Below are 72,089 nucleotides of genomic sequence, written 5' to 3' on the forward strand. Positions count from 1 at the left end.
ATATGCGGTTTAATTATTCCGCTTACAGAGGTGATAGGAGGAAGGCGAAGGAAGCATTCGAATGCTAACCACCCTGGCTACTTCTTGACCGAAATTTATAATGATCCGAATAAAAATTAGAAACTATGAAATTTCAAAAATAATAACTATTTGTCGCGGAAAATTCTAGGGATTTGAGCTTCCCCACACCCTAGGACCCCCTAGTTTTGGGGTATATAAGGAGCGCGAGAGCCGCAGAAATCAGCATTTTTCGCTCGTACAGCCAGTCGCGCTGCCCGTAAGCATTCTCGCTCTGGCAAGACGTTACGCTGCCCAAAAGTACTTTCAGTAAAATTTTTATAAGCCATCGTGCTCTTCGTAAAAAGTTTCGATACGAGCTACGGTACAACCGAGCGTACCACTCTGTGCATACTAGCACACGGATCCTTTCTCAATACGAGGATCAACACTACTATCCGTAAGTAACACCTCTTCCATTGCCGCGTCGTAACTTCATCATTATCAAATTGTTGTTCTGAAAATTCAATTAATTATAAAAACTCATTCTGGGTTATTTGAATAAACATTCACTCTTATCTTGTTCTGTTAAAAGGTTCTGTTAAACAACTATCTAATACTATAATAAATTCTACGTTTAGTGAATAAAATTTTTTACTTATTGTATCCCACCTTACTGTGCGCGAGAAGTGTTAATTCTGGGAGTAAAACACGGGGCAAACCATCTACGGTGCTCCTAAATTCCAGAGTGAAAAAGCGACTTCTCTGTATCCTCATCCTGGAGGCTGGGCGCTACGACTCAGGCGCCTGCTTCTTCCACGAACCTCAGGCCAGGGGCGCCTACCGGGGCGCTTGAGTTTGAAGGTGTCCAGGGGACAACGGGCGCCTATTAAAGCGCTTTTCACCCACTACGTCGTCCCTCCACCTAACAGTGTACCACAGGGTAGCCCATAGGGCGCTCTCAGTCACAGACACCCTTCTTTCCTCCGCATGGGATATGTTGCGCCCTCCCTGGGCGCTGCCCCTCACGCTCTCTACACCTTGTCGCTAACAGCACGCTCTTCCTCCCACTCGCGCTCATTCGCACATCCGAGAGGTACCCACAAAAGGAAAGAGGTGCTTCCCCCCCTTTTTTTGTTTTTTTTGTCTATCTCTCTCCCTAAAGCACCGCTAAGAAGCGCGTCGTTCTTCTAATTCACGTGACAGGCAGTAAGTACGCGAATAGTGGCAATAACTACCAATCTTCTCTTCTCTGTCTCTCTAGGGACTGTCCCGATTGCGTACATAAGCGATTGGACACAGTAGTATTTCCCGATTGGACACAGACACGATTGGACACGGACCCGATTGCACACGGACCCGATTGGACACGGACTCAATTGGACACAGACCCGATTGGACACAGACCCGATTGCACACCGACCCGATTGCACACGGACCCGATTGCGCACCGATCCGATTGCGCACCGACCCGATTGCACACGACCCGATTGCACACGACCCGTTTGCACACGGACCCGATTGGACACAGACTTGATTGAACACAGACCCGATTGGACACAGACTTGATTAAACACAGTCTCGATTGGACACAGACTCGATTGGACACGGACTTGATTGGACACAGTCTCGATTGCACACCGTCCCGATTGCACACGACCCGTTTGCACACGGACCCGATTGGACACAGACTTGATTGAACACAGACCCGATTGGACACAGACTTGATTAAACACAGTCTCGATTGGACACAGTCCCGATTGGACACGGACTCGATTGGACAGAGACCTGATTGGACACGACCCAATTGGACACAGACCCGATTGCACACAGACTCGATTGTACACCGACCCGATTGCACACCGACCCGATTGCACACGGACCCGATTGCGCACCGACCCGTTTGCACACGGACCCGATTGCGCACCGACTCGATTGCACACGATACGATTCCGCATTTCAGATGGTACATGGGTTAGCGACCTTGGACGGGGTGGGTGCGGGAGTGTGTGTGTGTGTGTGTGTGTGTGTGTGTGTGTGTGTGTGTGTGTGTGCACAAAGCGTTTTCTGCACCACATAGGTTTGCGACTATAAAACATGTATAAGAAAGAAAAATATAATAATAAATATTTTGTACGTATTTTTATGTCTGAGTTTGCCAAGTATAAAATAATTATAATAAATATTTATGAAAATATTAAAAATAAATGTTTATGCTATTATACAAAAATACAAAAATGTTTCGAGCTTATATACCATGAATATTTTTTAGTACATTTTAAAAATATATTTTATATATTGTTAATAATATTTTCTAAATAATTTATGAAAACGATTATATAATTTAAAAAATGATTTTTAAAAATAAATTCGTAAAATATTTATAAAAATTTATTCTAAATTTTCTGTGCTATCCAGGTTGTTTTTGCATTATTCTGCGATGCGGAATCGTATCGTGTGCAATCGGGTCTGTGTGCAAACGGGTCGGTGCGCAATCGGGTCGGTGTGCAATTGGGTCCGTGTGCAATCGGGTCCGTGTGCAATTGGGTCGGTGCGCAATCGGGTCCATGTGCAAACGGGTCGGTGCGTAATCGGGTCCGTATGCAATCGGGTCGGTGTGCAATCAGGTCCGTGTGCAATCGGGTCTGTGTCCAATCCGGTCCGTATCCAATCGGGTCTGTGTCCAATCGGATCCGTGTCCAATCGGGACTGTGTCCAATCGGGACGGTGTGCAATCGGGTCCGTGTGCAAACGGGTCGTGTGCAATTGGGTCGTGTGCAATCGGGTCGGTGCGCAATCGGGTCCGTGTGCAAACGGGTCGGTACGCAATCGGGTCCGTGTGCAATCGGGTCTGTGTGCAAACGGGTCGTGTGCAATCGGGTCGGTGCGCAATCGCTTCCGTGTGCAAACGGGTCGGTGCGCAATCGGGTCTGTGTGCAATCGGGTCGGTGTGCAATCGGGTCCGTGTGCAATCGGGTCTATGTCCAATCGGGTCTGTGTCTAATTAAGTCTGTGTCCAATCGGGTCTGTGTGCAATCGGGTCGGTGTGCAATCGGGTCCGTGTGCAATCGGGTCTATGTCCAATCGGGTCTGTGTCTAATTAAGTCTGTGTCCAATCGGGTCTGTGTCCAATCGGGAAATACTACTGTGTCCAATCGCTTATGTGCGCAATCGGACCTCACTCGTCTCTCGGCGCTTTATTCCCGCGGACTCCTTCAACTATAATCTAGACAGATCGACTCGATTTCTCATCTGACCGCTTAGTAAAGGCGTTATCAAAACGCTTAGTAAAGCCTACACGACCCCCCCTTTTTTTCCTTCCCTTTTTTTTCTTTCTCTTTTCTTTTTCTTTTCTTTTCTTCTTTTCTCTCAAATAACCAAAAATGTTAACAGAGAGAGAGAAGGGGATCTGAACAGAAAGAAGCATCACAACCTCTGCATATACATCGCCTCGGTCACGAATCAGTCAATTCTAGCCACACTCGTTTATTAAATTACCTGCCTGACACGTGTCTCTCGTATAACTATGGGCTCTCTAATAAATCAGGCTTGACTGTAGGACATCATGCCGCGGTCTCGCCGAGGGGGAAGGAAGCGGCAGATCAAGAGACTGAAGTGGCGCCTTATTGAGGCCGGAACATTCGACCTGCGAGTCTTTGATTGATCGCCGCCCCCCGAAGGCTCCCCGAGATGGCACGGATCTCCGGGGCCGTTCGAATTGGGCCCTCCACGGCCGTCCTTCAACCCCCAACCAGTACCCCCAGCACCACCCTGCCGCGTCACGCCACCACCGATCCCCGTTCCCTTCAAGCGCCCGCCGGCCCGGCTGCCCCCCAGGGACCGATACTGCCCCTATCCGGGCTCCCACACGGCCCGTAAGGGTGGACCGCCAGGTCCGTCCATCCCCGCGGCAGAAGCCCCGTATCACGAGCGACGAGGTCTTCGTCGGTTCACTCCCGAAATTAGTTCTCTCCGCCAAGGCGACCCCTCGGTCAACGGAGACTTACCAGAGGCTCCTCAAGCCTCTCCGAGGAACACAACCTCCAAAACCAAAAAAGGGGGCGGAGAATTGAAAGAGAGAATTTGTAAGCATTAGTTGTAAAAAGAAAAAAAAAATATATATATATATCCATACACTGGCGCCTTCTTTATCGTCGCGATTCCTACCCACAGAGCTCACCCTCAACAAATTACGCTCCTGGGGGAACCACGGTTCCCGCTCGGCCCCCGCATACTCCCCCCAGGACGTAACAATGTATATTATGCATTTTAATTAAAACTTTTTTAAACGCTTATAACTTGAGCATATTTCAGTGTTACGCAGCAAATACCAAGCAACAATTATATAATTGTTGAAGTATTAGTTGTATATAATTTCTCACTCAACAATGTAAATGTAACATTACAATATATAATACATGTGTTGAATAAAAAATTATAACTAACAATTATATAACTGTTTTGCTTGATGATGTTTGCTGGGGGTACTTTATACTTAATATAAAAACAAATAACGTATTGATCTTAAGTATATTAAGAATAAGTTACAATATTATAATAATTATTAATAAAATTTACTTATTACATATATAATCAACTAACAATCATTTGCATCTTCTATTTAAGATTGGATCAACATGATTGCAGAATTGGATTCACTTGAAAAAAAAAAGTTCTAGTAACAACAACAAAAAGTAGATATCTTGTTATGAAAAAGTCATTTGAGGATTCTGATTTTGTTGTAAGCAACGAAAAGAAATCTAAAGTAAAGGATGACAATAAGCAAGCTAAATTTAAACACAAGATTGAAGCGACAAAAAGAGCTAAAAGTATTTTAAAGGAAGTGGAAAATACAAACATCGTTAAAATTGATGACAGTAATGACGAGATAAATATATCTCACTGTTTCTATATTATATTTTAAAGTAGAGCATTCTATTTTTAGATGCAACATTGAATTAGTTTATCATTAATACTTTTTGCTGTAATAGGAAGAAGTTTATAGTCACATTGGTGGTATTATTTCATCAGAAGATGATGAACTTGTAAGAAAACGCACTAAATTTCAATTACAATCTGATGTAGACGTCTTGATCTTAGAAAATAAGAAATTGAAAAAAGAACTTGAACATTACAAAAGTAAGTTAATGAATTAAATCTAGAAAACATTTTTTAAGCTATCTATAACGTACGTGATTAAAACATATAGATTTAGTTAAATTTTAACTAAACCTATATGTTTTAATCACTCTCAGATTAAAATTTAACTAAATCTATATGTTTTAATCACTTTATAGATAGCTTTAAAAATTTTTTAACTGTTAAAATATAATAATCATTATTCATAATTTGGACTTTGTTACGTTTTTATAGATATCTCAGATGCACAAAAAGAGTCCAAGGAATTATTACAAAATTTAAAATGTAGTAGAAAAATTTTTGCCGAATTAAAAATGATCTGTTGTAATTGTCAAAATCAGGTAATGTATAGAGTAACTTATAAAATCTTTCAGAGAAAAATAGCGTACAAGATTTATTGTAAAGAGAAGTGTAAATAGTTTATTTAATAGATGAGAATTTATTTGCAACACATTTAATATATTTTTTAATTATTTTTTTAACACTCAGGAATCATATTCTCACGTTCAAAATTTATCCATGAACAAGAAAAATGGGAATTATAGAGATTTACAGGAACAAAAAGAAAAAAGCCAAGTCAAAGTACAACCTAAGACATTCTCTAAAATAAAACAATCATCACCATTTGTGAGTATTTATTAATTTAAAAAAATTACTTAACATTATCTGAATATATAAAATAATTGTATATAAGCATAAATTAAATAATTCTTATTTAACAAAAGTCTCACATACTTATTTTATTTAAAAAAATATTGTTACAGTTTAAGGTTATGAACTATTTAATTAAATTATGTTATTGTTGTATAATTAGATGAAATTCTCGGAAATTGCTGGTAATAATTCGGATGATTCTATCGATTTTGATAGCGATTCAGGTTCTCTTAAGAGTGACAAAAACATAACTAAAACTAAAAAGTTTAATACTTTTGAGAGTATATTGGTAAATTTTAACTTCATTGTTACACTTTTCAAAAATTGTTGACAAAAAATTAATTGCCAAAAAAATTTTTAGTTGGTTGAAAATGAGCCAAATGAGTTTCCAGAGGTATCTAGCGAAGTTTTAATTGAATCATCTACGGCTAATAAATTGGGTAAATATACATCAACTGAAAATGCAAATAAAAAAATATTTAATTTTAAAAAGTGTTCTACAAATGACTCAACTGTATTTGCAGATAAAATTTGCAATTTGGAATCATCTTTGATGGGAAGATTATCTAATGTTTATGTACATATGAAATATAAAATTTAATTTATAATATTTACCTAATTTTCTATAATAATATATTTGCACAATTATATATCATATTTACAATTATTATTTACATGTATTTGTATACGCAAATAGGTAGACCTTGGACACGGTGTAACGATTGTAACGGACCGTATTTCCTACGCGGACTAGCTCGCCGGGATCGGGTGTAGGAAGGTCCCTGAGACAATAGACTCGGTATACGGAATAAAAGATAATATATGTATAAATTTTCAGAAAAGAAGACAAGAAAGATTCATCTCCTTATGTAAACTCTATAAACGATTGTGAAAATTATTAAATAAGTTTCTATTTATTTATCCAAATATGTACATACTCAGAGTTGGAGAATAAGACCGCATGAGAACTTTACGCATATACAATTAACGTAACATTATAGGCGATTTTTGGCAATCATTTGGTACATGCACCAAAGCGTACCAAACTGTACCAGAACCAATAAGATATTAATAAACTTTTATTTTATTAGTTCTGATACAGTTTGGTACATGTTACATGTACCAAACGATCGCCAAAAATCGTCTTATTACGCCGATGTGTAACTAAGGTGTATTTACATTGTAAAAAAATGGACCAATCCTAATCGAGTATTGTGTTGTCCGGAATTTTATGTGTGATGGCCTTTAGGACAACGCGCCCGAATCGGGTGTTGATGTTATTTAAGGCAATGTTGAGATAGTAATTAATGTTATGATAGTAATTAATAGGTTTGTTCGCGTTGTTTGAAATCCTCAAAAATGTTTGTACTTGAAACGAGATAAATATGTATCCGGGCGTTGGAAGCAATGTGAACAGACCCAATGTTTGCCTTTAAACGAGCTTCCTGATTGGTCAGTCGCATAAAATGTATTTTGGATTTCCTGAAAAAACGAGGAACCATCAAACGTTTTGAATACGGTACCAAACATCACCAAGCGACGACCAATCGATTGGTAAAAAAAAATTAAGAAAAGTCAAAGTGGGGGGGCTAACAGAAGAATTAAAATTTGTTTTTGATTTCCTGCAAAAACGAGGAACCACCAAACGTTTGGAATACGGTACCAAACACTACCAAACGACCACCAAACGATTGGTAAAAAAAAAATTAAGAAAAGTCAAAGTAGGGGGGCTAACTTCGTTGAGCTGCGAAAATCCGGCAGATATAGGACGCGATCTGCTTTATCAGCTGTTGAGAGCAAAAATATAGCAGAAATCGAGCACAAATTGTCATCACAAGTAATTGCAAAAATGTGGCAAATATTAAACACGATATAACGTATTAATAAATAATAATTTTTAATCAGTAAAATAAGAAATAATTAATATATGCAATGTACATGTTTATTAATATTATTATTACATAATTATAATTTATTACATTATATAAATTTGACGTTCAATTTACATATACATTATAAATTATAATTAATATACATTACAAATTATATTTTATAATTTATATATACTTAAATTTAATTTCTGGATGAAACCGTTTTAGGGAACTGCGTTCGGAAATGTCACTTGTGTACCCTCGGTTATCATTTCATCTTTATTGTTCGTCGAATATTATAAAACAAGGATTAATTGATATGTAGGAGCACTCGAGTGATATTTCCGAACGCAGCCTTAATCTTAAGTCAGGAGGTCGATTATTGAATTCATTCGCAAGAGAAATGTATTCGCAAATTCTGTTCTTACAGAAAAGTTGGAAATTTATTGGCTATCGTATAGTTTTTAACCAATAAACTTGCAACTTTTCTGTTAGAGCGGGTATTTGCGCATATACGTTTCTCTTGCAAATAAATTCAAGGCCTGTTCTTTTTCGCTGCACTGGTGCAACAAATTAGTGACAAATATATTTTTTCTCATTCTAACTTGTTGCACCAGTGCAGCAGTCCAGCGAAAAAGTACAGGTCACAAGAATCAAGCCCCAGATCAAACTCACTGCGTGCACGTGTCGTACATGCAAAATAATATAAAAATTAAGTGTTTGTGAGTGCCGTTGTAAAAGTGCTTTTTGTGGTTCGCGTGAAGCGGGAATTATAATTTAACTGTACAGAATTCCCAGTGATCCCATGTGGACGTGCGACGTTTGTGCAATTATAGGTTAGATTAGGCTGGATACAGCATCTGTAAGTAAAAAACGAAAATATTAAATATCTGGATAATTAATAAAGTAAGATTCAGAAAAAAGGACTAAATAAAAAAAATTTTTTACACAAAAACATGTATAAATAAAATACACTCACTCGAAAAAAAAGCGGTACACCTAAAATTTGTCAAAAAATCACTAAACTTCCAATGACGATAACTACGCGAGTATTAAAGATAGAAAGGTTTCTAAAAAAAGAAATTAAAGCTTTAAATGTCTACTTTAAGAATTGATTTAGTAAAATTTTGCGTAATAATTTTTTTCAAAATGGCGTATGGCAAAGCGAGAGCATGCAAAATTGAAAAATATTGGTTCGAGTTTGCGACAATCCATGGCGTGAGGCAAGTATCGCAACTTAATGGGATAAAAAGCATGCGATAGTACAGAGTTTCCCCTTCGAAATGCTTTTTTACTCGTTTCGATACGATGATTTTTCGCTGAGATATGCTCATTTGAATAAAAAGGCAATTTTTTACTTTAAATGCGCATATCTCAGCGAAAAATTATAAAAATAATTCCTTAATTTTTAAGTTGTAAAATTATTTTTATAATAAACTTAAAAAATTTATTTTCTTAAGTTTTTCGCGATGCTAATTGGTTCTCTCGCTGCGCTTTTACACAAATATGTCTCTTACCCACGGCGTGCTATGCGTAAAAGCATAGTATACTTATAACAATTATTTATTGACTTTGTGCGGGGCACAGTTTGCACATTCGCACGGCGCTGTCTTGCATAAGGAGTATCGGTCTGCCGTTTGGCGCCATGTATCCTCTTGCCAATCACACGCCTAGCTGAGGAAGCGCGCGATTGGCACAGAGATACGTGATGCCGAGCGGCAATTTTCAATAAAACGACGATGCGAAGCGTCACCCGGCACCATTTTGGAGTTCTCTATAATTGCGAGCGGATGCAAGAGAGAGTGCAGTACGAGTGTACAGATTTCATTTAGTGCGCTGAAAAGTAGGAAAATACGAAAGAGTTGTAAAGTATAGAAGGTAAGAAATACATTTTATTTTAATACATAATATTTTAATACAGCGACACTCCGAAGCGTTACTCCAAAAAATTTCGGATCGACACTCCGAAGCGTTACTCCGAAAAATTTCGGAGCAATGCTCTCGAGCGTTACTGCGGATTAATTTAAAGTTTTGTTACACAATATTCATGTATGTACGTGCCAAGTCTTTTATATGCAAAATATAATTCGCCCTTATAAAAATGATATAGTGAGCAGTATTAAATTGACCGGTAATTAAAATAATGATTTTAAATATAAAAATCATTATTGTTTGTAAAAATAAGTAATAATATTGGCTAATTACTGGCTTTTAATTATTTCTAGCTAATTTAATTATTACTGACTAATTTAATACTGCCCGGTATTTTTTTCAAGAACGTTTAAAGCCAATAATATTCAGATATTGCAGTATAACTGTTATAAATATTGAGATTAAAACAATCCTTTCGGTAATAATATAATAATCTTGTCCGGTCTCATTTTTTTAGGTAAAATATCATTGATAATATTGTTAGACGTCACAGTACTTGGTGCATTGATAATATTGTTAGACGTCACAGTACTTGGTGCACAGAATTACGAAAAGGATAATCGACAAGGTAAAAAAGGAATAAAATGACTAAGTAACCATATAAATATGTAAGTACGGAAAATATTTACATGCAGCGTGCAAAAGGCAATAGAAAAATATAATATCTACAATTCGAAATAATTTTCAATTAAAAAAAATGTGTTGCTTTATTTAAAATTAATTTAAAACTTAATATTCGTTAAAATTGTATCATAAAAAATTAATGAAATAATCGAGTAAAGAGATATATCGTATTATCTTTTGATTTTAAAGAAAATATTTTGAAACATTAATACGTGCTATATATGCATATTTACATGCTAATTATAAATGCATTTATATAATATATACTACAAATTTTTATGTAAAAACGCTTCTTACGATAACTTTTTGGGGTTAAATTTATAAAAGTAAACATATCCTGTCGTAAAATACGTAATCTATAAAATACATAAATCTAAATATAATAAATATAATACACTCAATGTCGTGGTACATATTTTAAAAAATCTATATACAGGGTGGGCCATTTTAAAAAATACAGTCAATTTTCTCGTAAACTAAGCGAAATATCGAAAAATGGTTCAGACATGTGTTGCATGGTTTCGAAGGGGCTATAAGATGGTGCCATTGGTTTGACCTTGGATAATCATTTGAGGGTCACGTGAAGGTCACCTCAATTTTTTTAAATGGAACCCCCTATTTTTTATTACATATTCTTGTAGCTGACCTCGAGAGCTTTCCAAAACACTACAGTCAAATGTATTTTCATTGTGTACTTTTCGAGTTATAAAGCTCGAAAGTTGTAACATTTTGATAAAAATACAAAATATCTCTTAAAATATTCACTTTCCGATAGTCTTATTTTACATGCTCCGACTAATCAAGGCAAGATACGAACGCGGATCCAGCCAGTCAAGGCAAGATACGAACGCGGATCCAGCCAGTCAAGGCAAGATACGAACGCGGATCCAGCCAGTCAAGGCAAGATACGAACACTGATCCAGCCAGTCAAGGCAAGATACGAACACTGATCCAGCCAGTCAAGGCAAGATACGAACACTGATCCAGCCAGTCAAGGCAAGATACGAACACTGATCCAGCCAGTCAAGGCAAGATACGAACGCGGATCCAGCCAGTCAAGGCAAGATACGAACACTGATCCAGCCAGTCAAGGCAAGATACGAACGCGGATCCAGCCAGTCAAGGCAAGATACGAACACTGATCCAGCCAGTCAAGGCAAGATACGAACGCGGATCCAGCCAGTCAAGGCAAGATACGAACACGGATCCAGCCAGTCAAGGCAAGATCGTTGATGGTTCTGTCAACTAAAGTAAGATCAAGAAGAATCCCGCCACCGAAGGCAAAATCGAGAATGATCCAGTCAATAAAGATTTATCGAATCAATTGTTCGAAGTTGTCTCCATTGGCTTGGATACATAATGCCAACCTATCTTGGAAATGTCTTACTGTCTTGAGTAACATATCGCGCGTTATTCTTCTGCAAGCTTCTCGTATCCTTTCTATCATATTTTCTCTTGTTGTAGGCGTTTGCTCGTACACGACATTTTTCAGGTATCCCCATAAGAAAAAGTCGGGCGACGTCAGATCAGGAGATCGTGCAGGCCACGCGACGGGGCCACCTCGTCCAATCCATCTGTCATTATACGTTTCATTCAGGTAATCTCTCACATATCTTGTATAGTGAGGTGGCGCGCCATCGAGTTGTATCCATAACCTCTGGCGTGTTTGCAGGTCAACGTTTTCAAGTAATTGTGGTAAATCATCTCTAAGAAATGCCAGAAAGTTTTCCCCGTTGACATTTCCGTCAAAGAAATAGGGACCAATCAAATACCCATTCACAATTCCGCACCAAACATTGATACTCCAACGATTCTGATTATCTATTGGTCTATGCCAATGGGGATTAACATCTGACCAATAGTGACAATTATGCCTATTTAGCTCACCATTATTTTTAAATGTCGACTCATCAGAGAACATGACAAAATTGAAAAAATTTTGTTCAGCTCTGATCATTTGTTGTGCCCATTGACAAAATTGGATACGCAATTGCATATCCCTTTGACTCAGAGCTTGTGTCAACGTTATGTGGTAGGGATGGTATTTAAGTTTCTTCATAATCCTCCTAATTGTTGATCTTGGAATACCTAGTTCCCTTGCCAAAATCCGTTGACTAACATGAGGATTGAGATGAATTGCTGCCAGGAGCGTGACCACACGATTGTCATTTTCATCATACACATGATCTTTCCTTTTACGTTTGAGATCACCTTCACGAGCTCTTCGTTCGAGGTTTCGGATTAAAGCAGGATTGGGGTGTCTTTCCCTTTCAGGATACCGATCTCGGTAAACTCGCGAAGCTTCGTGATAATTTAAATGACATTCTCCAAGAATGAGAATAATATCAATGATCTCCGAGGGTGAATAGTCTGGCATTATTTTTTCCGTAGTTGCAAAATCCTTGAGCGATAATGAAGGGATACAATTGATAATTTGTATACAGATTTTTCCTTTAGTAAGTATAATAACCATTTGTGCATTATTATCATATCCCTCTGTATGTCCCTGTAAGATTATCACCATCTCCTTATCTGACGTCGCCCGACTTTTTCTTATGAATATACCTGAAAATTGTCGTGTACAAGCAAACGCCAACGTTGTTGTTATTTCAGGTATATTCATAAGAAAAAGTCGGGCGACGTCAGATAAGGAGATGGTGATAATCTTACAGGGACATACAGAGGGATATGATAATAATGCACAAATGGTTATTATACTTACTAAAGGAAAAATCTGTATACAAATTATCAATTGTATCCCTTCATTATCGCTCAAGGATTTTGCAACTACGGAAAAAATAATGCCAGACTATTCACCCTCGGAGATCATTGATATTATTCTCATTCTTGGAGAATGTCATTTAAATTATCACGAAGCTTCGCGAGTTTACCGAGATCGGTATCCTGAAAGGGAAAGACACCCCAATCCTGCTTTAATCCGAAACCTCGAACGAAGAGCTCGTGAAGGTGATCTCAAACGTAAAAGGAAAGATCATGTGTATGATGAAAATGACAATCGTGTGGTCACGCTCCTGGCAGCAATTCATCTCAATCCTCATGTTAGTCAACGGATTTTGGCAAGGGAACTAGGTATTCCAAGATCAACAATTAGGAGGATTATGAAGAAACTTAAATACCATCCCTACCACATAACGTTGACACAAGCTCTGAGTCAAAGGGATATGCAATTGCGTATCCAATTTTGTCAATGGGCACAACAAATGATCAGAGCTGAACAAAATTTTTTCAATTTTGTCATGTTCTCTGATGAGTCGACATTTAAAAATAATGGTGAGCTAAATAGGCATAATTGTCACTATTGGTCAGATGTTAATCCCCATTGGCATAGACCAATAGATAATCAGAATCGTTGGAGTATCAATGTTTGGTGCGGAATTGTGAATGGGTATTTGATTGGTCCCTATTTCTTTGACGGAAATGTCAACGGGGAAAACTTTCTGGCATTTCTTAGAGATGATTTACCACAATTACTTGAAAACGTTGACCTGCAAACACGCCAGAGGTTATGGATACAACTCGATGGCGCGCCACCTCACTATACAAGATATGTGAGAGATTACCTGAATGAAACGTATAATGACAGATGGATTGGACGAGGTGGCCCCGTCGCGTGGCCTGCACGATCTCCTGATCTGACGTCGCCCGACTTTTTCTTATGGGGATACCTGAAAAATGTCGTGTACGAGCAAACGCCTACAACAAGAGAAAATATGATAGAAAGGATACGAGAAGCTTGCAGAAGAATAACGCGCGATATGTTACTCAAGACAGTAAGACATTTCCAAGATAGGTTGGCATTATGTATCCAAGCCAATGGAGACAACTTCGAACAATTGATTCGATAAATCTTTATTGACTGGATCATTCTCGATTTTGCCTTCGGTGGCGGGATTCTTCTTGATCTTACTTTAGTTGACAGAACCATCAACGATCTTGCCTTGACTGGCTGGATCCGTGTTCGTATCTTGCCTTGACTGGCTGGATCCGCGTTCGTATCTTGCCTTGACTGGCTGGATCAGTGTTCGTATCTTGCCTTGACTGGCTGGATCCGCGTTCGTATCTTGCCTTGACTGGCTGGATCAGTGTTCGTATCTTGCCTTGACTGGCTGGATCCGCGTTCGTATCTTGCCTTGACTGGCTGGATCAGTGTTCGTATCTTGCCTTGACTGGCTGGATCAGTGTTCGTATCTTGCCTTGACTGGCTGGATCAGTGTTCGTATCTTGCCTTGACTGGCTGGATCAGTGTTCGTATCTTGCCTTGACTGGCTGGATCCGCGTTCGTATCTTGCCTTGACTGGCTGGATCCGCGTTCGTATCTTGCCTTGACTGGCTGGATCCGCGTTCGTATCTTGCCTTGATTAGTCGGAGCATGTAAAATAAGACTATCGGAAAGTGAATATTTTAAGAGATATTTTGTATTTTTATCAAAATGTTACAACTTTCGAGCTTTATAACTCGAAAAGTACACAATGAAAATACATTTGACTGTAGTGTTTTGGAAAGCTCTCGAGGTCAGCTACAAGAATATGTAATAAAAAATAGGGGGTTCCATTTAAAAAAATTGAGGTGACCTTCACGTGACCCTCAAATGATTATCCAAGGTCAAACCAATGGCACCATCTTATAGCCCCTTCGAAACCATGCAACACATGTCTGAACCATTTTTCGATATTTCGCTTAGTTTACGAGAAAATTGACTGTATTTTTTAAAATGGCCCACCCTGTATATTATAATATTTAGCCTCTCTTTATATAGTCATCTACAAAATACAAAAATCTAAATACAATCAATGTAATATAATCAATGTCACGGTGCATTATATTCTTTTTATAAAATCCGTATATATTATTTAAGCACTGTTTGTATTTGATATTACCATGTCATTCAGCATCGACATCCTGCTTAATATTTTCCTTTGCTATGTCTCTCTTGTTCGGTGCGTTACAAAGCGTAACCACTCTGCAACTATGTTTCCGAATTTTCTCTCTGTACACATGATATTATGTCTCCTTAAAAAAAAGAAGAAATAGTACAATTAATAAAATTATTATATTAAAATGTAGTAACTTGCAAGTTTAACACATTTATAAGATTGATAACATATTTTTAATAATTTTTATTAAATGTAAGTTTAACATTCTGAAATTATTTTGTAATTCTTTTGAATTGACACTTGGATGGGTGACCGTTTTTACACAGCACCGAAAGATTACAGAAAGCTATCAATGAAATCAACTTTTACGTAATATCAAGAATGTATCTGAAATACTTCTAAAAAGTTTCAAAAATATATAGAAAAATATTTTTGAAACTTTTTAGAAATATTTTTGATGCATTTCTGACATTACATGAAAGCGGCCATTTCGTCAATCTGAAATGTGTCTAAAATATTTTTTTGAAATATTTTATATTTTATTGACAGTTTTCTGAAAACTTTCTTAAATCTTTCGGTGCTGTGTGTGTTGTTAATAACGTTCATAATATTATTTCTAACGTTCATAATGTATCAAATATTTTTCTGATGCGATACTTCGAAGCGTTACTCTGAAAAATTTCAAAGCAATGTCCTCGAGCGTTACTCCGGATGAATTTAAATAGAGTTTTGTTACACAATAATCATGTGTGTACGTGCCAAGTCTTTTATATGCAAAATATAATTCGCCCTTATAAAAATGATATAGTGAGCAGCATTAAATTGACCGGTAATTAAAATAATGATTTTAAATATAAAAATCATTATTGTTTGTCAAAATAAGTAATAATACTGGCTAATTACTGGCTTTTAATTATTTCTACCTAATTTCATTATTACTGGCTTATAATTATTACTGACCAATTTAATACTGCCCAATATTATATTTTTTCAAGAGCGTTTAAAGTCAATAATATTCAAATATTGCAATGTAATTGTTATAAACGTTGAGATTAAAACAATCCTTCCGGTAATAATATAATAATCTTGTCTGGTCTCATTTTATCAGATAAAATATCTGACGCTTAATATTGCTAGACGTCACAATACTTGGTGCCCAGGATTAAGAGAAGAACAATCGACGAGGTAAAAAGGGAATAAAATAACCATATGAATATGTAAGTATGGAATCATTTAATATAAAACGTTCAATTTCACGAAAATCTATACATGCAGTGTGCAAAAGGCAACAGAAAAATATAATATCTGAAATTCGAAATAATTTTCAATCTAAAAAATGTGTGAAAAGTAACGTAAAACAATTAGTTAATAATGTTCGTAATATTTCTAATGTTCAGAATGAATCAAATATTCCTGATTCTTTTAATGTACCTAATAATATTGTCAATAATACTAACAATGATAACAATGTTAAAAATAATGATAATAATATTAATAATGATATGAGTGATGTGAATAATATTAACAATGATATGAATGATATTAACAATGAGAATAATGTGTGTATAAACGTTGAAGGTAACGGAATTCCTTCCGATAACGATACTTCAGATTCATCTTCCGTTAGTGTTTCCTCGAGTGAGCCATCATTTCGAGATAGATTGGCATCTTGTATCGTAGAAAATAATTTCACTCATGTGCAAGCGAATAATATTCTATCTCTTCTTCGAACACACCCGTCTTTTCATAATTTACCTAAAGATGTGAGAACACTTTTAAATACTCCGCGAGGTAAAGTTACTGTATACAAAATAGAACCAGGTGAATATTTACATTGTGATGTAGAAGTAGAGATTTGTAAAGTTCTTTCGCGCTTTCCAATGAGCTCCCTTCCCAATCAATTAGAGATAGATTTCAACACTGATGGTTGTTATTTAGATAGGTCGGGAAGTATTCACATTTGGCCAATTCAGTGTCGGCTAGTAAATATCGGGCATTTGAAACCAATAGTAGTGGGAATATATAAGGGTCCTACAAAACCGAATGATCAAAATTTATTTTTTGAAAAATTTGTCGCAGATTTTAAAAGAATATTAACTAACGGAGGTGTATCTTACCATGGTAAAAAATTAGCAATCCGTCTAAGATGTTTTATAGCTGATGCATCAGCTCGTGCTTTTATTCTAAACCATCGAGGCCATACATCTAGCCAACCATGTTCCAAATGTAAAATTTCCGGTATACGGTGTGAAGGTCATTATGTTTTCCACGGTGTTCGTCATTCTCTTCGTACAGATGAGGAATATTCCAGATGTATAGATGAGGATCATCACAGAGATGGCACGAGTCCATTGTCCATATTACCAATAGGGATGGTTTCACAAGTTCTGTTTGAATATATGCACCTCGTGTGTCTAGGAGTTGTTAAAAAATTATTGTCTGCATGGGTACACGGAAAATACTCACGATCATCAAAATTATCAGCAAGAGCTATTACTTGCATATCTACACAATTGAAGATACTTACAGCTTATTGTCCATCCGATTTCGCTAGACGACCTAGATCACTCGATATGTGCGCAAAATATAAAGCGACAGAATTTCGCCAATTTATATTATATACAGGTCCAGTCGTAACACATGGCATTCTAAAAAAGGAAGTGTACACAGATTTTTTACTTTTGCATGCAGCCATAAGAATTTTAGCTTCCACGTCGCCATCGGAAGCATATTTGAATTTTGCAGATTGTGCACTGTAAAAATTTGTTATTAGAGCAGAAAACATTTATGGTCCAACATTTAATTCTTATAATGTGCACGGTCTCATTCATCTTAATAATGACGTGCGACAATTAGGTCCTCTTGATTCATTTTCTGCTTTTCCATACGAAAACAACATGACAATGTTTAGGATATTGTGTAGAAAACCTGGTCTTTGTCTGCAACAAATTTCAAATAGAATGGCTGAAATGGAAGCGCATGAAGTTAATGATAATGACAATATTGATTCTACTTTGGAAGGAGCATTTATAAAGCACAGTTCAGGCCCTCTTCCACGCAATCTTAATTGTAATCCACCTCAGTATCGTAAAATTAAATTTCATGAAATGGAATGATACTTACCGTAGACAAACGTGATAATTGTTGTCTTTTAAAGGATGGATCCATTTGTGTTATTGTCAATATTTTCATAGTTAACGATTCATATTATTTGGTAGTTAAAAAATTTTTACAAGTACACGACTTTTATAATATTGGTATTTCATCTTCTGCGTTAGACATCTTTAAATGTTCTGAATTAACTTCTCATACTTGTTCCATTCATATCAATAAAGTACGTGTAAAATGTTATAGAATGCCTTTTTGGAATCATACATTTAATAATGAGAGTAGTGATGACGAAAATTATACACAAACCTCTCAGTATATTGTAGCTGCTATTATACATAATAAAGATTAAAATTCACCTATTATGTAATTGCAAGTAATTATTGCATATATTATAAAGTAGTGAATAAAAGATTTGTGTGTATTATCTTTTACTTTTTAATTCTATTAGATATTTAATTTTGTAATTTTATTATTTTCAAAATGTTTAAATCTTTTCACTCTTGCAAATTACTTTCTGCGTATAATAAATTATTGCGTAGAAAAGATTAGATGCTTTGCTATATTCTACAAGTATAATACATATAATCCTTATAAAAATATAATATATAATATATAAATATAATAATATAATAATATACAAATATTTTTAATAATAATATAATATATAATATATAAATATAATAATATAATATAATATACAAATATCCTTAATAATAATATAATATATAAAAAATATGCTATATAGGCAGTACTGTATTTGCTAGTAATGAATACTTACTTTAAGCATTTAAAACACTGTTAGTATTTTTAATACTCAAAATAAATAATAATTGCTAACCAATTTGATACCGTCTAGTGTTATATTTTTTATTTAAAAAGGGTGACAAATATATATAATCTTTACTTTATGCATTCTACCTTATATATAATTTTTATATAATTATTTCGATTATGTTTATATAATTTAATTGAAGAGCTTGGTAAAACAATAAATCAACAAGTTTTGTAACAAGGAAAGAAGTAAGCTCTAAAACTTTAAACTTTTTATTTTTATGGTAAAAAAGATAAGCTGTTTGTTGCGTACATTCATATAAACCTTTCAAAAAAAAAAAAATAGTTTATATAATTATGTAAATATACTTATGTAAATGTAGAAAGATGTCCACATTAAATGAAAATCGTCTCAAACAACCCATTGTAAAACCATTGAGATACCAGACTACCTCATCCGATGAAGCTCCGCGTAGAAAGAAGACGGGAAAAACTGGCGGACAAGAAAAAGATATTGATGCAACTATGGAAGAAGACATAAGGGAGTTAGGAGGAATTTTACAAGAAAATTCCTCGCTTATTAATAATAATAATAATAATATTCAAAATACTTCTGAAACACATTATAATTCTTATACATACACAGCACAAGCGCAAACATCCACTCAGGCACATCAAGTAGATAATCAGTACCCATCTGTACAAATATCATCTAATACGGAATCATACGCCATATTACCATATTCTGTCACTCCTTACACACAACATAGATCTACGGCATTAGCTAGCTCAACATTTATACCGCCGAATGAACATCATGTTTTAAATCAATACAACAAGTTTCAGGTTCCTTACTCAAACGCAGGCGAATCAAGCCAGATTACAGAAAGATACAGAGCGCAACAAGAACAAATTGAAGATGAAACGGAGAGTCAGTAAGTTTAAGATTTATATAACATTAGTTGTAGGTCAAATTTTTTAAGAGTTAATTGGCTGCGCCATAATATAATAATATAATTAATAACATATAACAATTAAATATAACAATATAACAATATGTAAATAACAAATACAAATAACAAGTAAATAAATGTGTATATAAAATATAAATAAAAGACATTTAATACAAATAATATTACTAAAATAAAATAATAAAAATTACGAAAATCTTAACAACATATACTATCATTTAAAAATATTAGCTTTTTAAATACACATTTATTTTATTATTATTTATATATTTATATATTTTATTATTATTAATATAAACATAATTTTGATAGCAAAACTCAAGAACGATTGGATCGCATAGAAACGGAATTGAGGTAAATTTTATATATATATATATACATGAGAATTTTGTTATATACATATTTAATTGTAAACTTATTTACAATTTATTCGCAGGAAATTAAATAATACTGTGGAACGGATTTTAAAATGTGTACAAATAAAGGAAAACCGACGACGACCATTACAAAAACCGGCATGTATACCGATTTCGACAGAGATGGAGATGTAAACTTTTGAAACAGTTAATGAGGATATATACGACCAAGTTGTAAGTCAATGGAAAAAAAACAATAATAATTATAACAGTAATAATAACAGTAAAACATAATAACTGCAAAACAATAATAATAACAGTAATAATAAAAACAGTAAAAAACAGTAATAATAACAATAATAATAAATAACATAAAAGTAATTAGTATCGCGTAATAAACGATTATGTTGCAACATAGGTGGAATATCTTGAATATGTGGGAGAATTCACCGTAAAGGAAGCAATCAATCTATCCTTCAAAGAAGTGATAAAGGATAGTCTAACGGTGGCGTATACTTGGTTCGGATCTAAACAAGGACCACGACCCTTGTATAGGACTCGCATAATAATGGCAATTTATGGTATGACTCTATGATTTACCTTATCATCTTTAAATATATATTTTCTTTAATATATCTCTACTTATCTAAAGCTATTTCTATTACAGTAAAACATTAATATCACAATTTTTTAAATGTTAATATATAAAAATTGTGATATTAATGTTTTACTGTAATAGAAATAGCTTTAGATAAGTAGAGATATATTAAAGAAAATATATATTTAAAGATGATAAGGTAAATCATAGAGTCATACCACAATTTTTATATATTAACATATAAAAATTGTGATATATATTAATTTAATCAATATTTTATATATTAATAATTTAAAATAATAAATAACTAATTAAATATTAAATGTACATATACCCGCATACGCGCGCACGCACACACACGCACGCACGCACGCACACACACACACACACACACACACACACACACACACGCGCGCGCGCGCGCGCGCGCGCGTTTTTATATATATATATATATATATATATATATATATATAATTATATACATTTCTATACACGCATGCACATTTTCGATATTTTTCGTAATATGTCTTTTTCTCCACTTACAGAAGCCGTTTGTAACAGTCGACATTTCAATAAACCGACTAGAGCAGAATTCCAAGCGTATGCGAGAGAGGCTTTGCGGTCAGCGAAACAAAGGCACAGGATGGCTACCCAACAAGTGCGACAGAATAGAGAACAAGGCAGAACAGCACGTGATTACTGGAATGACTGTAACGAAAATGAAAATGAAGATCATTCAGATGTGGAGTCCAATATAGGTTCAAATGTTGAAGAGAAGAATTAATTTAGGTAAGGTATCATCATATACAAAAAATATCAAGGGGATGTTGAAGACAGTCAGATTAAGTAGTAATTTTCACAAGATTTTTAAGATTTTTTTAAAATTTTGATATTTCTTCGTTTTTGATATAATGTTCAGTTTATGGAGTGATAGAAATATGTATACTTTAATTTTGGAAAAGAATTTTTGAAAAATGTATATATGAAATCGTGTTACAAAATTTTCATAATGCGATTTTGTATTTCTTTTATAGATTTGAAAATTCTTCTCCAGAATTAAAGTATATACTCTGTACTATCGCATGCTTTTTATCCCATTAAGTTGCGATACTTGCCTCACGCCATGGATCATCGCAAACTCGGACAAATATTTTTCAATTTCGCATGCTCTCGCTTTGCCATACGCCATTTTGAAAAAAATTATTACGCAAAATTTTACTAAATCAATTCTTAAAGTAGACATTTAAAGCTTCAATTTCTTTTTTTTTAGAAACCTTTCTATCTTTAATACTCGCGTAGTTATCGGAGATTGGAAGATGGCGTGGTTGAGAGTGGAGGTGAAACAGGGAGCTCCGGAGTGAATAGTGTGGTGAGGGTGTAATGTGAAAGAGAGGAAAGAAAGAAGTGGACGATTGGGAAGAGAAGACCGGGACATAGACGGGCAATTGGAGGGAAGTAAATGGAGGATGGAGGTGAGAAGATATTAGGATGGAGAAGTCGGGGCAGACATCGGAGTAACGAGAGACGAAAGCCGGGAAGATGGAGGCAGGTACGAGAAGAAGAGGTCAGAGAGAGGGCGCTGGAGAGATGCGACGCAGAGAAGAGTTTCGAAGGAGAGGAGTGAAGGAAGGAAGGAGGGCAGATGGCGGTGCGCTCGGAGTGAGGCAGCGCGAGCGCGAGCGCGAAGAGAGAAGAGGAGTGTCAATCTGGTGGAAGGAAGGGATTGGCAGTGTGGGGCTAGAGTTAAGTTGGCAAGAGTGCCAGGGTGGGATGGTAGCGTGTTTGGGAACGCGGGTTTCCGTACACGTGGTCCATCGAGGGCACATGTCGACAGAGCGATTCTGACACAGGAGGAGAAAGATCGTGCAGAAAGAGATAAAGTGAAAGTGTGCAGGGAGAGAGAGTGCCGGACTCAGAGGAGAGAATAGGCGGGGAGAGGAGAGAAGCAAGGGAGGAAGAGAGAATGGAGGAGCTGGGCAGAGAATTGAGGAATTTGAAGTGGGAAATGACAAGGAGACTGAGGGAAGTCGGAGAGAGACTGAGAGGATTGGAAGAGAGGTTAGAGGCGCTGGAAGGAGAAGGCATGAGAAGGGAAGAAGAGGTAGCAGGTGAGAGGGAAGAGCTGAGGAGTATGAGGAAAGAGAGAGGAAGAGGCAGCAGAGAAGAGGAAGCGCAGAGGGACGACGACGAGGAGGGAGAGATGGAGAAGAGGAGGATCGGACGGGACGACGGGAGAGAAGGAAGAAGTGGGAAAAGGGAACAGGTGGTTGGAGAGAAGAGGGAGGAGAGGATGGGGGGAGGCGAGAACAAGAGGAGAAGAGAACGGAGGGAAGAGGAGAAGAAGGGGCGGAAGGACGGAGTCGAGGAGAGCTGGTGGCAGGAGACGAGAGGAGAGGAGGAGAAGGAGAGGAGAGGGGGCGAGGAGAGAGACGAGGATGAAGGAAGAGGACAAGAGAGGAGCAGAACGAAGGAGGGACAGACAGGAGGAACTGGCAAGGAGGAGAGGAAGGGAGCAGAGAGAGAGGAGAAGGAAGATGGGGAGAGAGATGGGAAGGGGATAGAGGCATGGAAAAGGGTGGAAAGGGAAATGGAGAGGAGGATGAGGGAGAGGGCGGAGAGAGAAGGGTGGGAAAGAGTAAGGGAGGCGGAAAGGGAGAGAAGAGTAAGGGAGGTGAGAAGAAGAAACATAGTGTGGAGAGGTGTGGAGGGGGAGGGGGCGATAGAAAGAAAGGCGATAATAGAGGGGATTATGAAGAGAGAAGCGGGAAGGAAAGTAGATTTAGGGGTAGTATCAGAAAGAGTGGGGGAAAGGGGGACGATAGTGGTGATAACGGAGGTGGTGAGAGAGGAGGATAGAGACTGGTTGTTAGAGAGGAGGGCGGAGATAAGGAGTCGCTGGGATGTAAGGTTAGACGAGGATTTATCGATGGAGGAGAGGAAAATCAGATGGAGGATGTTAGAAAGGGCAAAAGAGGAGAGAAATAAGGGAAAGAAAGTATATGTGGGGAATAGAAGCATGTGGGTGGACGGGAGAGAATGGGTGTGGAATAAAAGGAAAGAAGAGTGGGAAATAGGCGAGGGGGAAGGAAAGGAGGAAGGGAATTAAAGGGGAGAGGAGCTGGTGGAGTTAATTGAAATCTTATGTTTTTTGTTTTATGTTACTAGGAGGTGACAGAGGAGAAATGGAAAGAGACGTGGAAAGGGAAGAGAGTGGTGAGAAAGAAACAGGAGAAGCAGGAGGGAAGGAGAGAATGAGAAAGCATGAAGAAATGAGGAAGGTGAAGCAAGGAGAGCAGAGGAGGCAGATGAGGAGAAGGAGGAGGAGAGGTCCCAGAAGGAGAAAAGAAGGGAGAGGACGGAAGAGAGCTGAAGAGAACAAGTAGAGAGGAAAGGGGAAGAGAGAAGGATTGAGTGGAGGAAGAGGAGAAGGGGGGTGGGGGGTAGGGGGTGAGGGGTGGGCGAGAGGGGTGGGGGGTAACAGAATGTAAAGGTCGCTTATGGCCAGGTCGGTTCGGGAGTAGAGGGGCTATGTATGTGAACGGTTCGGGAACGCTCCGTGAGAAAAGCGCCTTGTATACCCCGTAATTGGGACGCAATAAAGTCTATTCTATTCTATTCTACTCGCGTAGTTATCGTCATTGGAAGTTTAGTGATTTTTTGACAAATTTTAGGTGTACCGCTTTTTTTTCGAGTGAGTGTATTTTATTTATACATGTTTTTGTGTAAAAAATTTTTTTTACCTAGTCCTTTTTTCTGAATCTTATTTTATTAATTATCCAGATATTTAATATTTTCGTTTTTTACTTACAGATGCTGTATCCAGCCTAATCTAACCTATAATTGCACAAACGTCGCACGTCCACATGAGATCACTGGGAATTCTGTACAGTTAAATTATAATTCCCGCTTCACGCGAACCACAAAAAGCACTTTTACAACGGCACTCACAAACACTTAATTTTTATATTATTTTGCATGTACGACACGTGCACGCAGTGAGTTTGATCTGGGGCTTGATTCTTGTGATCTGTACTTTTTCGCTGGACTGCTGCACTGGTGCAACAAGTTAGAATGAGAAAAAATATATTTGTCACTAATTTGTTGCACCAGTGCAGCGAAAAAGAACAGGCCTTGAATTTATTTGCAAGAGAAACGTATATGCGCAAATACCCGCTCTAACAGAAAAGTTGCAAGTTTATTGGTTAAAAACTATACGATAGTTTTTTTAATACAGTACGGATCTACAGAAATGTATATAATAACACCGGCTACACCAAAAAAAAGTTTCGGTATACAAAAATTCTTTAAATCTTAGACCCTCTTATATAACCTTAAAGGACTTCTCAAAAAAATCAAGAAAAAGCTAGTATAAACAATATTCTTATTATTCTTATATATATATATATATATACACACAAAATTTACTGCTCGTTGCTTCTTTTGTGCTACACATAAGAACTACTTTGCTTCAAGTTGACATATTTTTTTTATATGTAATACATTCTTCTTAATACAAGAAAAAAGCAATTAGAATAATATGTCAAATTTGCGATAAATGTTTCACTTTATTGAAAGAAGAATATGTTTGCCATAAAATATTTAGCTTAGAATATGAGATTATGGGAAAAATAATTTAAACGCAAAATTTGTTTTTGGCCTCGGTCGTCAGATGAGTGTAAGCATATACTGCATTACTGTAACACTCGAATTATAATATTGTAGAATTAAAAATTTATAGATCTAGTAATTTAGATTAATTTTTTTATCAAAGTAATTTATAACTTTATATTTTAATATTTACTTTTTAAACTATTCAAAAAATATATAGAAGTTTTTATTTAAAAGTTTAGATATATAAATTAAAAAAATATAAGCTTAAGATTTGGGAGAACCTGCAACAATGTTTAATAACATTAAATTAAATTAAATTTCTCCGATAAAAGGGGTAATCGGCATCTGATTTTTAATTAAAAATAAATATTAATTATATTGAAATTTATTATTCCAAAACTTTTGTTTAACAGTAGAGCTACCTTAAATGTTATATTTTACTTTTAATTTATTATTATATTAAATAAATTCAGGATTGGGAAAGTTACTTCGTAAAAGTAACTAGTTATAGTTACAATTACAGTTTTTCATTAAAAAAGTAACTAGTTACAGTTATCGATTTTGAAAAATAACTCGTTACAGTTACAGTTTTTAATAAAATTAAGAGACGTTACTTTTCAGTTAATTTTTTATTAAATAGTTGTACATTATTTTAAATATAAGAAATAATAATCTTATATTTTATGTTTTGCTAACTGTTGTATATTTTATATTTAATTATATGCTTTAACGCATTATTTTATGTACACTAAATGAGAACTTTATAAAGGTAAAAGACTAAATTATATGTTACTGTTATCACAATTTAATTAAATATAACGCTACGTCAGCTATCATACATTGATTCATATATTCCCTTTAGTGCAAAATTTTAATAAAAATTTTTATTAATTTTATAGAATTTTGAATTCAAATATATCACATAATTAAGATGACCTCTTTGTGACGTCATTATATATAGAGTCACCGATGCTAAACATGTTTCGCAGATGCAGAACTTAAAATATCTGTTATATTTAATAAAAAGTTTCTTAGTTGTATTGTAATTATTTAGCATATTAATACTGCAATTTGATTTTAGGAATCGAAACATTTCCTCTTGTGTAGACTCGAGTTTCTCCGGTTGTTGATTAAAAATTTTAGTGCATGTTTTACAAAAAGTAACTATTAAAGTAACTATCAAAATAGTTATTAGTTACCAAAGAAATGTAAATGTAACTGTAACTTCGTTACAAGTAACTCGGATTTCCCAATCCTGGAAAAATTGTTATATTAATAATATAATATTTACATATTTGTATCTTTATTTATCAGATGTATCACAAACATTTAATGATATAAGTGAAACTTTTACTAATACTTCAATAGAAAAGAAGAAAAATAAGATTAAGAAAAAAGAACAAAAAGTGAAGCAAAAACTAATTATACAAAATAAAAAAAGAAAACGAAAGAATACAATAAAAAATATACAAAATGTACAAAAATTGAATAAAAGTAAAGGTAAATCTTGTTTATGCTTATCTTCTTACTGGTTTTTTTTGTTTAATATTTATTATTCCAAAAAGTTATGTACATCTGTAACATTTACATAAACTTAAAGCAGGAAAGAAACAAATTTCACCGAAGAAACAAAATGTTTATTCCAAAAATAAAGGTTTAATTTATCGTAAGTACCAGGCATACTATTTTTCCTCAATGTGTAAATTGGCAGACGGTTTTTTGTTAAATATTTAAACAAAAACTTAAATAGCATTTAATTATTTACAGTAACTTAAATTAAATATAGTTTTTATAATATGTTTATGTTATGATCAAAGCTCGTAGCGCGAGCGTCCCTGATCAATTGACTGGTTAATGCGCGGAACAACCAAGCATTTTGGTCAAAGTCCGAAATAGTTTTGTATTCGGCTTTTAACTGATGTATCTTTAGTTCACCCTAGGAGTAACTAACATGGCTAGTCAGAAACTAGTTAGAAACTAAAAAGTTAGAAACTAAAAAAATTACTTCGGACTGACCAAAACGCTTGGTTGTTCCACGCATTGAATTAATCCTAGGTATGATCAGAGCTGCCAGATCTTGCCGGGTTGCCCGGCACGCTTCTGCCGACGCATGCGCTTACGAGTTAAATACAGTAATGTATCACAAATTTACGGACTCTTGTGACTACACATATGCCCCCGCGGATAAGTAGAGAGTAAAATTAATATATTGATGAAAAATACATTTTTCTGTAATTAAGAAAAATATTTTATTTTACAGAAATTATTATATCAATATTCATTGCAATTAAAAAAAAAAATCATTAAAAATCTCAACAAAATTTATAAAATAAAAATTACATTTTATGTTTAAATTAAAAGCAAATATTTAACAAAATAATTTTTTTTTTTTACGAAGGGGAAAATCTTCGTGCAGCATTTCTTGGGCCGATAACCTAGTTGTCCTCGATTCAAGAAGGCAAAGACACCCGAATGCCCGTACATTCGAGTAGTGTGAGATTTCATGTAAGGTACATCGCTAAAGATTCTACCTTCATGACCTACTCACTAAAAACCCCTCATAAGCTTAATCTACTATACTACTATAACTACTATAATAATAATTATGAACTATTAAAATCACATATATATCACAGATACATCACAGATATATCTATCTAAAACTTAACATTTTAAAATTAATTATAAAAAATTGCAACATGCCATGTTAAAAAAAAATAAATAAAATATTATTTTAGACATAATAAAAATAATCATTTATTAACATGCATTTAAAAATCATGCGCAATAAAAAAAATAAAATAAAATCTTAATGTTTTATAACTAACATGCATAAGAAGCTGTGCAGTGTGTAGAAAAGAAAAAAATTATAGTTAATAAGTAAATAAAATTTAAGTATAAAATAAATAAAATAAATAAAACAAAATAAATATAAAAAAGTAATAAAATATAATAAATAAAATTTAAAAAATTAAAAAATAAATAAATATAAGATACTAATAAAATGTAATAAACAAAATAAAAAAAATTAAGGATTAGATTTATGTTGCTTTGGATATAAGTTTTGCGAATTGAACAATTCTAAATGTCGCGAATCAACTTTAAAATTAACACAATCAATATTCTCAGCCTGAAAACTAGATTTAATTTTACAAATTGCGGAAATTGTACTATTACATAAAGAATTTCTTTTTTTATTTTTCACATCTGTTATAATTGAAAATATTCGTTCCGCTTCAGCATTTGAATGTGGAAAAGTAAGAACAAACTCGACTAATAATTCTAAATTTGGGAACATTTTTTCATCATTAAAATCTTGAAACTCTAATATTTTTTTCTACATTTCGTCAATTTCTAAACAAGCTAACTCTTTTTTCTCAATATCACTAAAAATTGTTGGTAATGTTCTCCATTCTATTGCTAATTTTGTAATATTAATATTTTCTATATGTATAGTGTGACGTGACAGCCGCAGGCTGCTGTCCGTCACAAGGCCCTGAGGGCCCTTACGCAATAACATCACGCGGGCCCTGCGTCCTCCCGCTCGGGAGCGGACGCAAAAGCGTATTCTTTTGTACTTTTGTGTGTGTGGCGTCCCACGTGCTGTCCCTCTAATAAATTGTTAAGAATTTTGCGGGCGTTATACCGCGGGTGCGGCGGAGATCGGTGGCTCGGAAGATCTCGTTATCATTGTCGGACGTCTCGTCTCAGTGGAAAATCGTCCCGGAGATTACAGAGGAGCGAACAACGAGGGAGTCGAGAAAGACCCTTTCTAAGCGGGGGTCCGCAGGTAATGCCGCCCTTATCTTGCCTACCATTTGTGCCATGTAAGAATTCCGATACTGCCGCTGAATCACGCTTTCAGGATCCAGCGACGGCGCGCGAGGCCGACATCCCGACGGGGCGACTGCAGACCCGATACCGCGGGAAGTGCGGCGAAGGAATCACGACAACTCAAGATCCGCCGACGCCCCGTCGAGGAGGAAATGACGCCCTGAAGGCGGAGGATACGCCGGGCGAAGAGAAAAGAATCGGCCGCGCAAGGAAGCGCCAGGAGTCCCGTGCCCGGGGCCCATAAACATTGACCGCCGTGCGTGGATTGATCAGCCGGCGACAGCGTGGGCACCGCGCTCTGCGCGAAAATCGATTTTCGCGAAATCCGCCAATAAGGGCCGGGAACGCCGGAGGCAAGGTGGGGCGCGCCGCCGAGCGGTCCCCGCGAGATCCAGGATTCCTCACTCGTGCTGCGGACGTAGAATTAAAAACTGTGCGTGCGTTCTCAAGTTCCCGAGCCGAGCTGTACGGAAGGACGCGGGGACGGAATTCATCCCGACCCGGAGGAGGCCAGCCAAGGAGAGGCAAAGTGGTGAGACGAGCGTCACTCACACTGTAAAGCCACCGATTTCGCGGGTTGGGCGAGCCGCGAGGAGATCGCGTACTTGTCGCAAAATCTTTCGGCGTGTTTATGGGAATCCCGAGCTCGCGGATTCAACGGAGCATCGTCGTCTCGCCCGATCGCGCCCGTCCGCGTGATTTCGATACGTGCCGTGTGTTTTATAATCGTTTCGCGTTGCGTGTGCGTCCCGATCCGCAGCCGAGTCAATTGTTGTTGCGTCCGGTCGTCGTGTCGCGGGTTATCCCCGCGCTGTATCTTGTCGCGTCGTAGAAGACTTTGTTCGTCAATGCTGTAAAATTTGGTCGATCGCACTGTGACTGCGAGCCCTTCGGGGAGTATATTCGGATAATTGTCGACGCGTTCGTCGTATCCCGCCGTACGGGCGAAGCATTAGTAATCATCGCGCTTATCTTCGCGAGAATCGTTCGAGCACGGGAGAACACGAGTCCGTCGCATGTCGCGCGGGCTCGGGGTTGCGATCCGTCCCGCTCGCCCTTGGCGAGGTCACCCTGACGGAAGTCGGCGTCCTCCAACGACGCCGAGTCAAGCGTGAGACAAGTCGGAGAGTTCCCGCGTACGCATCATAGCCCGCTCGTTCGACATATCGTTCTCGAAAGATTTGATATCCAGCAGACAACCGCTGATAACGCGCGCGAGCCACCACCGCTCCGCAGAGCCGTCCATTTCTGTATTATTTACGATCAAATACAATTGTTATTTTTATTTGTTACATCTGTGTCGTACCAGCAATTCTCTCGCCTTCCCGATTCCATCCGCCCGCACCGAACCTCCCCCTCTACCATTTGAGGGCTGAGCAGCTGGCTCTCGGAGCCGCTAACGCCCCGGTCGCCTAGCGTGCGCCCGTCTTTCCCGAGATTCACGTCTCGAAACATTGGTTTGCGAGTTGGTGCACACAGAGTGGTACGCTTAACGTACCTGGCGCCCAACTTAGTGTTGCGTCGGGAAACCTCGCGAGGATAGCCGCCCCGACACCCGGGCGGCTCAGGGCCGCGGCCAGGGACGGAGGCGAAGTTGGCCGTCGCTCGCGAGCGGCGGTTACAATAGCTATGGATGATAAATCTTTAACTGTATCTCTATTTTCATTATAAAGTGCAATTTTAGGATCTAAAAATGTTAATTCTGCAAAAAATGTATTATTAAGTGGCAAACGTTTTAAAATTTCTTTAAGAGCAGTTTTATAAAAATTAAGACAATTTAATTTTATTTGTTCTTCAAATTCTAAAGGCTGAGTTCGCAAAAAGCTTTCACATTCTGGTCCCACATAAATATCTGTTGGATGTTTAAAATTTGTTTCATCATCTACATTTAAAGTAGAGATGTGCTTCAAAGTCTCTGAAACCATAAAATTTTGACCAATTTGATATAAAATTTGTTGGCTGCTAATATATAATTTGTGAATTAAAATTTTACGCGATTGAAAAAGAGCATTAAAACTGTTAAAAAAATGTAATGAATATTTTAAAAATAACAAATAAGCTTTATTCGAATTATCATTTAACTCAATTAAAATTTGTTCTGCGGATTTAGACTTATCTTCTGCAGCAGCCAAAGTAAAATAATGTTTAAGAACATCCCAATTTTCAAGAAGTCTGACAACACAATTATGCAGAACAAGCCATCTTGTATTTGAAAGTTTCAGAATTTTTTTCTTTTCAACATTAAAAAAAGCTTGAAACTCCTTTAAGATTGCACACCTTCTCGCACTGCCCGAAACATAATTTGCAACATTTCTAATTAAATTTTCGCAATTTTGTGGCAATTTTCTGCAAGCTTTGCTGGCTATAATTGCGGACGAATGACAAATACATTTGAATAATATTACACTGGGTACTTCTATTTTTAAACGAGAAAAAAAAGAATTGTTACATCCCGTCATTACCGATGCATTATCGCTTGCCATGCCAGTAATATTTTTAATAGGAATATTATTTTTATTTAAAAATGCTTTAAACATTTCAAAAATTTTTTGTGCACTAGAATCTGTAGCATCTAATGCTAATAATTCTAATAATTGCGTTTTTACTTTTTTATCATTTGGTGAAACATATCGAACAAGTAAACACATAAATTTTTTATCGGTAATGTCTGTAGTTTCATCAATTAAAATAGAAAACTTACACGTTTGCAAAATTGAAATTAATTTTTCTTCTTCGCGTTTTGATATTATTTCTTTAACAATTTGTACACATTTAGTTCGTCCCAGTGAAAGATTTTGTGCAACTTCAGGAGTATGCAAATCTATAAAAATATCTTTTATTAACGGTATCAAATGTTCTACGGTAGAAAATGCTAAATTATGATCAGCATAAAATGCTGCTAATTTTATCTCTGCGCGTTTTATATTATCTTTAAATGAAAAGTGCTCGTGGTTATCAAGACTTTGAGTTTGTGTTTTTATATTATTGTATGTGTAACCGTCTGTGAATGCTGTGTTATATCCGTCTTGCAACATCTAATAGTCTTATTACACACTACACACAAAGCTTTATTTTGTTCAGAATGGGGAGCCAACCATCCTTTTAAAATTATCATCATTTAGCCATGCATCATTAAACTTTTCTAACTGTTTTTTAATAGCTACCTTTACCAAGATCCATAATTATTCATATTATTTCGCAAATCGATCACAGGATATATTAAAGCAATATTTCACAGATCAATTATTTACTACAACTACCAATAACTATTTTACTACTACCGTACCGCTACCGCTACGCTACCGCTACCCGCTACCGCTAACCGCTACCGCTACCGCTTACCGCTACCGCTACCGCCCTACCCCCGCTACCCCGCTACGTACCGCTACCGCTACCGCTACGCTACGCTACCGCTACGCTACCGCTTACCCGCTACCGCTACCGCTACCGGCCTACGCTCCGCTACCGCTACGCTACCGTCTCCGCTACCGCTACCGCTCCCGCTACCGCTACCGCTACCGCTACCGCTACCGCTACCGCTACCGCTACGCTACCGCTACCGCTACCGCTACCGCTACCGCTACCGCTACCGCTACCGCTACCGCTACCGCTACCGCTACCGCTACCGCTACCGCTACCGCTACCGCTACCGCTACCGCTACCGCTACCGCTACCGCTACCGCTACCGCTACCGCTACCGCTACCGCTACCGCTACCGCTACCGCTACCGCTACCGCTACCGCTACCGCTACCGCTACCGCTACCGCTACCGCTACCGCTACCGCTACCGCTACCGCTACCGCTACCGCTACCGCTACCGCTACCGCTACCGCTACCGCTACCGCTACCGCTACCGCTACCGCTACCGCTACCGCTACCGCTACCGCTACCGCTACCGCTACCGCTACCGCTACCGCTACCGCTACCGCTACCGCTACCGCTACCGCTACCGCTACCGCTACCGCTACCGCTACCGCTACCGCTACCGCTACCGCTACCGCTACCGCTACCGCTACCGCTACCGCTACCGCTACCGCTACCGCTACCGCTACCGCTACCGCTACCGCTACCGCTACCGCTACCGCTACCGCTACCGCTACCGCTACCGCTACCGCTACCGCTACCGCTACCGCTACCGCTACCGCTACCGCTACCGCTACCGCTACCGCTACCGCTACCGCTACCGCTACCGCTACCGCTACCGCTACCGCTACCGCTACCGCTACCGCTACCGCTACCGCTACCGCTACCGCTACCGCTACCGCTACCGCTACCGCTACCGCTACCGCTACCGCTACCGCTACCGCTACCGCTACCGCTACCGCTACCGCTACCGCTACCGCTACCGCTACCGCTACCGCTACCGCTACCGCTACCGCTACCGCTACCGCTACCGCTACCGCTACCGCTACCGCTACCGCTACCGCTACCGCTACCGCTACCGCTACCGCTACCGCTACCGCTACCGCTACCGCTACCGCTACCGCTACCGCTACCGCTACCGCTACCGCTACCGCTACCGCTACCGCTACCGCTACCGCTACCGCTACCGCTACCGCTACCGCTACCGCTACCGCTACCGCTACCGCTACCGCTACCGCTACCGCTACCGCTACCGCTACCGCTACCGCTACCGCTACCGCTACCGCTACCGCTACCGCTACCGCTACCGCTACCGCTACCGCTACCGCTACCGCTACCGCTACCGCTACCGCTACCGCTACCGCTACCGCTACCGCTACCGCTACCGCTACCGCTACCGCTACCGCTACCGCTACCGCTACCGCTACCGCTACCGCTACCGCTACCGCTACCGCTACCGCTACCGCTACCGCTACCGCTACCGCTACCGCTACCGCTACCGCTACCGCTACCGCTACCGCTACCGCTACCGCTACCGCTACCGCTACCGCTACCGCTACCGCTACCGCTACCGCTACCGCTACCGCTACCGCTACCGCTACCGCTACCGCTACCGCTACCGCTACCGCTACCGCTACCGCTACCGCTACCGCTACCGCTACCGCTACCGCTACCGCTACCGCTACCGCTACCGCTACCGCTACCGCTACCGCTACCGCTACCGCTACCGCTACCGCTACCGCTACCGCTACCGCTACCGCTACCGCTACCGCTACCGCTACCGCTACCGCTACCGCTACCGCTACCGCTACCGCTACCGCTACCGCTACCGCTACCGCTACCGCTACCGCTACCGCTACCGCTACCGCTACCGCTACCGCTACCGCTACCGCTACCGCTACCGCTACCGCTACCGCTACCGCTACCGCTACCGCTACCGCTACCGCTACCGCTACCGCTACCGCTACCGCTACCGCTACCGCTACCGCTACCGCTACCGCTACCGCTACCGCTACCGCTACCGCTACCGCTACCGCTACCGCTACCGCTACCGCTACCGCTACCGCTACCGCTACCGCTACCGCTACCGCTACCGCTACCGCTACCGCTACCGCTACCGCTACCGCTACCGCTACCGCTACCGCTACCGCTACCGCTACCGCTACCGCTACCGCTACCGCTACCGCTACCGCTACCGCTACCGCTACCGCTACCGCTACCGCTACCGCTACCGCTACCGCTACCGCTACCGCTACCGCTACCGCTACCGCTACCGCTACCGCTACCGCTACCGCTACCGCTACCGCTACCGCTACCGCTACCGCTACCGCTACCGCTACCGCTACCGCTACCGCTACCGCTACCGCTACCGCTACCGCTACCGCTACCGCTACCGCTACCGCTACCGCTACCGCTACCGCTACCGCTACCGCTACCGCTACCGCTACCGCTACCGCTACCGCTACCGCTACCGCTACCGCTACCGCTACCGCTACCGCTACCGCTACCGCTACCGCTACCGCTACCGCTACCGCTACCGCTACCGCTACCGCTACCGCTACCGCTACCGCTACCGCTACCGCTACCGCTACCGCTACCGCTACCGCTACCGCTACCGCTACCGCTACCGCTACCGCTACCGCTACCGCTACCGCTACCGCTACCGCTACCGCTACCGCTACCGCTACCGCTACCGCTACCGCTACCGCTACCGCTACCGCTACCGCTACCGCTACCGCTACCGCTACCGCTACCGCTACCGCTACCGCTACCGCTACCGCTACCGCTACCGCTACCGCTACCGCTACCGCTACCGCTACCGCTACCGCTACCGCTACCGCTACCGCTACCGCTACCGCTACCGCTACCGCTACCGCTACCGCTACCGCTACCGCTACCGCTACCGCTACCGCTACCGCTACCGCTACCGCTACCGCTACCGCTACCGCTACCGCTACCGCTACCGCTACCGCTACCGCTACCGCTACCGCTACCGCTACCGCTACCGCTACCGCTACCGCTACCGCTACCGCTACCGCTACCGCTACCGCTACCGCTACCGCTACCGCTACCGCTACCGCTACCGCTACCGCTACCGCTACCGCTACCGCTACCGCTACCGCTACCGCTACCGCTACCGCTACCGCTACCGCTACCGCTACCGCTACCGCTACCGCTACCGCTACCGCTACCGCTACCGCTACCGCTACCGCTACCGCTACCGCTACCGCTACCGCTACCGCTACCGCTACCGCTACCGCTACCGCTACCGCTACCGCTACCGCTACCGCTACCGCTACCGCTACCGCTACCGCTACCGCTACCGCTACCGCTACCGCTACCGCTACCGCTACCGCTACCGCTACCGCTACCGCTACCGCTACCGCTACCGCTACCGCTACCGCTACCGCTACCGCTACCGCTACCGCTACCGCTACCGCTACCGCTACCGCTACCGCTACCGCTACCGCTACCGCTACCGCTACCGCTACCGCTACCGCTACCGCTACCGCTACCGCTACCGCTACCGCTACCGCTACCGCTACCGCTACCGCTACCGCTACCGCTACCGCTACCGCTACCGCTACCGCTACCGCTACCGCTACCGCTACCGCTACCGCTACCGCTACCGCTACCGCTACCGCTACCGCTACCGCTACCGCTACCGCTACCGCTACCGCTACCGCTACCGCTACCGCTACCGCTACCGCTACCGCTACCGCTACCGCTACCGCTACCGCTACCGCTACCGCTACCGCTACCGCTACCGCTACCGCTACCGCTACCGCTACCGCTACCGCTACCGCTACCGCTACCGCTACCGCTACCGCTACCGCTACCGCTACCGCTACCGCTACCGCTACCGCTACCGCTACCGCTACCGCTACCGCTACCGCTACCGCTACCGCTACCGCTACCGCTACCGCTACCGCTACCGCTACCGCTACCGCTACCGCTACCGCTACCGCTACCGCTACCGCTACCGCTACCGCTACCGCTACCGCTACCGCTACCGCTACCGCTACCGCTACCGCTACCGCTACCGCTACCGCTACCGCTACCGCTACCGCTACCGCTACCGCTACCGCTACCGCTACCGCTACCGCTACCGCTACCGCTACCGCTACCGCTACCGCTACCGCTACCGCTACCGCTACCGCTACCGCTACCGCTACCGCTACCGCTACCGCTACCGCTACCGCTACCGCTACCGCTACCGCTACCGCTACCGCTACCGCTACCGCTACCGCTACCGCTACCGCTACCGCTACCGCTACCGCTACCGCTACCGCTACCGCTACCGCTACCGCTACCGCTACCGCTACCGCTACCGCTACCGCTACCGCTACCGCTACCGCTACCGCTACCGCTACCGCTACCGCTACCGCTACCGCTACCGCTACCGCTACCGCTACCGCTACCGCTACCGCTACCGCTACCGCTACCGCTACCGCTACCGCTACCGCTACCGCTACCGCTACCGCTACCGCTACCGCTACCGCTACCGCTACCGCTACCGCTACCGCTACCGCTACCGCTACCGCTACCGCTACCGCTACCGCTACCGCTACCGCTACCGCTACCGCTACCGCTACCGCTACCGCTACCGCTACCGCTACCGCTACCGCTACCGCTACCGCTACCGCTACCGCTACCGCTACCGCTACCGCTACCGCTACCGCTACCGCTACCGCTACCGCTACCGCTACCGCTACCGCTACCGCTACCGCTACCGCTACCGCTACCGCTACCGCTACCGCTACCGCTACCGCTACCGCTACCGCTACCGCTACCGCTACCGCTACCGCTACCGCTACCGCTACCGCTACCGCTACCGCTACCGCTACCGCTACCGCTACCGCTACCGCTACCGCTACCGCTACCGCTACCGCTACCGCTACCGCTACCGCTACCGCTACCGCTACCGCTACCGCTACCGCTACCGCTACCGCTACCGCTACCGCTACCGCTACCGCTACCGCTACCGCTACCGCTACCGCTACCGCTACCGCTACCGCTACCGCTACCGCTACCGCTACCGCTACCGCTACCGCTACCGCTACCGCTACCGCTACCGCTACCGCTACCGCTACCGCTACCGCTACCGCTACCGCTACCGCTACCGCTACCGCTACCGCTACCGCTACCGCTACCGCTACCGCTACCGCTACCGCTACCGCTACCGCTACCGCTACCGCTACCGCTACCGCTACCGCTACCGCTACCGCTACCGCTACCGCTACCGCTACCGCTACCGCTACCGCTACCGCTACCGCTACCGCTACCGCTACCGCTACCGCTACCGCTACCGCTACCGCTACCGCTACCGCTACCGCTACCGCTACCGCTACCGCTACCGCTACCGCTACCGCTACCGCTACCGCTACCGCTACCGCTACCGCTACCGCTACCGCTACCGCTACCGCTACCGCTACCGCTACCGCTACCGCTACCGCTACCGCTACCGCTACCGCTACCGCTACCGCTACCGCTACCGCTACCGCTACCGCTACCGCTACCGCTACCGCTACCGCTACCGCTACCGCTACCGCTACCGCTACCGCTACCGCTACCGCTACCGCTACCGCTACCGCTACCGCTACCGCTACCGCTACCGCTACCGCTACCGCTACCGCTACCGCTACCGCTACCGCTACCGCTACCGCTACCGCTACCGCTACCGCTACCGCTACCGCTACCGCTACCGCTACCGCTACCGCTACCGCTACCGCTACCGCTACCGCTACCGCTACCGCTACCGCTACCGCTACCGCTACCGCTACCGCTACCGCTACCGCTACCGCTACCGCTACCGCTACCGCTACCGCTACCGCTACCGCTACCGCTACCGCTACCGCTACCGCTACCGCTACCGCTACCGCTACCGCTACCGCTACCGCTACCGCTACCGCTACCGCTACCGCTACCGCTACCGCTACCGCTACCGCTACCGCTACCGCTACCGCTACCGCTACCGCTACCGCTACCGCTACCGCTACCGCTACCGCTACCGCTACCGCTACCGCTACCGCTACCGCTACCGCTACCGCTACCGCTACCGCTACCGCTACCGCTACCGCTACCGCTACCGCTACCGCTACCGCTACCGCTACCGCTACCGCTACCGCTACCGCTACCGCTACCGCTACCGCTACCGCTACCGCTACCGCTACCGCTACCGCTACCGCTACCGCTACCGCTACCGCTACCGCTACCGCTACCGCTACCGCTACCGCTACCGCTACCGCTACCGCTACCGCTACCGCTACCGCTACCGCTACCGCTACCGCTACCGCTACCGCTACCGCTACCGCTACCGCTACCGCTACCGCTACCGCTACCGCTACCGCTACCGCTACCGCTACCGCTACCGCTACCGCTACCGCTACCGCTACCGCTACCGCTACCGCTACCGCTACCGCTACCGCTACCGCTACCGCTACCGCTACCGCTACCGCTACCGCTACCGCTACCGCTACCGCTACCGCTACCGCTACCGCTACCGCTACCGCTACCGCTACCGCTACCGCTACCGCTACCGCTACCGCTACCGCTACCGCTACCGCTACCGCTACCGCTACCGCTACCGCTACCGCTACCGCTACCGCTACCGCTACCGCTACCGCTACCGCTACCGCTACCGCTACCGCTACCGCTACCGCTACCGCTACCGCTACCGCTACCGCTACCGCTACCGCTACCGCTACCGCTACCGCTACCGCTACCGCTACCGCTACCGCTACCGCTACCGCTACCGCTACCGCTACCGCTACCGCTACCGCTACCGCTACCGCTACCGCTACCGCTACCGCTACCGCTACCGCTACCGCTACCGCTACCGCTACCGCTACCGCTACCGCTACCGCTACCGCTACCGCTACCGCTACCGCTACCGCTACCGCTACCGCTACCGCTACCGCTACCGCTACCGCTACCGCTACCGCTACCGCTACCGCTACCGCTACCGCTACCGCTACCGCTACCGCTACCGCTACCGCTACCGCTACCGCTACCGCTACCGCTACCGCTACCGCTACCGCTACCGCTACCGCTACCGCTACCGCTACCGCTACCGCTACCGCTACCGCTACCGCTACCGCTACCGCTACCGCTACCGCTACCGCTACCGCTACCGCTACCGCTACCGCTACCGCTACCGCTACCGCTACCGCTACCGCTACCGCTACCGCTACCGCTACCGCTACCGCTACCGCTACCGCTACCGCTACCGCTACCGCTACCGCTACCGCTACCGCTACCGCTACCGCTACCGCTACCGCTACCGCTACCGCTACCGCTACCGCTACCGCTACCGCTACCGCTACCGCTACCGCTACCGCTACCGCTACCGCTACCGCTACCGCTACCGCTACCGCTACCGCTACCGCTACCGCTACCGCTACCGCTACCGCTACCGCTACCGCTACCGCTACCGCTACCGCTACCGCTACCGCTACCGCTACCGCTACCGCTACCGCTACCGCTACCGCTACCGCTACCGCTACCGCTACCGCTACCGCTACCGCTACCGCTACCGCTACCGCTACCGCTACCGCTACCGCTACCGCTACCGCTACCGCTACCGCTACCGCTACCGCTACCGCTACCGCTACCGCTACCGCTACCGCTACCGCTACCGCTACCGCTACCGCTACCGCTACCGCTACCGCTACCGCTACCGCTACCGCTACCGCTACCGCTACCGCTACCGCTACCGCTACCGCTACCGCTACCGCTACCGCTACCGCTACCGCTACCGCTACCGCTACCGCTACCGCTACCGCTACCGCTACCGCTACCGCTACCGCTACCGCTACCGCTACCGCTACCGCTACCGCTACCGCTACCGCTACCGCTACCGCTACCGCTACCGCTACCGCTACCGCTACCGCTACCGCTACCGCTACCGCTACCGCTACCGCTACCGCTACCGCTACCGCTACCGCTACCGCTACCGCTACCGCTACCGCTACCGCTACCGCTACCGCTACCGCTACCGCTACCGCTACCGCTACCGCTACCGCTACCGCTACCGCTACCGCTACCGCTACCGCTACCGCTACCGCTACCGCTACCGCTACCGCTACCGCTACCGCTACCGCTACCGCTACCGCTACCGCTACCGCTACCGCTACCGCTACCGCTACCGCTACCGCTACCGCTACCGCTACCGCTACCGCTACCGCTACCGCTACCGCTACCGCTACCGCTACCGCTACCGCTACCGCTACCGCTACCGCTACCGCTACCGCTACCGCTACCGCTACCGCTACCGCTACCGCTACCGCTACCGCTACCGCTACCGCTACCGCTACCGCTACCGCTACCGCTACCGCTACCGCTACCGCTACCGCTACCGCTACCGCTACCGCTACCGCTACCGCTACCGCTACCGCTACCGCTACCGCTACCGCTACCGCTACCGCTACCGCTACCGCTACCGCTACCGCTACCGCTACCGCTACCGCTACCGCTACCGCTACCGCTACCGCTACCGCTACCGCTACCGCTACCGCTACCGCTACCGCTACCGCTACCGCTACCGCTACCGCTACCGCTACCGCTACCGCTACCGCTACCGCTACCGCTACCGCTACCGCTACCGCTACCGCTACCGCTACCGCTACCGCTACCGCTACCGCTACCGCTACCGCTACCGCTACCGCTACCGCTACCGCTACCGCTACCGCTACCGCTACCGCTACCGCTACCGCTACCGCTACCGCTACCGCTACCGCTACCGCTACCGCTACCGCTACCTACCGCTACCGCTACCGCTACCGCTACCGCTACCGCTACCGCTACCGCTACCGCTACCGCTACCGCTACCGCTACGCTACCGCTACCGCTACCGCTACCGCTACCGCTACCGCTACCGCTACCGCTACCGCTACCGCTACCGCTACCGCTACCGCTACCTACCGCTACCGCTACCGCTACCGCTACCGCTACCGCTACCGCTACCGCTACCGCTACCGCTACCGCTACCGCTACCGCTACCGCTACCGCTACCGCTACCGCTACCGCTACCGCTACCGCTACCGCTACCGCTACCGCTACCGCTACCGCTACCGCTACCGCTACCGCTACTACTACGACTACCACTACTGCTACTACTAATCCATTTACTTACCTATTACTTACCATATTACGTCCTCTCTGCTCCTTGAGGTAGTTAGAGTATTGGGGCCCGCCAAAACTAAGCGCCCAGAACGTACGTAACTGTATTTGCCATCCATCGCACATGCGCGACTTAGCCCATGGAGGGGGGTCTGGCAGCACTGGGTATGATTACAATAACGCCATCTAAGTCTGACCAAAACGCTTGGTTGTTCTGCGCATTGACCAGTCAATCCTAGGAATGCCTGCGCTATGGACTTTGATATTGAGTCATAATATTTATATATAACTTATAACTTTCTCCCTATGCCTGTTTATTTGTATCTCTCTTTCTCTTTCTCTTTTTCTTTTTGTTTACTTTATTTTATTTTCTAATTTTTGAGTGATATATTAATTTTTTTTTTCTGTTTCTAATAGGAAAATATTCAGATAGTGATTTATCAGATTATATATTAAATACAAGTTTAAGCAGCTCTAGTGAGAGTACAATCAATGTGCCAAAAAAACAGAAGAATCAAACGTGTAAATAAGTGATTATTACATTATATGCGTCAAGATTCTATTCGATCATTATTTTATTAATGAGTATATTTGTATTTCAGCCCGTAAAACATATCAAAAGAAAACACGATGGACGGATAAAGAAATAAGTGATGCAACAATGCATTTTTCAAAATATCTGCGTAAAGGAAAACTGCTACCTTTATCAGAAATAGATAAAATTAAAATGACATACAATGTGTTATGCGATAGAAAACCAGATGTAATAAAGACCTGGTTACATAATCAATTAAAAAAAAAAAAATTTTTTTTTTAAACAAAACATATGCATTCATAATTTACTTAAATTTTATTTTATTTTATAAGGCAGCGGATTTTCCGTAGGAAAAAATTATGCAAAAATTACTGCACAAAAAATTGAATATTTTTGTACATGAATTTCTGCAGTTTTTATAGATTTTTGTACAAAGTTTTCGCCTTTAGAATTTTTCTATAGAATATTTTACAGAATTTTATGTAATGTTTTCTGAAGTTTTTTGTGTTCAGAAAAAATTACATAAAATTCTGCAAAATATTCTGCAGAAAAATTCTGAAGGCGAAAACTTTGTACAAAAATCTATAAAAATTGCAGAAATTCATGCACAAGAATATTCAATTTTTTGTGCAGTAATTTTTGCATAATTTTTTTCTATGGGTTCAAAGCTATATCTCATTAAATTCTTATTTCTTTTTAGATTTTAAAGAAGGTTTAACGTTTATGTTATTCATGATTAAAAATATGTTTGTTTTTCTTTCGCATGTTAGACATCAAAATTGTTTTGCAATTTACTATCTTCCTTAATATTTTTGCAATTATTTGTTTAAATATTATATTTAAATTTTGTCCTTATGTTGAAATATGATTTTTGATATTACATTACATATTTAAAAGATATATTTATTATAAAAATATATGTAAAAAAATTAATAAAAATTAAAACATTTGTTTTTATATATTACTTTCACTTATGTTTTCATAAAAATATAAAAATTCGATACAGCGTTTAATTATTATGTTTATGCGTCTATGCAACATTTGAACACAATTCTCTTATTGGTATAAAAATTATTTAAATTTTATTTATGTGCAAATTTAATGAAGGAGCATTGTTACGTCCTGGAGGAGGGGGGAAGTGACCGGGGCCGAGCGTAACCCGTGGTTCCCCAGGAGCGTAACTGTTTGTGAGTTTGTGGGTAAAAGAAAAAAAAAATTGGATCCGGTTATAGAATATATTTTCTTTTATTATTTTTATTATTGTTCTCTCGCTTGTTTTCTTCTTTTAAGAGGTGGTGCTCCTTCGAGGGGCTTGAGAAGCCTTTTATAAGCTTCTATGGATCGAGGGGTCGCCTTGCCGGATAAGGCGAATTTCGGGAGCGTCCCGACGAAGGCCTCGTCGCTTGTTATGCGGGGGCCTTGCCGCAGGGGTGGACGGGCCTGGCGGTCCACCTTTGCGGGACGCGTGGGAGCTCGTATAGGGGCGGTGTCGGTCCCTGGGGGTAGCCGGGGCGGCGGGCGCCTAAAGGGAGCGAGGTTTGGTGGTGGTGCGTTATGGCAGGGTGGTGCCGGGGCCACTAGTCGGGTGCAGGGGGTAGGCTGTGGAGGCGGCAGCTCAAACGGGCCCGGTGATCCGTGGGGTCTCGGGGAGGCGTCGGGGGGCGGAGGTCGATCGAAGATGCGAGGATCGAACGTTCCAGCCTCGATGAGACGCCATTTTAACCGCTTGATCTGCCGCTTCCTTCCCCCTCGGCGAGACCGTGGCATGATGTCGCACTGTTTGGTTGTAAACCGATTTTATTAAAAGAGCCCATGATTATATAAAAGACACGTGTCAGGCAGGTAAATTTTTTAATAAGTGAGTGTGGTAAGAGTCATGTAATTTGTGTAATGTTCCTCTCTTTCTCTTTGTTAATATTTATTTCCCTTTCTTTTAGTTTTTAAGAAATATTTTAATAGGCGTAATTTAGATGAGAAACCGAGTCAATCTGCCTAGTTTTGTAATAGTATGAGTCCGTGGGGATAAAGCGCCCAAATAGGCGAGCCCATTGCCCATGGAGTAGGGAGGGGAGTGTGGGGGATAAGCGCCCTAGTGGGCAGCCCGTACCATCCCACGGAGTGTAAGCCAGAGATCGACTCGGATTCTATTCTTACCCGTCTTGTTCGGTTTCACACGGACGCGGACCAAGAGTATGTGAACAGAGAGAGAGAGAGAGAGAGAGAGAGAGAGAGAAAAGCGTTTATTTCCATTCTAGGGCAAGCCCTCTAAGAACGTACAAGTATAGAATATTTGTAGAGTAGTAGTTATCGGTACAAAACAACAATAATTTCTAGGCAAAAGCAAAGGCAATCAAGTATATAGTGCTAGTACGCAAGCTTGAGTAAGAGTAACATGAAAGCATAACGAGTATAGTAACAGTAAATGGTAGCTTCAAACGCAGAGATAAAATAGAGATAAAATAGCGTGGCGTAGGCGTACAAAATATAGTAAATTTGAAGAGTGATAATTAATGGTACAGAACAACTGCAAAATAAAAACAAAAGCGATTAAGTATACGACATTAGTGCGCAGTACGTGCGTTCGCAAACTTAAGTTTAGAGTAAGATGTAAAGCGAATATGAATATGAAATATGAAATATGAGTCGCCAGTTGGTCAAGTGTTGGGAAGTGAAATGAAAGAGCTTCGAACATAATAACAAGATAGCATGGAAAGAGTATGGTGGTATGTGATCGCAAGCAGAATAGGAGGCACAAAATCATGCTTTGCCCTGGGAGGACTTCTTAGGAATTGCGCCAGTGGCGCGTTTGTTGGTCGTAGGCTGGGCGATGGATGCAGGAGACAGCCCCGAGGCCGACGGGACGGTCGGTAGAGCGTTTGTAGATTGTGGGAATATGGGAGCGCTGGAAGAAGCTCCGGCTAGAAGCTGCACCCCGGTAGACGTGGAAGGCAAAACAGAGGGCGAAGAAGCCCCGGCAAGAACGGAATTAAGATGTTCAGGGTGACGTATTGTTATAGGAGGGGTGTTTAACTGGCACCTCACACAGACGCGCCCGTTACGCGTCCACGCACCGTGCAGCAATCCGCTCCCGACGGCCTGCCTAGCCTCGGTGAGAATGCGACGCGTTTGAATGGTGAGCCGTTCAGTCATGTCTATGCGCGAGCCAGACAGGGAACTAGACACATCCGCCTCCTCGAGGACGCCCCTGGCGCGTTTACAGCTAATCCATCGGTTTCGAACAACATTTGATTTGAGACGGACGACGAGTGGGCGAGGACGACCGCGCGAAGCAGAGATGCGAAAGCAAGACTGGATATCACCCGAAAGTATTTCAATGGCCAGCGTTGAGGCGATTTTACCCACTAAAGTGAGGGGGTCCTCTGAAGGGAGCTCAAGCGCTCCAAATATGATCAGCTCACTGTTGAGCCTCGTTTGCTCGAGCGCCTCCAGGCGCGCCTCAAGGTGTGAACCCGCCACGTTAGACTCAGACTGAGATGGCTGGGATCTCTCGAGAGCACAGACGCGTTCGTTTAAGTCCTGTGCGGTAACAGTGAGCGCGTCGGTTTTAACGGCGAGATCCTCAAAGGACGCGGAGCACCGAGAAATGCTGAGTTCAAGCGTGGAGAGTTTGGCGTTGATTGCAGGGAGACTTTGAAGCTTTGTTTCGATATTAGAGATTTTCTGCAGCAGCAAGGACACAAGGCTCTCGCAGTTGTTGTAGTCCTTCGGTGGAGACCGGGCGAGTTCACTTGAGGCGGCAGGAGCCGACTTAAGATCCGGAGGCGGCGCGTGGTGTTTGCAAATGGGACAAGAAAATCCAGCAGCATCCTGTCCGCGTCTCACGGCGTCCGGACCCGCGATGGAAAGTAAGCAGTCCGCGTGAAATACGTGGTTGGTCTCGCAGGTACTCGTCAATGCATTAGAAGATGAGATAAACTTTTTGCAGTGACCACAAGTAAGCGTCATCTTCAGTTTGTCCGGTTTGTTCGTTTTGTTCGTGAGCAGCCGTGATCGAGCCCGCCTGATAGGAGTGAGCAACGGTTTGTTTTGGAAACCGAACTCACCGGAGCAGTACACGCAGTAGTCCTGTAGTGGGGGCGCAGGCAGCGAGATGAGGCGAGCACGCAGAGGTGAGATGATCGGCAGCGTAAAGCGAGATGAAGCGCATGCGCAGGAGAGAGACGGCTGGTGGATATGGCAGAAGGCTCCAGAAAAGATTGTCGTGTCCGAAGTCAGAGAAACGCCGAGAAATGCCGAGAAATGCCAAAATATCGCTTTGCGGTCACTCACCGTGATAGAGAAATGTCAAGCAATGCGCCCTTGACCGTTAGTCTGCAAGAAAAAGGGCCCCGCAGGGCAGCGACCGGCAGTAAGAAGCTCAAAGCAGAGAGAAAGAAAAATGCGTCCGCACGTACTTACGCCATTGAAGAGAGAGAGAGAGATAGAGAGACAGAGAGAGATCAATGATAGTTATTGTTATTGTTCGCGTAGTTACTGCCTGCCACGTGAACGACGCGGTTCTTAGTGGTGCTTTTTAGGAAATGAATTTAGGCCAAAAATAATAATAATAAAAAAAAAGAGAGTACCTCTTTTCTTTTGTGGGTACTGTTCGGATGCTAATGAGAGAAAGAGCGTACAATTTTGCGACAAGGTGTAGAGAGCGTGAGGGGGAAGCGCCCAGGGAGGGCACAACAAATCCCACGCCAAGGAAAGATGGGGGGCGTTTGTGACGGAGAGCGCCCTATGGGCTGCCCTGTGGTGCACAGTTAGGTGGAGGGACGACGTAGGGGGTAAAAAGCGCCTTAATAGGCGCCCGTTGTCCCCTGGACACCTCCTTACTTAAGCGCCCCGGTAGGCGTCCCTGGCTTGAAGTTCAGGGAGGAAGCAGGCGCCTGAATCGTAGCGCCCTGCTTCCAGGATGAGGATTCAGAGAAGTCGCTGTTTTCGCTTCAGAATATTTTAGGGAGCACCGAGGATGGTTTGCCCCGTATTTTTGCCCCACTTAATTTAATAATACAAGTAAGAAATTTCTTTTTAGTTACTAAGTATAATTTTTATTATAATTTTTGTTAAAGAATTATATTGAATACACAAAAAAAACTTTGTTTTAAATAAAGTAGAGTGAGCTTACATTTGATAATTTATAAGAATGAATTTTACGGCGTTTGTAGATAAGGGAGATGTTACTTACGCACTGTTCGGTTCTTGTTATATTCTATCAAGAATTTAATGGTCACAATGTCGTATACTTGATAGTAGTCTTATTTGTAAGAGCACGAAGGCTAATAATTATTACACGGATAGCACTTTCTTCCTGCAGAGTAACGTCTATGCCTACTGGCAGCGCGACTCGTTATATGAGCGAGAATGCTGCTTCCTGAGGATCTCGCGCTCCTTATATACCCCAAAACTAGGGGGTCCTAGGGGTACGCGGGTGTAGGGAAGCTCAAATCCATGGAAAATTCCGCGACAAATAGCTATTATTTTTGAAATTTTATGGTTTCTAATTTTTGTTCGGATTATTATAAACTTCGGTCAAGAGGTAGCCAGGGTGATTAGCGTTTGAATGCTTCCTTCGCCTTTCTCCTATCACCTCTGTGAGCGGAGTAATTAAACCGCATACTTTCGTAATTACTTTACTCATGCTATTTCATTCATACTTCCCGATCGGAATAATGCTCGAGCTATTGCTATCCCACTTGGTACACGCGCTCCGCGGCTGGACCGACTCTTCGGCAGCGCGAGAGTGTCACGCGTGAACCGCGTGGTTGAAAAATATTCACATTACTCCAGGTTGTTAATAATGTGAAAGAGTTATAGCATGACTGCGACGGATTGCAGTATTATTAATTAACAAGGGAGTTGAGGGGTGGCGGTTGCACCCTGTCGTTAATAGCAAATAGAAAGGTGACGAAAGAATATTACTCTTTTAATGAAATTTTTAACTATACGCGGCATGATTCGATGGATTTGAGCTTTAACAATTGAGGTAATAATTACGCACGTGATAACAATAAAATTAATAAAGAGTATAAGCGTAGGATGTACGCGCTGATACCCCGCGCGTCTGATTTCGTGGGGAGGGGAGCGCTCGGTGAGACGGGTGCTCCGGCGGATCACGCGAGAGCGCGGTGCGCGACGTGAGATGAAACAGGTGAAAGATTTCATCGAACGTAACAAGCATTATGAATTAAATCTGATGTCTTACGCATACAGTAATAAAACTTTAATAAATAATTGTAAAAAAGTTGATTCCGTTTTAAAAGTTATTTATCAAACACTGCAGCACAGAATATTCATGGTTTCGTTGCATACGTTATTATTAGCTAAACTTTTCTTTGTCTTTGTATCGGGTTTTTTTTTTGTAGGACTAAAATTGTGGCCAAAGTTATTTGTCATTGTTAAAAAAATAAACCTAAGTAGTTTACATTTTTCAAATTTAATAACTTTTGACTGTTAAATGTATAGCTAAAACATTCTTAACCTAATCCTGATGAGCCCAGATAAGTTACATACTTCAATATATCTGAACGATTAAAACATTAAGGGGATACTAAAGTGCCTGTCAAACTTAGGATTAATAAATGTCATTCATGCACATTATCATCAAAGTTTCATGTATATTTTTTATAGATTTGGAAATCCCTTTTTAAAATTAAAGTATACGTATTAATATCAGTTTATGAATTGGACTTCATAACGAAAATGAAAACTTTTTTCAAAATGCTTTTTTTATCATCCTGTATCCAAATTTGTAATATAAAAAGCTAAACAAATTAATCTTTTTTCTAAACTTTTAATTTATTTCCACTTGCATGATATTGTTTTTTCACGCTATCCCTAGTTTGCACATATTCCATTTTGTACATATATATTGTATAATTTTTGCATTACGGATTTTAGTATTCTCGCCAAGTGACAGCTCTACGTATCAAAAATTAGTAGATATTTTTAATTCTATTTTATTTTTTAAATTAAGTTGACATTTGCAGGCTTCATTATTGTGCACATTTTAATTCTGTAAAAGAATTTTTCTATTCTATAAAAAAGCCAATTAAGAATCACTCCATTAAAAAAATTTTACATTTTTAAAAAAATCTACACATGTCCTGGAATATGCCATACAATTTATATGCATTTCCTTATGTATGGCATATTCCAGGACCTAACCTCTTAAATTAAAAAAAATAACCGTATACAAAACTGATTATAAACATTTTCATATAGATAAACTTAAAATAGTAAAAATTGGCTACTCATTATTGACTTATCTTAACTTTACCAATACAAAAAAGTTTAATTTTAATCAGTTTTGTAGACGAATATTTTCTTAAATTTAAGAGGTTATGTCCTATGTCCTGGAACATGCCATACATAAAGAAATTATATAAAATGTATGGCATGTTTCAGGACGCGGGCGGATTAAAAAAAACAATATATTTCTATTCGCACTAAAAGTTTATATTTTTGATAAACAATATGTTAAAAAAAAACCTTTATGACTTAATCTCTATAAATTAACAATTAAATAAAGTTAAGAAATATAGAACGACTGAGAAATATTTCAACTAGTTAATATATTTTAATGCAAGTAGCAGTATTTCAATTAGTACTATACTACAAACTTCATTATAGTTAAATGAATTTTCTACAACTTAACGCATATTGATAGATCTACAATATAACTATTAATTGTATTATTGCTACTTACATTATGATATTATTTAACGTACTCGTAGGCGATGCATATTATCAACTGTTTTACATTTATTATCTTATGTTTTTATTATTAGTTTTAATATAGAGTCTTTTTAATGTATTGTTTAGGAAAGATACGAGAATATTTATTGCAGATAGAAACATATTACTTTTTTTTTAATCTACACGTGTCCTGGAACCTACCGTACATAAGGAAATGCATATAAATTGTATGACATGTTCCAGGACATGTGTAGATTAAAAAAAAGTAATATGTTACAATTTGCAATAACTTCGCATTTCTTATAAACCATACATTTAAATAACTATCTATAATTAAATTAATAACAAAATTATAAGTTAATAAATGTAAAGTTGATAATATGCGTTGCTTACGAGTGCGCTGGATAACATCATGATGTGGATAGCAATAATTAAATTCATAGCGTTATATTGCAAAAAATTTCTCAATATGCGTTGAATTGTAGAAAATTCATTACATTTGACTATAATGAAGCTTCTAATATAGTGCTAACTGAAATATTGCTACCTGCATTGAGATATTAATTAGTTGAAACTATTTCTCAGTTGTTCTATATTTCCTCACATTGCTTAATTGTTAATTTATAGAGATTAAGGTATAATGGTCTCTTTAAACATATTATTCATGAAAAATAAGAATTTTTATTGCAAATAGAAGTATATATTGTTTTTTTTTTTTTTTTTAATCCGCCCGCGTCCTGGAACATGCCATGCAATTTATATAATTTCCTTATGTATGGCATGTTCCAGGACATAGGACATAACCTCTTCAATTTAAGAAAATATTCGTCTACAAAACTGATTAAAATTAAACTTTTTTGTATTGGTACAGTTAAGATAAGTCAATAATAAGTAGCCAATTTTTACTATTTTAAGTTTATCTATATGAAAAAATTTATAATCAGTTTTGTATACGATTATTTTTCTAAATTTAAGAGGTTATATCCTGGAATATGCCATACATAAGGAAATGCATATAAATTGTACGGCATGTTCCAGGACATGTGTAGATAAAAAAAAGTAATATGTTACAATATGCAATAATTATTCGCATTTTCTAATAAACAATACATTTAAAAAACTCTATCAGTAACTGAATTAATAACAAAATTATAAGTTAATAAATGTAAAGTTAATAATATGCCTTGCTTACGAGTACGCTGAATAACATTATGATGTGGGTAGCAATAATTAAATTCATAGCGTTATATTGCAAAAAATTTCTCAATATGCGTTGAATTGTAGAAAATTCATTACATTTGACTATAATGAAGCTTTTAATATAGTGCTAACTGAAATATTGCTACCTGCATTGAGATATTAAATAGTTGAAACTATTTCTCAGTTGTTCTATATTTCTTAACATTGCTTAATTGTTAATTTATAGAGATTAAATTTTATAAAGGTTAAGTTGTAAAGGTCTCTTTAAACATATTGTTCATGAAAAATAAGAATTTTTATTGCAAATAGAAGTATATATATTTTTTTTTTTAATCCGCCCGTGTCCTGAAACATGCCATACAATTTATATAATTTCCTTATGTATGGCATGTTCCAGGACGTAACCTCTTGAATTTAGAAAAATAATCGTATACAAAATTAATGATAAACTTTTTTGTATTGGTAAAGGTAAGATTGTAAAAATTGACTATTCCGTATTGACAAATGTAGAAGAAGTTTTGGCTTATTTTTACATATAGTAACAATTTTATTTATTTTAAATACGGCAATTATTAATGTCAATTTCTCATGGCATTTGCAGAAATATTAAAATATGTTATAGATAAATTTATTTTCAAATTATATAAGTTTTGCAGATAATATTTTTCATATACAATATTTATATTGTTCTACTTCTTTAAAGTTAATAAATAGTTCACTAACCCATTAAATCCCATGGCGAAACGAGTTGCGATATCGAAAAATTAACGTTGTTTCTAGCAAAGATTTTTGCAACAAAAGTTTAGTAGCAAAAAATTCTAAACAGTTTGTTATAAATAATTAGGAAATTATTAAATAAATAATCCTCCTAGATTAAAATAATGCCAATTGATTCTATGCGAAAAACTACTACGAAAATATGTATAATATGTCCATGTAAATACCCCCATTTATGCACATAGAAATTGTTTATAAATTTTTTATAATAAATAGGGAATTTACATAAACATATTATATATGGTTTTTTCGTAGTTTCTCGCGCAGAATGAATTGTCATGTTTAATTTAGTCTAGGATGATTATTTATTAATTTGTTTACAAAAAATTGTTTAAAAAAATTTTTTGCAACTAACTTTTTGTTGCAAAAATAATTACTAGGAACGCTGCCAGGAAATGCGTTAATACTTTTTCGATATCGCGACTTGTTTCACTACATGACTTAATGAACTTATTTAAACACAAAATGATTTTAAAATATAAATTATTAATTTATAGTTATGACAATAACAAACTTTTCTACTAATTTTTTTGGTAATTTAACCATTATACGTATTGACTTTATAATAATTGTGGTTTACACATTTGTCCTGAAATCTGCCAATACATTTGGATGTATATACATTCAGATGTATATACATCCAAATGTATATACATCCAGATGTACAGCCCCGGAACCTGCCCTTCTATTTGTAAGACAGATTCCAGGACGTCCTGGAAACTGCCGTAAGACACAATTTTTTTCCAGGACAGTCCTGGAAAATGCCAAATGTCCTGGAATCTGCCAATACAAAATGAAAAAAGTCGCGGAAACTACCACTGGACATACATATATATATATATATATATATATATATATATATATATATATGTAAAAATTCTTTAGTATAGATGAAATAATATATTTGAGTAAGATGTGGAAATACAGGAGATTAGCGCAACTGACCCGCACGTCTTGCCTGTTCGGCTCGCACGGACGATCTGCCCGCTCGCTCGCCCGCACACAATCGTCATCGCAAAAAAAAAGAAAATCGGCACCGCGTTACTAGGCCAGAGAGAAGGATGAGAGGTGTCACGGCCCGCTTTTGGGTGATCCCGGTGATCCTCTGCTACAAGACGCCCCCTGACAAAGTGTGTATGATCTACTTAGCCAATGCCCATATTCTCGAGGCAATGCCCACAATTTTTCGGTCGTGTTCCGTGCTACGTCCACAATTTTTCGGTTGCGTTCCGTGCTAATGTGCAGGAAGCGATAGCTATATGAGAGTGAGTGAGAAGGTAATGAGAGCAAAGGAGATGACAACAAGAGAGCCTGGAGAGCGAGCGAGACAGTAATAGGAAGGAGCGAGATGAGAATAACAAACAAAGAGAGGGAAAAAGGCTCGAGCTCGGGCCGCTCAAGCCTCGATCCTTCTTTCCATGCTTATTATTCTCATCTCGCTCGTTTCTATTACTGTTTCGCTCGCTCTCCTGGGTCTTGCAATCGTCTCGCTCGCTCTCATTACTTTCTCGCTCGTTCTCATATAATTGTCGCGTTATCATTCGCTCGCCCTTTCAGTTCGCTCACATAAAGTATTTAAAGACCGACGATTAGAAATTTTTATCATTTTTAAAATTATATCTTACACTTTATTATATATATATATATATATATATATATATATACGATTATATATTTATTAAATTATATATTTGTATTATATATGTTTAAAAAAAAAACTTAACTCGTTTAAAAAGAATCTCGCGTGTCTTTCTGAATTAAACGCAAGACACTGTCACATCTTTTAATTATGATGTAATTAAAAAAATATTTATCTCGTAATAAAAATGAGATGAAAAACAATAACACATGCGGAAGAATGCTCGAGGATCGAATCAAATTTACTGTGATGACCTTATTCTTGCCACAAAATAAAGATGCAGCCTTTTTTTTTACGAGGGAGGGGAAAATGCCTACCGCACATCCACCGGCCGTCCAGTGGGGTAGTGTGGGGCTTGCACCCACTAAACCCCCCCCCCCCTTTTACCTACATTATTCCTAACATCTATATTTTCTACTGTGCACAAGGATTAAATGATTAAGTTATTTGTGATATTTAGAATAAAAAATATTTATATTTATTAATAAATTTTATGCACTATAAAAGTTATAATTTATAGTTTGTCCTCTTCCACCTTGTCCTCTTCCACCTCGTCCTCTTCCACCACGTCCTCTTCCACCTCGTCCTCGTCCAGTACCAAAAATAATTTCCTTTATTATTTTTCCCAGTTGTTCGGTCTGAAATATTTATAATAAAATATTTATTATAAAACATGCTGTTAATAAAATGCTTGTAGTTATTCGCAAATATATTTAACGTAATTTTTATAATTTTCTATTAAATTTTGATATATTTAAATAATTTAGGACTAGTTAATATTAAAATTTATAAAATCTGTAAAAGTATGGAGAGAATATATAAAAGCTATGAAAATCTATAAAACACTAATCGTAATTAATTGATAATTACCTTCAAATATATTTTTAAATAATAATGTTAATATACATATATTTAAAAATCGTATTTTATAATTATATGAATTTTTTTTATAAAACCATACTTATATAAAAACAAATTAAAAACTTCATATTTGTTAATTATTTAATTAATAAAAAGTTAAACACTTACATTTAACGTGAATAAGCCGGACGCAGCCGTCCCTACCATCGTCGATGTCTCCGCCGTCGCTGCCATCGCCGTCGGCGCCGTCACTATCACCGCCGTCGGCGTCGTCGATGTCGACGCCGTCGCTGCCACCGCCGGTGGCGTCGTCGCTACCACCACCGGCGATGTTGTCGATGTCTTCGCCGTCGGCGCCGTCGCTGCCAACGCCGTCAACGTCGTCGATGTCGTCGCTGCCACCGCCGTCAACGTCGTCGCTGGCTTCGCCGTCGGCATCGTCGCTGGCTTCGCCGTCGGCATTGTCGATGTCGACGCCGTCGCTGGCATCGCCGTCGACGTCGTCTTTGTTTTTGCCGTCGGCGCCGTCGCTGCTACCTCCATCGACGTCTTCGTCGTTGCCATCTTTTTTAATAAGAAAGTACAAAATAAGATTATAAATTTGAAAGAATTAAAAACAACCAACTTATAAAAATGATGTATTGTCAAAGTTGAAAAAGGTCGAAATACTTACGATGTTTCCCTTGCGACTGCCGCTGTAACACTGCGGTCCGCCGCGCGCCCGGCCGGCCCGGCGCCGGTCCGGCCCGCAACGAACGCGAGTCGCAAAGCATTGTAAACAAATGCTCAACGTCATGCACACAGAGACAAGTCTCAACAATAAACAGTTGCTGACTGTCTCTCCACGCGAGAAGTACTAAAGTAATTTTTACGATTTGCTGTGATCGATGTGCTGTGATCGATGTACTGTATTTGTAATTATAATCTAGCCGAAATATTAATCTAATGCTTTTGCAATTATTAATTTCTAATTCTTATCGAAGACTATCTCGATTGAATTAGTTTGAGATCAATTTGTTATACAACACAAATGATAATCGGCTAGTTTATTAAGACTATACGCGAGTACACAACTTGCGGACACTCGAATATATATATATATATATATATATATATATATATATATATATATATATATATACATATATACACGTGTGTGTGTGTGTGTGTGTGTGTGTGTGTTTGTGTGTGTGTTTGTGTGTGTGTTTGTGTGTGTGTGTTTGTGTGTGTGTGTAATTAGTGTATTTCTTTTATTATTTTTGTGAAAAATTTGTGGGAATAAACGACAAATAAATAACAAATAAAAATTTTTAACATTATATAATAAAATTAAAAATCTAATCTAAAAAATACAATATAAATAAATAATATAACTATAAAAATATTAAATAATAAAATTAAACATGAATACATGTCCTTTAGAAAGTGTTGCAAGGAGAAAGAACCGAATGTCAGTTATAAAATAAAAAGTCTTTATTAATTATGGTTTTCCTGAGAGGCTCTTCTCAGGTGGAGGGCTCAGAACGAAAGGTGCCCGCGCTGATAACCGGTGCTCTTTTTCTCCTCCGCGAAACGCTCCCGTTCCCCAGATCAGACCTATCACCGATGATCTAAGTTTCTTCGGATGTTGGTGGGGGCATCCGAGAGATCATACGAATTTTGTCTCTCGAACCGATAACACACTCTCGCTCGGAGAAGAGCCTTCGTCAAACAAACAAAGACAAGGGCGGTCATTGCCCCGCTCGCTGCTACCGCTCGCATTAAATTGCTAACAAAAGTGTCTACGATAAATGTGCGTATAAAAATTGTCACAATGGTCGTTATTTCACAGGAGCACATTTATTTCGATTTCCATTAAGTACGGATGCAAAATATAACATATGGATACGCAATAGTGGTAAGTTTTTTAAAATCAGGGCTGCTATTCCGTAACCACTTACCGACAACTATCGATGTCGTCAAGGGTCGTTGCGCATATTTTTTCATATTAATCCAGTAGAATTAGCTTCAAAAAGAGCCGTTTTGTAAAAAAATTGATAACTCAGGTTTCATTGTGCGTAAAGCACAATTAATATGTGTAGATTAAGATAGGTACGTTTGCAACTCGCAAAAAGCTGGAGGTTATTGCAAAATTACAGGTTGAAGTGAGGAAAAAGCAGTTTTTTGCTTGCGCCTCGTAAACTAAAAACGAAATCGAAAAAAGTTTCAAATAAAAGTTGTAGATATTAAGTAGACCTACAATAATAAGTTTGGTTCATTAAGATCGGTCGATTAGTTTGGTTGTAAAGAAAAAAAAACTATAAAAAATGACCATTTGTACCTATCTTAATCCACACATATTAATTGTACTTTACGTACAGTCAAATCTGAGTTATCAATTTTTGGGGGGAAAAATACTAATTCTACTGGACTATATATCAAAATACGTGCGCAAAGACACTCAACGACATCGATAGTTGTTGGTAAGTGGTTACAGAATAGTAGTTCTGTTATATTTATTTTTAAAGTTTGACTGTTTGCGTATTGTGTGTCACAATATCATGTTTCAAATAATTTTTATATCTAGAGTTCTGCAACTCTAAAAGATATAACTTTTTTAAACAATTTGTTTTAAAAGGGGATTAAAGAAGATTTAAAGAGAAGTAGTTGATGATAATATGGACTTAATTGAATAATTTTATTAATATTTTTAATATCAGCAAGATTATTTAGAAATTTTTAAACACATATGTTTATATAACTGCATTTTAAAATAATAATAATACTTTTTTTAAGTTGAGAATTTTTGTATTATGGGTATTGCATTTTTAGTCATAAAAATTTTATTAAAAAATAACATTTCGTAAAGCGTTCACTTTTTATTATCTTACCTTTGTACTTTTAGATAAAAAATTAGGTAAAAAATTAATTTAAAAAAAAAAGTTTATTTTAAAACATTTATTATATTCTGTCTTTATAAATTAAAAAATTATATATGCAAAAATTTTATTATATGTATAAATTTTTAGTTAAATTTAATTAAAATTTATTTAATTTAAATATACATATAAAATTATAGTTGATTAAATTTAAGTAGAATTAATTTAATTTAATATAATTGAAATAATAAATTTTTACAGTTGTCATTATGCAAAATTTACTTATGCAATAGTACAAAATACTATTAAATTTTTTGTAATAAATTTATGCTTTTTATCTGTTTTTTTAATAAGATTATTTCTTTAAGAAATTCTTTAAAAGATTAATAAGTAATTCTTCACGTTGATTCTGTTTTAGGAAATCCTCACTTGGAAAAGTGGTCTGCTACTTTAATACGTTCTGCCGGTCTGTGTGCTGCTCACTTTGATGAAAATTCTTTCACCGATAAAGGTAAGAAAAGATTGAAACGTGGTTCAGTACCTCTTCCTTATAGAAATATAACCTCATCTAATAACAATAATACAGACACAGACATAAATAATATGCCTGTGGCGGTAGAAATAACCGAAGTAGAAAATACAATGATAAATAAAACAGAATTAAAAAATATATATATAAATACTACGAGGCTAACCACATCAACAAATACTAAAAAAAAGGAAAATGTCACGGAGCAATCATTTAAGTCACCACTATTGCGAACCTATCAGTTACCGCAATTAGACTTTAATATGGTTGCACAAGAAGAAGATAAAATGGAATGGATTCATGTAGAACCGCCAGCTAAAAAAAAACTAACACAAAACGATAAAAAAACTGAAAGCAAAGAACAGATAAACAATCAAAAACAGTTAAAAAATAAAAAAAGTACATCACAAGTAACAATTAATCAAGTTTTAAAAAAAAATATGCGTCTACGTCAAAAAATAAAAATATTACAATTACGTTTAAAAAGATACACTCGACAAATACCCGTTAAACGCACAAATAAGAAAAACAAGAAAAAAATTTTACAAGAATTGATAGAGGACCAAACATTACATCCCGTTTCAAAAGCAATGATAAATTTACAATTGCATACGCCAAATGCGCCTTACACCGAAGAAGAAAAAAATTTATCAAAACAACTTTATTATTATTCAGCTTCTGCACTCCGTAGTTTACGAAAGGCAGGTTGCAATGTTCCTGGAGTGCGAACAATACGAAGATGGCTCGAAGAATATAATATGATGTCAGGATTTTGTGACTTTATATTTCGTAAACTACAGGAGAAAATGTCTAAGATACCTGCAGAAGAAAGAGTATGTGCTTTGAAGTGGGATGAAATGACAATTAAATCTTATGAAGAATATTCACTAAAATTGAATAGAAGGACTCGTTGATTTAGGGCCTTTAGGAAAGAAAAATGAAATTGCAAAACACGTTTTCGTATTTTGCTTAGATAGCTTAAACGCACGTTATCCGTGGCGTCAGCCATTAACATATTTTCTTTGTGGAACAGGTATGAAAGCTGACGAAATAATATTTTTATTAAAAAACTGTTTAAACAGATTAATTGAAACTGGTGTTGATGTACAACTTGTTACATGTGATCAAGGTTCAAATAATCAGAGTGCTTATACAAAACTTGGCATTCATTCAGATAATCCGTCTTTTATTTATAATGGAAAGAAATATTACGCAATGTTTGATTTTCCACATTTAGTGAAAAGATTGGCAAGTTTATTAAGAAAACACAAATATCTATATAGAGATGGAAAAATAATTGCCTCATTTAATGATTTTGAGTCAACATGGTCTGTAGATAATGCCACAAAAGGAGAGTCTAACTTATTGTCTCACATTACGGAAGCACATATTCGACCCAATTCTTTTGAGACAATGAATGTGAAAAGAGCTTTCCAATTATTTAGTCACACATTTGCAGCTGCAATAAAAACTGTTGGTTATGGAAAGCTCTTACAATCGAATACATGGGCTGCGACAGCTGATTTTTCAGAATATTTAAACACAGTAATAGACGCTTGTAATTCTTACAGCCTAAACATTACACATGGCGGAAAACGACCAATGTCTTTAAAAAATGATGACATATTATAATTTTATTGACAGATTTTGTCAAATCATGCTCGGAATGGTCACTATCGCCAGACAGAATATCACAAATTCCTTGTTTAAAAGGTTTTAGTTTAACTATACAAGCAATTCTTGGAGTATTTAAGCAAATCGCAGGTCGATATGAAAATTTTGAACTTGCTACAGGATTATGTAACCAAGATTTGGTAGAACATTTGTTCTCTAAATTAAGAGGTCGCGGTGAATTTAATCTCAATCCTACAGCAAGAATGGTCTGACTCACTATGAGACATATAATTTCTACGGGATATATTCCAACAACTGATAAAGGCAATGTTCAATGTCTAGAAGCCAAGTCTCTTATTAATACACCAAGTCATCTCATTAAAACAGTGGAAAAATCATTGAATACAAATCAAACTGTTATACAATATGACGCTAATTTTGAAGACAAATTATTCACAAAAGACATAGAAATGCTTGAAGAATACGATAATGTAGGAGATGCAGAACATGCTGATTCACTTAATATATATGATGAAAATGCTATTACATATTTTGCTGGATACATAGCGCGACGAAGCGTTGCAAAATCCAAGTGCGATATTTGCCGGAATTATATGATGAAAACACCAATGGATAATGCATCGAAAAATGAAATGTATATTGAATTTCGAGAATATCCAAACACAGACGAAGATGCTCCTATAGTTACAAAATTAATACGACCTACAGATTATTTCATAAAAGTAGTTCAAACACAATTAGAAGCTTTTAATCGTACGTGGCAATTATTGGGCATCAAAGCAAATTTTAGATAAGATAACGAATAAATGTGTAACTATAACAAATGAGAAATATGCTGAATGGTTAGATAAAAACAACATGTGCTACAATCATCGATTGCAAGCGTTGAAATATTTAATTAAAGTAAAACTGTATGCTTGCACGAGATATAACAATCGTGCTATTAAAACAAATAATAGCAAAAGAAAAATGAATAATTTATTAAGCAAATAAAAATAAGATCGTAATTATAACAAGAAAGTTAGAAACAAATTAACCATTTTAAACATAAATAAAAGAAATAATTGAGAGCGTTGTAAGAAAAAAACATGAAAGATAAGTTAAAATATACAGTAGCAAATAAATTGAAGATAAATAATAAAAAATAAAAGAACGTAGACCGTACAGGCAATTTAGAATATAAAATTTAATAATTTTATTATGTGTACTAATTCTATAAAAAATATTAAATACTTCCTTTAATCTATTATTGTCTATTTGCATTTTACTGTTTCGTCATTAAGGATAGAAATACTTTTACTATAATGTATATCATGACATTGTATTCTATTGTAACATTCTATAATGTTTCAATAGAATCATTAAAGTCATATTATTTTATAGTGAGTATGATTTCTTAATAATGAGAAAAGGGATCATGAATTTTTCAATTTCATGTAGAAGATCGCAATCACAATTAAAATAATTGCATAAATCGTAGACTAGCAGGTCTTATCACGAAATAAGTAAAGTTTCTTAATGTGATCATGCTACGAAATTGTAAAATCATGATTTTTCTTATTAAATAATGCGTAATAAAATTCAAATTGCAATAAAGATATAAGGAAGGTTATTCTGACGTACACAGCTAGTTATAAAATATAAAAGGTTGTCGTATAATTGAAAAGGTACACGTGTACCATTTACAGAAATATATACATATACAGACCCGTGGGTTGAGTGCCTATCGGGCGCGTCTCCGGGCGGCGGATAGGAGGACGCCCGGGTGGGAAACTCTGGCCCGGGTCTAAACCCCCGCGTGCCCGGGTGGACCGCCCGGGTAGTAGCGGTTATAACCTGCCCCGGCGGGCGTAAAACCCTGCCCAGGGGGGGGAAAGCCGTTACCGCGGACCAACTCCCCAAGCCAAGCTGGAAGCCATCGTGGCAAGGGCTGCGTGGCACTGGGGGAGCAGTGTCTTGAACGATGCCTCTGGGGAACCGGGCGAAACCCCAGAGTATTTAGCCTTACCCACGCATGCGGGGCTCTGCGTGGGTGGACCGTTTATTTCCCTAGCTGCTCGTGGGAACAAAATGGAGAGCTTAAATTTAACATTATCGAAAACGAAACTCACGGAAGACACCCCGATGGAGGCTTCGACAGAGGACTCCGGAAGGGTAGCAGAAGCGGGATCGGGAGCCGAACGGACCCCTATGGGCACGGGAAGCACCGAGACCGCGGAGAGAGGAGTGGTTTCGGGAGCCGAACGGGCCCCAAGGGGCACGGGAGGCACCGAAGCTACGGATGCTAAGGCGGAAAAGGAGGGGGACCTCGGTAAGAGGAAACTCTCCGGAGCCGCGAAAAGGAAGAGGGCTCGGGAGCGAAAGGTGGAGGCTCAGGCCCGGGCGCAAACCCGGGAGGGGCCTCTGCCGGCCGCTCCGGGGACCTCGACCTTGACCGACCCCCGGACACCGGTTGGGGGGGTTCGGGGGGGCACCACCGCCGGTAAGCGACGGAGGGGCCCCGCCGAGACCCCGCCTTCGGTGGAAGGGGCGACAAAGAAGCCGAAGGTCCAAGGGACCCAGGCTTACGCAGATGCCGCGGACCCCCTAACGAGGGTGATTGTCGCGGAGGGGTACCCCGAGGAAGCGCTAACCGTTGAGCGGGTGGCGCAACTAAGGGGTGCGGTCTTTAAGGAGATCCAGGGGATCCAGGAGGGTCCCCTGCCCAGATTCGACAGCACCTCTTTGCGGGCAGGGGCTGCGGTCGTCAGATGCGCGGATGCGGAGTCGCTGAGTTGGCTAGAAAGTCGAATCAGCGGCATCGTACCGTGGGAGGGCGCCAGGCTCAAGGTGGTGGGACTGGAGATGCTGCAAAGGCAGTGCAGGGCAGTGGTATGGGTCCCGGGTCCACCTGTGGGCGCGGCCGCTGTCCTGGGGCTGCTGGAGCGGCAGAACCCGGGGATCAGTACTTCGGGCTGGCGTGTGCATGCGGAGAACGTGGGGGCTACCTGCGAGGGCAGAAACCTCGTTCTCGGCATTCCCGAGTCCAGTGTCCTCAAGCTGAAGGCACTGGATTTCAGGCCTCATCTCGGGATGGACCGGGTTACCTTCAAGGTGACCGGGGCATCCCAGGATGGGAAGGATAAGGGCAAGGGAGGGCCCGACCCAAAGGCCTCGTCTTCACAGTAGACGGGACCGGGGTGGGCTTCACCCAGATTAACTTGCACCACAGCAAGGGAGCCTCGGCTGCTTTGGCCAGGCGCCAAGCTAGGGTGCACACAGCCATATCACTAATACAAGAACCCTGGCTAGTCCGGGGGGGTATTAGGGGTCTGGCGGGGTGCGGAAGACTATTCAAGTCTCCGCAAGATGAACGACCCAGGGCCTGTGTGGCTGTCAAGGGGTTAGAGGCCCAACTGCTGCCGAATTTCTGTTCCAGAGACCTGGTGGCGGTTGTGATCGAGGCCATCAGTGAGACTAGGACTAGAAGGAGGGTGGTGGTGGCGTCGGGTTACTTCCCACACGAGGAGGACGACCCACTACCATCGGACCTGGTGGTTCGCCTGGTGGAGTACTGCCAAAAGGAGCAGCTTTCCCTCATTTTGGGGTGCGATGCGAACGCGCACCATACGGTGTGGGGAAGCACGGACACCAACAGGAGAGGAGAGAAGCTATTGGAATTTCTGGTGTCTACCGACCTGGAAATTCTCAATAGAGGTAACGAGCCCACCTTTGTCACTGCGGTGAGAAGGGAGGTGCTGGATCTAACTGTCTGTTCTAGGCGGTTGGTATGGGAGGTGACCGGCTGGAGGGTCTCCGATGAACCCTCATTGTCGGATCACAGACAGATCACCTTCAGACTGGCAAAGGCCAAGGCGAAGGTGAGGACTGTAAGGGACCCAAGGAAGACGGACTGGGATTCATTCCGTGAGGACCTGGCTGTCGGTCTCAGGGAGTTCCCCAAGAGACACGGGACCTCACAAGAGATCGAGCTGTGTGTCGAGCACCTGCAAAGGGCGCTCATCAACAGCTTTGAAAGCAACTGTCCGGAGAGGACGGTAAGGAATGACAGAAAGGTTTCCTGGTGGAGCCCAAAGCTGCAGGATCTCAGGGGTGCGGCACGTCGGGCCTGGAATAGAGCCAGGAACACGGGCCGCCAGGCTGACTGGGACCTTCACCGAAGGGCTCAGAAGGTCTACAGAGACTCTGTGGTAAGGGCAAAGAAGGAGAGCTGGAGAAGATTCTGCGAGTCGGTGGAGGGGATACCCGAAGCCGCCAGACTAGGCAGGATCTTGGCTAGAAGTCAGGACGCGGCCTTGGAGGCCATCCGGCTCGATGACGGGACGATGGTTTCCGGGGAACGTTGCCTGACCCACCTGCTGGAATCGAATTTTCCGGGCTTCTGTAGAGACCCGGGAGCAGACATCCAGCAGGAAACCTTGGACCCATGCAGGGCACGAGAGAATGACTGGTCTCTTGCAGCCAAAATTGTGAGGCCCGACAGGGTCAAAAGGGCTGTAGGAGGTTTCAAGCCCTTCAAGTCGGCTGGACCGGACCGGGTCTTCCCGGCCCTTCTTCAGGAGGGGCTGGAACAGATCACGGGGCCGCTCACGCGGACAATGAGGGCTTGTTTGGCCCTGGGCTATACGCCCAGAGCTTGGAGACAGGCGAGAGTTGTGTTCATCCCCAAGGCGGGAAGAACGGGATACAGCTCCGCCAAGGATTTTCGTCCAATCAGCCTGACGTCCTTTCTTCTAAAGACGTTGGAAAGGCTGGTGGATATTTACATACGGGATGTGGTTCTGCTGCGGCATCCGCTGCACGCGAACCAGCATGCGTATCGTACGGGGTATTCCACCGAAACGGCGCTTCACTCTGCTGTATCGTTCATCGAGGAGCAATTGGAGAAGAAGGGTTACGCGGTGGGCACCTTCCTAGATATTGAAGGTGCTTTTAACAACACACCGCATGAGGTGGTATGTGAAGAGGCTGCTCGCAGAGGTGTGCCGGAGAAGATTGTGGAGTGGATCAAAGGCATGCTCAAGCGGCAGGTAACGGCCTCACTGGGAACGGTGAGTGTCAGTGGCTGGGTGGAGAGAGGGTGCCCTCAGGGAGGGGTTCTTTCTCCACTCTTGTGGTGTCTGGTGGCAGATACACCTGGTGGCAGTGTTCTGCTCGGAACACTGAACGAGAGGGGGATTCTTACATTGGGATATGCGGATGACCTGGCTATCCTAGTACGAGGCCCCTTCTTGGAAACACTTCTGGAGCTCACGCAGGGAGCATTGGAGGTAGTCGAGGAGTGGTGTGGCAGGACCGGTTTGTCGGTAAACCCACTGAAGACCGGGCTTGTGGTATTCACTCGCAAGTACAAGGTAGGTCCGGTGGAAGGGCCAGTCCTTGGAGGAACGAGATTAGTCCCAACCGGGACGGCTAAATATCTGGGAGTAATCCTAGATAGGAAGCTGGCTTGGAGGGAACATCTTGAGAACCGATGTAAGAGTGTATGCTCTTACTTATGGATATGCAGGAGGACATTCGGACAGACATGGGGTCTGAAACCGAGGATAGTCCACTGGATTTACACGGCGATACTCAGACCCAGGCTGCTATACGCATCTGTCGTGTGGTGGCCGAGGGTGCTGAAGAAAACCGCCGCGTCAGCGCTGGAGCATATCAGGGCTCTGGTTTTGAGAGGGGCCTTGGGAGCTATGCGGACCACGCCGGTGGCGGCGATGGGCATGCTGCTGGGCATCGAGCCCCTCGATCGGGTAGTAGTGGCGGCGGCGGCAGTGGCGGCCTACCGCCTGAGGTGCGAATCAAGGTGGAGGGCGGGAGCCCTGCACACAAGATTCCCTGAAGGAATTCTATCGGGCCCCATTTTTGCGATGGGGCAAGATAGAAGGCCAGTAACTCGTACCCTTGAAAGAAGGTACAAGATAAGCTTTCCCAAGCGCTGGGAGTGGGACGGCTCCAAGGGACCGGTTCCTCGGGATGGGGACGTCTGGTTCACGGACGGCTCCAGAACGAGCACGGGCTCTGGAGCTGGGCTCTACTGCCAGCGCGATAGAACAAGAATGGTCGTTCCGCTTAGCGAACACGCAACGGTATTTCAGGCGGAAGTGGTAGCTATCATGAGATGTGCCCAGAACCTACTGGAGCTCGGTAGGGTGGGAGGGCGCATCAGAATTTGCTCGGACAGTCAGGCAGCGCTCAAAGCGCTGGAAGGTCCGAGATTTAACTCGCGGTTGGTCTGGGATTGTAAAATTGTACTAGACGAACTGGCGAAGAATAATGACGTTGGTCTAGTATGGGTCCCCGGGCATTCGGGGATCGAGGGCAACGAAATAGCCGACTTGCTTGCCAAGGAGGCAGCAGAAACAAGGTTGGTGGGACCGGAGCCGGCTGTTGGGATCTCCTTCTGCCTGGGCAGGAGGAGGATCGGGAGCTGGCTCCGGGACCAGCACCTTGAGCACTGGAGGAAAGTTACGGGGGTCAAATGCAGACAGGCCGGAGCCTTGCTGGGAGACTGTCCCGGTGAGGACCTGGCCAGAAGCATGAGATCCCTAAATAGGAGGGACGCCAGGCTGGCGACGCAATTGCTCACGGGCCATGGCGACCTTAATTATCACCTGTATAAGCTGGGCAGTAGCGATACGCCCGACTGCAGGTGGTGTGGCGAAGAAGAGGAGACTAGTCTCCATATTCTTGGGAACTGCCCAGTATTGGTCGGACCAAGAGCACGCCTGCTGGGCTCAGGCATTCTGGAACCGGATCAGGTGGGACAGCTGCCCTTGGAGGATCTTCTCCGCTTCTGGAAGGAAGCGGGGCCCCGCTAAGGGCGGCTGACAACGGGGAGATACAATGGACTCTGTCTGAGTGTCAGAGGCGGGACCCATTTGAGGACTGCCCCCCGAACTCATTATTATTATTATTATTATTATTATTATACATATACAGAAATATGTATGCACAGATACATTGAAGTAAAATACATTTTTACTTCTAACTAATCATAAAACACAAGAAAAAACCGTCTAACTGATACTTTCATTTCAGTTAAAAAACAGCTGATACTTTTAATTACAGGAAACCTACATCATGTAGATTTCCTCGTGATGAGACCTGTTAGTTCAAGATTTATGCAATTATTTTAATTGTGATTGCGATCTTTATATGAAACTCATTAACGACAACCTAAATATAATTAAAGTTTTTATTTCTATTTTGTACTTTTTGAAATAATCTTTAAAAATGCGTTTTACGTTCTAAATCAAATTTGTGACTGATTAGCTGAATTTTGTTTCTTGCAATATCTTTGATATAAATAAATCAAATAATATTTTTTTAGGATAAAAAAATGTAAATAATATTTTGTAATATTAGTGGAATAGGCCTACTGGGGACACCACTTTAAAAAGAACGCGTCAACAATAGTACCTCAAGGGTGATGTGGAAATCTATTGGTATAACATTTAGTGCTTTAGTATAAAATATAATTATAATAAATAAAAATTTTAATTTATTTATATAATTTATCTTTTAAAAATAAGTTAATATTTTATATATTATTTAATATATATTTAGTATATATTTTAAGTTTTTAAATTTATTTATTACCTTTATTGTAAAATTCACTTTAGGCTATTTACTAATATTTTTTTTTTTGGAATATATTCTTTTTTTAATAAGTTGTTAGTAGCAAGAGCTTCGTTACAATAAAAAAAGCAATTAATAAAAATTGTATTAACTTAAAAATTCTCCATATTACCAATAAAAGTAGCATTATAAGTTTAAAAGATTAAAATAAACAAAAATAATTATTTAGTATTTTTAGTGTTAAAAAAGCGCACGCATGGTTTATTTAATACAATATTTCATATATGCGCGCGCGCGCGCGCGTGTGTGTGTGTGTGATATTTTTATATATGTAGTATTACAAAGTAAGGTGTGCGTGCAATTTTTTCTACTTAACACTATATATAATTATAAAGTAATTACTTTTTAATTTTTTAACTTATAGTGCTATTTTTATTTCAAAAAGAAGATAAATATGTATTGTATTTTTAATTACATCATAATTTTAACTACATCATAATTACAATAAAAGACGCGACACTGTCTTGCGCCTAATGCAGATCCTTTTTAAATGAGTCAAGTTGTTTTTTTTTAACACATAATTAAATAAATATATAAATACATGTAATATATAATCTATATATAATAAAGTCTAATATATAATTTATAAAATTATATGAATTTCTAATCGTTGGTCTTTAAATATAATTATATGAGCGAACGGAAAGATATAACGCGACAATAATATGAGAACGAGCGAAAAAGTAATACGAGCGAGCGAGACAATAACGAGAACCAAGAGAGCGAGCAAGACGATAACAGGAACGAGCAAGATGAGAATAACAGCATGGAAAGAAGACTCGAGAATCGAGATCGAGTCTTCCTCGCCTCGCATGTTGTTATACCTCTCTCATTCGCTCCTATTACTGTCTTGCTCGCTCTCATCTGAACTGTGGCATCGCCGGACGCCGATCGCGTTCGGACGACCGCAGTGTTACAGCGGCAGTCGCAAGGGAAACATCGTAAGTATTTCGACCTTTTTCAACTTTGATGATACATCATTTTTATATGTTGGTTGTTTTTAATTATTGTTTTTAGTTCTTTCAAATTTGTAATCTTATTTTGTACTTTATTATTAAAAAAGATGGCAACGACAAAGACGTCGACGTCGATGGTGGTGGCATCGACATCGACGACGTCGACGGTGGCAGCGACGGCGCCGACGGCGGAGACATCGACGATGGCAGAGACGGCTGCGCCCGACTCATTCACGTTAAATGTAAGTGTTTAACTTTTAATTAATTGAATAATTAACAAATATGAAGTTTTTAATTTGTTTTTATAATGTATAAGTATGGTTTCATAAGAAAAATTCATATAATTTTAAAATACGATTTTTAAATATGTATATTAACATTATTATTTAAAAATACATTTGAAGATAATTATCAATTAATTACGATTAGTGTTTTATAGATTTTCATAGCTCTTATATATTCTCTCCATACTTTTACAGATTTTATAAATTTTAATATTAACTAGTCCTAAATTATTTAAATATATCAAAATTTAATAGAAAATTATAAAAATTACGTTAAATATATTTGCGAATAACTGCAAGCATTTTATCAACAGCATGTTTTATAATAAATATTTTTATTATAAATATTTCAGACCAAACAACTGGGAGAATAATAAGGGAAGTTATTTTTGCTCCTGGAAGAGGTAGAAGAGGACAAGGTGGAAGAGGACAAACCATAAATTACAACTTTTATAAAACTTGCATAAAACTTATATTAATAAATATAAATATTTTTTATTCTAAATATCACAAATAACTTAATCATTTAATCCTTGTGCATAGTAGAAAATATAGATGTTAGGAATAATGTAGGTAAAAGGGGGGGGGGTTTAGTGGGTGCAAGCCCCACACTACCCCACTGGACGGCCGGTGGATGTGCGGTAGGCATTTTCCCCTCCCTAGTAAAAAAAAAACCGCTACATTTTTATTTTGTGGCAAGAATAAGGTCACAGTAAATTTGATTCGATCCTCGAGCATTCTTCCGCATGTGTTACTTTTTTTCATCTCATTTTTATTACGAGATAAATATTTTTTTAATTACATCATAATTAAAAGATGCGACAGTGTCTTACGCCTAATCCAGAAAGACACGCGAGATTCTTTTTAAACGAGTTAAGTTTTTTTTTAAACATATATAATATAAATATATAATTTAATAAATATATAATCGTATATATATAATAAAGTGTAAGATATAATTCATCGACAATTATATGAGAACGAGCGAGAAAGTAATGAGAGCGAGCGAGACGATTACAAGACTTAGGAGAGCGAACGAAACAGTAATAGAAACGAGCGAGATGAGAATAATAAGCATGGAAAGAAGGATTGAGGCTCGAGCGGCCCGAGCTCGAGCCTTTTTCCCTCTCTTTGTTTGTTATTCTCATCTCGCCCCTTCCTATTACTGTCTCGCTCTCTCTCCAGGCTCTCTTGCTGTCATCTCCTTTGCTCTCATTACCTTCTCACTCACTCTCATATAGCTATCGCTTCCTGCACATTAGCACGGAACGCAACCGAAAAATTGTGGACGTAGCACGGAACACGACCGAAAAATTGTAGGCATTGCCTCGAGAATATGGGCATTGGCTAAGTAGTTCATACACACTTTGTCAGGGGGCGTCTTGTAGCAGAGGATCACCGGGATCACCCAAAAGCGGGCCGTGACACCTCTCATCCTTCTCTTTGACCATGCGCCATGAAACGGAACGCACCCTATATGTATCGTGAATTCGTGATTGGTAATCGAGTCCGCGCCGCCGCGTTGTGCCGCGTGTTGATCGAGTGACAGTTCGAGGTTAGAGACGTGTGCTGTGCGCGAGGTTAGTTGTGATTTTAGTTTTTATGCATAATTTGCATATTACATCGTGAATTTTATCGTGGAGGGAAATACGGCTGTGCCTAAATTTGAAGATTAGTATAACACTGTATTGTATAATCAGATAAGTTACACAAAATTTTTATTTTTTGTATGGAATAAGTATTTTGAGATAAGAGTAATACTTTGTGTTGTTTTATTTTTAGTTATTACAGAGAGGAAGAAACACTTGATTTGAACCGGAAGAAGAATAGGAAAAGAAAAGAGTGGATGAGTAAAATATTAAAGCTCGGAATTTACAGTGTGTGTTGCTGTTGATAAGATTTCACGGAGGTTTATCCCCTTTTAAATTGAGTGAACTATCATATAGAAAATTGACAGGGTAATTCATAAAATCAAAACCTCTATTAAGCTAGCAGAACCAAATCAGCAGAATCAAACCGGACCTATCAGATTATTTAGTACCCATTTTGTACTAATTTGTACCACTATTAATAATTTTGTACCCCGTGCCATTTCGAAAAAACCCGTGACACTGCCACCTTAATATTAAGCTGGCAAAACCACAATAAAAAAAAAAGAAAGAAAAAAACACCAAAGGCAGAAATGAAACAAACTGAATTTGTACTAATTTGTACCACTATTAATAATTTTGTACCCCGTGTCATTTCGAAAAAACTCGTGACACTGCCACCTCAATATTAAGCTGGCAAAACCACAACAAAAATAAAAAAAGATAAAGAAAACCAAAGGCAGGAATGAAACAAACTGAATTTGTACTAATTTGTACCATCAAAAAGAATTTAATATATTCATCCCTTATACTTGAAACAACCCCAAATTAAATATCCGTGTGAACTCGGCATCCGACTTTCATAAAAAAATTTTTTTAAATACGCATTTGATTGTATCCGGTTTGTACATGTTTATACCACCGACAGTTTTGTTTGTACCCCTAAAGGGATAATTGTATAGAATTTTTTAAACAGGTGTTGGTGTTATCTTCGTTAATTTTGAAAATATTTTAAATCTGAAAGCGGGAGCTATTTCGGAATCAATTGTACCCGTTTGTACCACCGTCAATTTCATTTGTACCCCTAAGGGGGTGATTGTACAGAATTTTTAAAATAGGGGTTGGTGCTATCTTCGCCAATTTTAAAGATGTTTCAAATCCGAAAGCGGGTGTTGTTTTGGAATCGATCGTACCCGTTTGTACCACCGTCAATTTCATTTGTACCTCTAAGGGGGTGATTGTATCAAATTGAATTGACATTGTGGCTCTCACTTAACATCTGGCAAACCAAAAATTGTCCATTTTTGCAGTTAATAACACAATGATATAAAAATATATCATTCGAATTTGATCCATCAGTTTTACATAATTTTTTTATAATGCTACCGATCTCATCGACAAATATACATGTATCATTTTTAACGGAATATTTTCTGTAAATGGTGATTAATTGGTGATTAGTCCAGTAATGGACAAAAATTGGATCTAATCCAATATTATGAATTATATTGTTTATGGATGTAGATTTTAAAATAGCTAATGCTTTAAGAGGATCCGTGTCTATGTAATTTGCCTTTAAAGACTCTGTTTTAGCTACATGCAATACTTTTTTGAAAATGTTTGAAAAACAGTCTGAAAAACATTTGCCGCCTTACGTTTCGCGGCGAAGCGACTCTGATGATAACATCAAGCTGCGGCGGTACGGCGCTTTGAGTAGCCGCCAAACGTAAGACGACAATTGTTTTTCAGAAGTCGATTTTTGAAAGACAAATGCCACTTTCGGAAAGCTTTTTTATATGTAAAAGCCGTGACCAACAATTGACTGTTCTTCAGTCTCGCGAAACTCTTCATAAGAGACAGTTCATCTCGAGCAGTTTACATTAAAGTGTCAATATGAATCCAGCACGCGGCAGACCGGGAAAAGTTGATCCGTTGAAAATAAAGAAAACAATATTAAAATACAAAAATATTATTAACAACAATAATAAAATTATATCGAAAACACATGATGTCTGGAAAGTCATAGCGCAAGAGCTAGAA

The 72,089-nt window shown here is 41.0% G+C and overlaps 4 protein-coding genes and 3 long non-coding RNA genes across 7 annotated transcripts; 5 read left to right on the plus strand and 2 right to left on the minus strand.

Annotated features, from left to right (window-relative positions):
- The first annotated feature begins 9,379 nt into the window (after positions 1-9,379).
- Positions 9,380-16,316, plus strand: LOC118647887. Its single transcript, XR_004965048.1, has 3 exons — positions 9,380-9,539; positions 10,051-10,161; positions 16,221-16,316. It is a non-coding gene; the product is annotated as an uncharacterized LOC118647887 (long non-coding RNA).
- Positions 16,317-20,261: 3,945 nt separating this feature from the next.
- LOC118647325 lies at positions 20,262-20,764 on the plus strand. The gene is made up of 3 exons (XR_004964634.1): positions 20,262-20,319; positions 20,402-20,555; positions 20,740-20,764. It is a non-coding gene; the product is annotated as an uncharacterized LOC118647325 (long non-coding RNA).
- Positions 20,765-20,766: 2 nt separating this feature from the next.
- On the plus strand, positions 20,767-21,703 carry LOC118646738 (the record flags this gene model as incomplete). Its single annotated transcript, XM_036290309.1, has 2 exons — positions 20,767-20,902; positions 21,465-21,703. Coding segments are annotated over 2 exons (375 nt in total), but the record flags the coding sequence as incomplete, so codon positions are not given.
- Positions 21,704-22,848: 1,145 nt separating this feature from the next.
- LOC118645959 (vicilin-like seed storage protein At2g18540) lies at positions 22,849-24,120 on the plus strand. Its single transcript, XM_036288026.1, has 2 exons — positions 22,849-23,376; positions 24,035-24,120. Exons 1-2 carry the CDS (start codon positions 22,883-22,885, stop codon positions 24,048-24,050), a joined length of 510 nt encoding a protein of 169 aa, XP_036143919.1. The 5' UTR covers positions 22,849-22,882; the 3' UTR covers positions 24,051-24,120.
- Positions 24,121-25,157: 1,037 nt separating this feature from the next.
- LOC118647372 lies at positions 25,158-42,353 on the plus strand. Its single transcript, XR_004964657.1, has 2 exons — positions 25,158-27,196; positions 42,265-42,353. It is a non-coding gene; the product is annotated as an uncharacterized LOC118647372 (long non-coding RNA).
- Positions 42,354-43,639: 1,286 nt separating this feature from the next.
- On the minus strand, positions 43,640-44,149 carry LOC118646739 (proline-rich receptor-like protein kinase PERK10). Its single transcript, XM_036290317.1, has one exon. The coding sequence runs from the start codon at positions 44,147-44,149 to the stop codon at positions 43,640-43,642; it is 510 nt and encodes a 169-aa protein (XP_036146210.1).
- Positions 44,150-52,745: 8,596 nt separating this feature from the next.
- LOC118646742 (circumsporozoite protein-like) lies at positions 52,746-55,333 on the minus strand. Its single transcript, XM_036290325.1, has 3 exons — positions 55,234-55,333; positions 54,729-55,124; positions 52,746-52,840 (listed from the first exon to the last, which is right to left on the minus strand). The coding sequence occupies exons 1-3, from the start codon at positions 55,331-55,333 to the stop codon at positions 52,746-52,748; spliced, it is 591 nt and encodes a 196-aa protein (XP_036146218.1).
- Between the last annotated feature and the right edge of the window lie 16,756 nt (positions 55,334-72,089).

The sequence above is a fragment of the Monomorium pharaonis genome, chromosome 1 (assembly GCF_013373865.1).
Source record: "Monomorium pharaonis isolate MP-MQ-018 chromosome 1, ASM1337386v2, whole genome shotgun sequence".
In the NCBI taxonomy this organism is placed as follows: Eukaryota; Metazoa; Arthropoda; class Insecta; order Hymenoptera; family Formicidae; genus Monomorium; species Monomorium pharaonis.

Coding starts and splice junctions, on each gene's coding strand:
- LOC118645959 (XM_036288026.1), top strand. CDS start 22,883: ATGGAGGAGCTGGGCAGAGAATTGAGGAATTTGAAGTGGGAAATGACA.
- LOC118646739 (XM_036290317.1), bottom strand. CDS start 44,149: ATGCCACGGTCTCGCCGAGGGGGAAGGAAGCGGCAGATCAAGCGGTTA.
- LOC118646742 (XM_036290325.1), bottom strand. CDS start 55,333: ATGCTTTGCGACTCGCGTTCGTTGCGGGCCGGACCGGCGCCGGGCCGG. Junction 55,125..55,233: donor GCAGTCGCAAGGGAAACATC/GTAAGTATTTCG, acceptor TTATTAAAAAAG/ATGGCAACGACGAAGACGTC. Junction 52,841..54,728: donor CCGGCTTATTCACGTTAAAT/GTAAGTGTTTAA, acceptor TTGTATTGGCAG/ATTCCAGGACATTTGGCATT.